We start from the raw sequence: 71,063 nt of genomic DNA on the forward strand, positions 1-71,063 counted from the left end.
TGGACAAACTTAGACATAGGAAATTTAAACAAGGCTCCGGGTGGTGGGGTCTTCCCCTTCACTGCCACTTCTGCATTGAATGACCTGGGAAGAAAACCAATTTGTTTAAATGTGAAGAGGCACCCCTTCCATAATTTAAGTATTTGGAATATATTTTTAAATTTTAGTTAATTAATTAATTTGGAGGCAGGGTCTTGCTCTGTTGCTCAGGCTGGAGTGCAGTTGCATGATTGTGGCCCACTGCATCCTCAACCTCCCTGGCTCAAGTGATCCTCCTGACTCAGTCTCCCAACTATCTGGGACCAAGGCACGTGCTGCCACACCCGGCTAACTTTTAAAAAGTTATTTGTAGAGATGAAGTTTTCCTGTGTTGCTGGTCTTGATCTCCTGGGCTCAAGTGATTCTCTTGCCTTGGCCTCCCAAAGTGCTGGGATTTTAGGTGTGAGCCACGAAGCCTGGTCTAAGTATGGGAATGAATATCAACCTGACACCTAAAAAGTTCACATTTTATTTAAAAGAGGAATGTAGTGATTTCCAGTCTTTTTAGACTTGCAATGCTCTGTTGCTTTTGTTGTTATTGCTGCTTGCTTTTTCTTTTGTTTTTGTAATATCCTTTCTGTAAAAGGACAGTTATCCATGATACGAATTCAATTTAAAAAGTGTTTGCTTTAAAGTCTTCAATGAAACCCCTTAAGATAGCTGGAGATGCCTCCCAATCACAGTGATAACATCGTACCAAAAATAAGTGGCGTGGGTTACCAGGTGCTAGAGACTGAAAGTTCGTTTCCCCAAATTCACTTGTTGAAATCCTAACCCCCAAAGTGATGGTATTAGGAAGTGGGGCCTTTGATAGGTGACTGGCTCATGAGGGCTCCATCCTCATGAATAGGAATAATGCCCTTTTAAAAGAGACCCCAGCCGGGGCACGGTGGCTCACGCATATAATCCCAGCACTTTGGGAGGTCGAGGTGGGCAGATCACTTGAGGTCAGGAGTTCAAGATCAGCCTGGCCAACATGGCAGAGGTTGCAGTGAGACAAGATTGTGCCACTGTACTCCAGCCTGGGCGACAGAGCGAGACTCTGTCTCAAAAGTAAAAAAAGAGAGAGAGAGACCCTGGATGGAGAGCTCTCTCCTTCCTCCACCGTGTGAGGACACAGGGAGAAGATGGCCAACTATGAGCCAGGAAGTGGGCTCTCACCAGACACCAAATCTGCTGGCACCTTGATCTTGGACTTCCCAGCCTCCAGAATGATGAGAAATACATTTCTGTTGTTAATAAGCCACTGAGTCCATCATATTCTGTAATGGCAGCCTAAACCGACTAACATACCAGGTGTGTCCACTTTGTGAAAATTCATTGAGCTGTACACTTGAGATTTGTATGCTTTTTGGTTCATATATTATACTTCAATTTGAAAATTGACTTAAATATTTTAAAAAATAAAAGAATGAGGGCTTTCTCTGAATGGTTGCAAATCAGAATGCAGGGGCCGGTGTTCCTGATCTCTGCTTTTTGGTGGAACAGATGGGCACTGATCCTGGCCCTCATGTCGAGTTCTCAGTGTCCCTGTAGATTGATCTGGTGCTCCCTGCCATTTGCCGCTCAGGGGTTCACAATGTAGGGTTTGCACAGGGTTGAGTGTAAAGACCTCAGTGTGTGTGCATGTGCAGGAGAGAGGCCAGCCAGCAACTCTAACAGTGGTTGGGTTGTTTTTATTTGTATCTTGGCTCCAACAGAAACTGGGTGTGTAACCCTGGATGAGTTCCTTAACCTTTCTGAACTCCAGTTTCCTCATTTGCAGAGTGAGGGTGATAACAAGGTCATATCAAAGAATTGCAGGAGAAGGGATTAACTAGGATGACATGTGTAAAAGGCTTAGCTCAGGACCTGGGATGCAGCAAACATGAAAATGATGTATAGAATCAGAATGCCTAGAGACGGACTCTGGTATCCAGTTTTTAACAAGGTCCATAGGTGATGCTGGTGCACAGCAAGGTTAAGAATTACACTAGTCTGGGTGCAGTGGTGCACGCGTGTAATCCCAGCACTTTGGGAGGCCGAGGTGGGCAGACCACTTGAGGTCAGCCGTTCAAGACCAGCCTGGCCAATATGGTGAGACCCTGTCTCTACTAAAAACACATAAATTAGCCAGGTGTGGTGGTGGATGTCTGTAATCCCAGCTACTCGGGAGGCTGAGGCACGAGAATCGCTTGAACCCAGAAGGTGGAGGTTGCAGTGAGCCAAGATCATGCCACAACACTCCAGCCTGGGCGATAGAGTGAGATTCAGTCTCAAAAAAAAAAAAAAAAAAAACCAACAACAAAAACACAAAACCAAATTACACTGACCTGGCCTCTGCCCCCACCATCGCACTGTGGAACATCTAGAATGTTAATTCTCTTCTCTCCTCTCACTGGTTAGAGCAGAGGTCAGAAGGGCCAGATGTTTGGAAAAGGAACATAGATGGCAGAGGAAGGTCATTCCTTCCTTCCTTCCTCCCCCACACGCTCACTGAATGTGTGCCAGGCACTGTGTGGGGGAAGGACAGACAGATGGCCAGGTGTGACTTCTGTACCCAGGCACTAACTGCTCGCCAAGGAAATGGCCCCATCACATGCACTGTGCTGAAAGGCCACAGAACTCCTGGGTGTTGGCATCAGCTTTACCTCTGTGTTTCTGAGGCTTATTTTTCACATATGTAAAATGAGGGAAATGGATTGGATGGTTCTGCAGTCCTCTCATCCATGATATTCTATGACTTCCATAAGCATGCCCCTAAAAACACTGTACTGTAAAACTCGATGATCAGAAAATGAACAACTCAGTTAAAAACTGGGCAAAAGGCCTGAACCTCACCAAAGAAGGTATATAGATGGCAAATAAGCATATTAAAAGATGCTCAACATCATATTCCATCAGGGAAATGATAATTAAATTAACATTGAGATACCACTACACACCTATTAGAATGGTCAAAATACAGAACACTGACAGCATCAAATGCTGGTAAGGACATGGAGCAACACGAACTCACCATTCATTGCTGGTGGGAATGCAAGATGATATAGTCACTTACTTTGGAAGATGATTTGGCAAGGTTTTGCAAAATTAAATCTATGATACAGCAATTGTGCTCCTTGGTATTTACCCAAAGGAACTGAAAACTTAGATCCACACAAAAACCTGCACACAGATGCTTATAGCAGCTTTCTTTACAATTACCAAAAACTCACAAGCAACCAAGATATCCTTTAGTAGGTGAGTACATACACAAACTGTGGTACATCCAGACAATGAACCACAGTTCTTTAGTGTTAAGAAATCGCATTCTTTAGTGCTAAGAAATAAATGAGGTATCAAGCCATGAAAAGACACAGAGGGGAGGCCAAGGCGGGCGGATCATGAGGTCAGGAGATCAAGACCATCCTGGCTAACATGGTGAAACCCCATCTCTAATAAAAATACAAAAAATTAGCTGGGCATGGTAGCGGGCACCTGTAGTCCCAGTTACTCGGGAGGCTGAGGTAGGAGAATGGCGGGAACCCGGGAGGCGGAGTTTGCAGTGAGCTGAGATCATGCCACTGCACTCCAGCCTGGGTGACGGAGCAAGACTCCGTCTTAAAAAAAAAAAAAAAAAAAAAAAAGACATAAAGGAGCTGTAAATGCATATTACTAAGTGACAAAAGCCAGTTTGTAAAGGCTACAAACTGTATAATTCCAACTGTGTGACATTCTAGAAAAGGCAGTAAAAGGAGAAGTAAAAAGATCAGTGGTTGCCACCGTTAGGAAAAGGAAGGGATGAACTGGTAGAGAACAGAGGATTGTTTTTTGGCAATGAAACTATTCTGTATGATGCTACAGTGGTGGATACATGTCACTATACATTTGCCCAAACCCATAATGAACCCTAATGAAACTGTGAGCTTTGAGTGATGATGTATTCATGTGGGTTCATCTGTTGTAACAAATGCACTGTGGTGGGGGATGTTGGTAATGGGGAGACAGGGGTATGTGGGAAATCTCTGTACCTTCCACTCAATTTTGATTTAAAATTGCTCTAAGAAACAATGTCAATTTAAAATACAACAAACAAGTAACAAAAAAAAAGCTGTATTACGTTCAATCAAGAGCACAGGCTTTGGGGCTACACTTTCTGGGTTTGAGTCCTGGTTCTGACTTCCATCTAGCTGTGACCATCAACAAGTTAGCTAAACACTCTGTGCCTCAGTTTCCTCATCTGTAAAATAGGGATAATAATAGTGCCTGCACTGCAAGTTTCTATGAGGATTAAGTGAATTAATAAATCTAAAGCATGTAGCATAGTGCTAAGTGGTCAACCAGTATTAGCTACTATTTAACAAGTGAACCTTTTTAAGAGCTGATTTCAATTGATTGACTGTCACTACCTTTTGGACAGAGTAATCCCTTGCACTCAGGATGGACAGTCAGACACCAGACAGGACTAATTCTCTCTGCTGTGTTGGGGTGGAAGACCTTTTTCAGAGTCAGAACTTTCAAGTCTACCCATGTTCTGAGGCTCGGAGAAAATACCTCTTGATGGGCCTATGACAACAGACTAGGCAGGAAAAACAGTGATATACCCATGTCTTATTTGACTGAGTGCCTTGGTAGAGACCCCAATTCCCCTTCTTCTCTTAACCAGTCAAGCATTGTGCCATTTCTGATGTCACTCTAGGGAAGAAAGCTCAGTGCCAGATTAGGCCAAAATGGGTGTTCAGTCTTCAGGGGATCATATCATCAGGGAGTCACCTTCCCAGGGGCACCACTGCCTCTGAGAGATTAGTTGAGAACCCTTGATGAACTCTGATCTTCTGTTGCTTACTTTAAATGCATCTAATATTGATGGAACATTTTCCCAAATAGCTCTAATGCCATAATTGTGTTTGGGATTTATACATATGCATATCAATACAAGTAGTTTGCATGGTGATTTAGGATTTCTTCTTAAAGGACACATACTTTCTAGGCCTCAAGAACCTAAATTGAGATATGCTGTTTTCAGATAAAGAAAGAACCAGGTGTTAATGTAATTAAGAGCAGGTATTACAGTCGACCTTGACCCAAAAGACCAAGAAGTCATCCTTGAACTAAGATTCATTTGGCCACAGCCTATAAAAACCCAAGGAGTGGCCGGGCACGGCAGCTCACACTTGTAATTTCAACACTTTGGGAGGCTGAGGTGGGTGGATCATCTGAGGTCAGGTGTTCAAGACCAGCTTGGCCAACATGGTGAAACCCATCTCTACCAAGAAGTACAAAACTTAGCTGGGCATGGTGGCATGTGACTGTAGTCCCAGCTACTCGGGAGGCTGAGGTGGGAGAACCCCTTGAACCTGGGAGGTGGAGGTTGCTGTGAGCCGAGATCATGCTACTGCACTCCAGCCTGGGCAACAGAGTGAGATCGTGTCTCAAAACAAAACAAAACAAAACAACAAACCCCAAGGAATGGATGTCCCCAAAAGGGAACTGCAAAGACTTCCTCTGATAGAAGGTCTAGTGGTATCATCTCACTTTCCACTGATTAATAGTAACCCTTTCTTCTTGGAGAGGCCTAGTCCCAAAGGAGAAACCTCCAAGAACCAGAAACTAAGTTTTTACACGTGGACCTCAAAGAAAAAGTCTTTCTTCTTTGCTTTGCTTTATTCTTTTGGAAACCCTGTGAAAAAGGTAAGGAAGGGATTACCAACCAGTTAAGCAACGCTGGGAAGTGCCTTTATTCAGTCCCTACCCAACCACATGCAGCCCCGGGGTTAGGCGCATCCATGTTTGATTTCATTTAGTCCTGACAGTGACCCTACACAGTAGGAACCACTACCTTCCCTTTACCAAAGGGGATAATGAGTCTCAGAGAAGAAGCAGTGGCCCTGGAATTTAAATCTAGCATTCTTTCCACCACCCCAGGCTGCCTATGTCATATGACTTTTATGGGTCTCATTTTCTTAGATGGAAAATTAAGGGTCCTGGTCAACACGGTGAAAAAAAAAAAAAAAAGAAAATTAGAGTGTTGGAATATGGAATGTCTAAGGCCAATGCTCATTCAAACTTCATGATTCTATAAATGTTATTCTCTGCCATTAAAAAAATGGAATTGAAGCATAGAAATGATCTTTGTTTATAGAGTCACAGAAGAAGTCAGGTGTAGGTGAGTCGTGCTTACCCTATTTATGCCTCATGTTCCATTATTGGAACACTAAGCTTATGGGAGTTATTTCTATTCTACTGCTCAAGGTCATCGCCAAGGTCTAATTTTTCACACAAAATAATGGCGACTTCCAGCATAAATGGGTTAAAACCAGGTCTCTGGGCTCCCTTCTCATTGAGCAATGGACAGTTGGGGAGGCTCCTGGTATTAGAGACAACACATCCTTCAGTGTCTTTGTTTATTTAGCATCCAGGCAGTCTTACTGCCAGCAGTTTGTCCCTTGAAAAAAGTTTCAGCCTCTCCTCCTAGGCAAGCAGCAGTCTGAGACTCCGAGCCAAGTTGGGTTTTAGGAGCCACAGCTGGACATCTTGCTGGGGGAGGGCCAAACCATAGTATCCAAGAGCTGCCTTCCTGAGCCCTTACTACATGGTAAGCACTGTTCCAAGTGGGCAGAAACTCATTAAACCTTCATGACACTCCTATGGATTGGGTATTATCATGCACACTCCATTTTAATGATGATGAAATTGAGCATGGAGAGGTTAAGTAACTTGCCCAAGGCCACACAGCTAGTAAGCTTCGGAGACAGGATGCACAAAGAGGCAGTCTAGTCCCAGAGTCTATACTCCTTTCCACTGTATTCTACTGCCTTGTGCGATACATTAGTCTTAAAAGTCCAGACATGTGAAAACCGTGTAAATGGCCTGAGACACCAACAGGGCCAATGGGTCTGGAAGAATTATGGCTGGGCAGTGGAGTCTGAAGAGATCTCCTCTAGCTCTGAAACTCTGACCTGTGGGAAGAAAGAAAGGTAGAACAAATTTCTTTGCCCCAAAACAAGTTCCTAACTTTTTAAAGTTTATTTTTTGTGGAGACAGAGTCTTGCTATGTTGCCTAGGTCAGTCTCCAACTCCTGACCTCAAAAGATCCTCCCACCTTGACTTCCCAAAGTGCTGGAGTTACAGGTGTGAGCCACTGTGCCAGGACATGTAGGAAGAGCTTTTAAAAGGGTACCTGCCCCTGTGCCAGTGGAGTGGGATAGTCCCAGGGCACCACGCTGATTTGATTAAGAGTTTCTGACAAATGGAGGAAGGCTGGTTCCAATGGTTTTTATTTATTTATTTTTAACTATTATTTTTTAATTTGTCCTTTCAAGTTTCCAACGATCTAATGGTTTTTCTACCTGTCTCTTAACACCCCTCAAAATTCCCTTTTATGTTCATAATTATTGAGTTAATTCGCTAGTTATTCATCCACCTAAGGACTGGGCCAGTCTTCCTCATCATTTCATGATGCTGTGAGCCCTGCACATAGAAATAATCAAATATTTATTGAATGAATGAATGAATGATTGAAGGAAGGAATGAATAAAAATCCAACTCTGTGGTCTGAAATATACTCTCAGAGCTCTTGGGGAAGGATCGTACAGGGGAGGGCACAAACATAACAAGCTGGCATTTGAGGAAGTATTTGAAAGGAAAGGCAGGCTTTAAAAAGGAGGAAGGAGAGGATTAGGGAGGTGTATTTAAGAGATAGAGAAACGCCAGCGGGAGGAGGCGGGTGGGGGAATTGTGGGCACAAAACCTGAAAGGAAGCCTGTGAACCTGGCCAGGGCTACCAAAGAAGCCCTTGTCCCAGGGTCCCCTTCCAGAGGCCTTCTGACCTCCCTCAGCGCCCACCTCCCACCCCCAAACACCCCTGAGGCCAGCGCAGAGGTGTCTCCTCTTACAGGAGTGCATTCTAATTGCAAAATCGTATCCTCATTTTTCAAGGAGAGCCGATTCCTCCAGTTCCAAGTGTGGGGGCCTTTTCTGGTCTATGGGGACCTATTCTGGTCTCTAGGGGTGAGTTTCCAGGAGCCCAGGGACTGACCGGGCTGAGCTGCTCTCTAGAAGGTACACTTTGGCTGACTTAGGGCAGTGTGCTGAGACATGCAGGTGTCAAAACCTGGCCCGGATTGCCTGGAGCTGGAAGAGCCTTCCAAGAAGTGAAAATCCCACCCCTCCCCCGCCTAGGCCTACACAACAGCCCAGTCATAGGGGCCCCCTTGGCTCCTCCCCACACCTCTCTCTACCACACCACCAAATTGTTGAGTGTAAGAGGAAACGCTACCTCCCGCAGAAAACCTAAGGGGACTTTTTTTCCCCTTCAATAAACATTTGCTGAAATAACTTTTTATTGGTGGTTGTTTTAAAATGCATAGCAGAAAAAGAGTCCTGAGAATTATTTCCACCATAACTTTTGTTCAGTGAGATCTGTGTCATCAGTGGGGACCTCAATTTTCTCACCTGTAAAATATGGCCTCTTCCTCGCTTTAATATTCTACAAGTTTGTGCTGCATAAGGTGTAACTGTTAATTACATCTCTGCTCAACAAGCATCTGTTCAACAAGTATTCTTTAAGTGCCAAGAGCCCAGACCGCTTTCAACATTATCAGGGCTACAAAAGAAATTATTTCCTTACATTTTTATTTAAATAAATGCAATCACATATTTGGCATATCGAGTGTCAAACATAAGCTCAGCACATGGTAGGTGCTATAGGAGTTAAAAATTTTTTAAGATACTATCCCTACTGATAACTTCAAGCATGTTGAAATGATAATGCATATGTGAAATAAGGAGAAAAATTTTAAATGGCATATGATTAGATGTTAGAAGGGAAATGCTAGTTAAGGTCAGAAGAGGGAGAAATCACTGTGGGTACGACCCATCTGTGAAGGTGTCATAGTAGGGGGCTTGAGTTGACTGAATCATAATGTTGATGGTTATGATGGTGATGGTGGTGGTGGTGATGAATACAGCCAAATGTACTGGGCTTGTGGCAGATATTGATATGGTGCTTCATAAGATCATATTTAATCTTCATATAGGCCCTCTAATGTAGGCACCATTATTGTCCTCATTTAACTGTTGAGGAAACTGAGGCCCGAACCCTTTTTTTTTTTTTGAGATGGAGTTTTGCTCTTATTGCCCAGGCTGGAGTGCAATGGCACGATCTTGTCCCACTGCAACCTTCGCCTCCTGGATTCAAGCTATTCTCCCGCCTCAGCCTCCCGAGTACCTGGGATTACAGGTGCCCACCACCATGTCCGGCTAATTTTTTTGGTATTTTTAGTAGAGATGGGGTTTCAGCATGTTGGTCAGGCAGGTCTCAAATTCCTGACCTCAGGTGATCCACCCACCCCGGCCTCCAAAAGTTCTGGGATTACAGGTATAAGCCACCACACCCAGCCCCAAATATTTTATGGAAGAATCTAACCAACTATACACCTTCTGGGAGTGGGAGGTGGGGATGAAGAAGAAAGAAAAAAGTGGAGAAGGGTCTTTGGTTTTCCGAGAAGCAGCACTGTGTGAGTGCTAAGTGAAAATGTCTTTGTAGTATAATATCTAATGCCTATATTTTCAGATTAAACCCTCTCTTAAAAAGAACTTGAGGCCTCTTTAGACTGTACATTTTTATAGCTATAATGTACTCTTTCAGATCTGAGCAAATACAACAAACTCATCTCAGATCTTATCTCTGACAACCTGGTTTGACTTTCATGATAGTTGGGAAGCCTGTGTTAAAGGAGAGGGAAATTGAGGAGACTTGCGGATTTTGCGATTGTGCCTTTCTTTCTTTGATCTTCTGGGACACCTTTTGTCTCCTAACTCCTTTATCTCCTAAGACTGAGTTCTAGACTAGCTTCTGTTTGTTTGTTTGTTTGTTTGTTTGTTTATTTATTTACTTAAAGGACAAGGTCTTGCTCTGTAGCCCAGGCTGGAGTGCAGTGGTGCAATCATAGCTCACTGCAGCCTCTAACTCCTGGGCTCAGATGATCTTCCTGTCTCAGCTTCCCAAGTTGCTGCAACTACAGGTGTGTGCCACCACACTTGGCTTTTTTTTTTTTTTTTTTGAGACAGGGTCTCACTCTGTCATCCAGTCTGTAGTGCAGTGATACAATCTTGGTTCACTGTAACATCTGCCTCCTGGGTTCAAGTGATTCACCCACCTCAGCCTCCCCAGAAGCTGGGACTACAGGTGTGCAGCACCAGGCCCAGCTAATTTTTGTATTTTTTGGTAGAGCCAGGGTTTCACCATGTTGGCCAACCTAGTCTCAAACTCCTGACTTCAGGTGATCCACTTGCCTAGGCCTCCCAAAGTGCTGGAATTACAGGTGTGAACCCGCGCTCCCAACCACGATGGGCTATTTTATTTTTATTTTTGTAGAAATGGAATCTAGCGATCTTGCCCAGGCATGCCTCGATTTCCTGGCCTCAAGTGATTCTCCCACCGTGGCTTCTCAAAGTGCTGGGGTTACAGGCATGACCCACTGGCCTCACTCATTCATTCATTTATTAACTCAAGACTTCTATGTTAATCACCTATGATTTAAAATTTAATATGACTAAAACATCATCTTTCATCTAAAAAAGTTTGATCAGGATTTACGATCCTGGTGTCAACTTCAGGAACCCCCTATAGATGGATGACCTGCACAATGACATCCTCAACCTGGGTCTTTTATCCTCTCTCCATGTGTTTTCAGGACATATTTTAAAACATAATATTCTGGAAGCAGAATGCATATGCATCAGGTTTTCCCTAAATCACTCATGTCTTCATTTCCTCATTTTTTAATGAATATTATTCATCTTCTTGGGCCTCTAGTCTGTCATCATTTATGGGCAGGGATGATCTCTTCGTTTCTGCTTGGCCTCCTCAAATAGGGTGGCACGTGGTGCATGGCTCATAGCAAACTTCAAGATTGTCTGACTAAGTCATTTAAATGACTAACTGAATTCTGAGCGGTGAGAAGGCATTCAGTAGAGTTCTGTATTTAGTCTCACAGAGGTTGGGTGGCATGTGATAGATGAGGCAAGAATAGCAAACCGATAAAATTCCACGGTGTCAGTTCAGCACTCCTTTATAAGCTTGACTTTGGGTCATTTGATTCATGTATTCTTCAGCATTCTTTTATTGAGCATTGTCAGAAAACTTGACTCAAACCACCATAGCAAGAAAGAGAAAGGGGCTATATTAACTCCAATACTGTGAAGTTCAAAGACCAATTCAGCATGTTTTCATGGCGTATTAGAGATTCAGGAACTCAAATGATCATCTCATGCCTATTTCTCTTTTTCCATGTCTTGGCTCTTTTTTTTTTTTTTTTTTTTTTTTTTTTTTTTTTTAAAGACGGATTCTCGCTCTGTCGCCCAGGCTGGAGTGCTGGAGTGCAGTGGCACGATCTCGGCTCACTGCAAGCTCCGCCTCCCAGGTTCACGCCATTCTCCTGCCTCAGCCTCCCGAGTAGCTGGGACTACAGGTGCCCACCACTACGCCCGGCTAATTTTTTGTATTTTTTTAGTAGAGATGGGGTTTCACTGTCTTAGCCAGGATGGTCTCCATCTCCTGACCCCCTGATCCACCCGCCTTGGCCTCCCAGAGTGCTGGTAATATAGGCGTGAGCCACCGCGCCCGGCCAGGTTCTTTTTTACTCTCTGTGTTGGTTTCTTTCTCAGGCAGACTTTTGTCACATTACAGAAAAAATGGCCATCCACAGCCACAAACTACCTTCATACACTGGTGTTTTAAAGGAAAGGAACCCCTCTCTTCTTTGGTATTTAGATGTCAAATCTCAAGAAACACTCTAATTGGCCCTGTTTGAGTCATGTGCTCATTCCTGAACCAATCATTATGGCTTTGGATGTGGACTACTCTAATTGGCCAATTCAGGTCGCACCCCTCACAGCTGGATGGGGGCAATGAAGCCCCTCCAGGGCCACAGGGAAGAGGGAGAGAAGTGGTTCTTCAAAGAAAGGAATGCTGAGAACAACATACATCCACTATACTCCTCCTCTCCCTAAATCCACCTGCCCCAGCATTTTTTTTTTTTTTTAAATAGAGATGGGGGTCTCACTGTATTGCCTGGGTTGCTTTTGAACTCCTGAGCTCAAACAATCCTCCTGCCTCAGCCTCCCAAAGTGCTAGGGTTACAGGTATAAGCCACCATACCTGGCCTTTTTTTGTTTGTTTTTTGGAGACAGGGTGGTCTCACTGTCACCTAGGTTGGAGTGCTGTGGAGTGGTCACAGCTCACTGTAACTTCAGACCTTCAGACTCCTGGGCTCAAGCCATCCTCCTGCCTCAGCTTCCCAAATAACTGGACTATGGGCACATGTCACCATGCCCCGTTGTTGTTGTTGTTTTTTAATACTTTTTTTTTTTTTTTTTTTTTTTTTGTAGAGACAGGGTGTTGCTATGTTTCCTAGGGTGGCTTCCTACCTTGGCCAGCTAAAGTGCTAGATACAAGTATGAGCCACCACACTCAGCCTGCTCCAGCATTTTAACCAGAGAAGTTACCATTTCTTCATCCTCCCAAAACTGTATTGTGTTAGAAGATTAAAGAGAAGACACTAGGCTTTTCCAAGAGATGGCTGCATTTGTATGGATGCTGATTTATTCTTAAATCTTTAGACATATTTTATAACATTATCATTGGTGGTCATTGGAAGAGAAGCCTTCCCATTCCTAGCTCACAAGTTTTCTTCTCAAATATTTTAGCCTTGAATATTTATATAGACACATCTATATGTATGTATATTCATATATATGTAAATGTTTCAAAATGTTAAATTAGACATCCCCCCGCCCCCCTTCCCAAGTCACTACCACTCCAGGGAAGAGCTTGGGAGGCTTGTTTCTCCTGGTGGGTGTTTGATTGATTGAGGGAAGAGCAACAGGAAGAAATCACCATAAACAGGTTTATGTAATTTGCAGACTACAATAACAGCTAGTTTCAACTTCATGTTTGATTTCATGATACCATCCTGCTTTTCATTGTAAGAATTCTGCATGGCATAAGTTTTTGTTTCAAGCAGAGCAAAACATTTGCTTTTGAAAACTATGTGATAACTCCATGGATCACCAGGGACATCTAAAAAACTGATATTGAGATTGACTTTATCTATACCAGGACTTGCAAAATCAAATGCTCCCAAGAGCTAGGCAGGTTGGGTGGAGACTGTCAAACTGGGTGTTTAAGTCCCATTTCAAGGGGCAGCTTCTAGTGGACTCCAGCCTATTGTTGCCATAAGGAAGTGCATGCCATGGAAGATATTAATTGTTTACTATTTTCTGGTTCCTTTCTCCTCCGTGGTCCATGGGAGGACTGAGCTTCCTTGCATCTTTGAAATTAAGAATGGCCATGTGACTGGCTTTGGCCAATGAAACATAAGCTAAAGTGATGTATGTCACTCCAGGAGGAAAGATTTCACTGCTAGTGCTCGGCCCTCTCTACTTCTTTTTCTCTGCCCTGGTGGCCATGAATGCACTTGTTGATATGAAGGTATCAATACTGAGGCATCATCTATAAGACAGCTGCCCTGGAGAATCACTTCAATCCACAGTTGCCTTGTGTGAGTGGGAAGTAGCCTTTCTTTTGTTAAGCCAATGAGTTTGGGGGGATATTTGTTACTGCAGCAAAACCTAGCTTATCCTGACTATTACATATGCCCAATGTTGCCTGACTTTGATATTTTTAAAAGAGAAGTTTGAAATCTAGATTTTTTTATATGAAATCTTTGTTATATTAAAACTTTTTTTTCTACAATTATTTTTTTGAGATGGGAGTCTTGCTATGTTGCCTAGGCTAGACTTGAACTCCTGGGCTCAAATGATCCTTCTGCTTCAGTCTCCTGAGTAGCTGGTACTACAGGTGAGCACCACCATGCCTGTCTTTTAAAAAAACAAATTTAAGGTTGAAGCCAGAAAAGCCAGATTTTCAGCCCTGCCAGCTACGGGTTTGCAATTTTGGTCTATAGAATTTGAGTAGAGACTGGAGCAGCAATCCTGTCTGAACTCCTACAGTGCTTATAGCCTGTGTTGTATCATTAGCTCTTAGCTACTCTTGGTCTTGCTATTCATTAGCTTGTAAATCATTTTTCCTAATTAGATGGGACGTAGGAACAGGTGAGAAATCATGTCTTAAAGTTTGTGTACCTTGAGGGTGCACAGATTTTCAGTAAATACTAGGATAAAGACTAGTTGACTGGCTGATTACTCAGAACTATCACTTTCTGCTTTGATTTTGGAGGAGCAGGTCTGGGGAATTCATTATTTTACCTCACCATTTCAGTTTTCCCCTCTTTGCAAAGAGCTTGGGATTCATCAATGTCCATTAAACTTTAAAATGAAATAGTCCACATAAGTCAGAGATGCAAAACCCACTATATTAATTAGGACTTTTCTAATTGCAAGTAATAGGAAACCCAAATTCAAACTGCCTTGGGTAAGACATAATTTACTGATTCCTATAGCTAAAACCTGCAGAGGCCAGGATAATGTCAGGCATGACTGAATTCAGGAACTCAGGCAATGTCATTGGAACTTGATCTGTCTTTCCCTTCGTGGCTTGGCTCTACTCTTCCTCCCATTAGCTTCACTCTCAGTAGATCACTTTCATGTGGTGGCTTCTGGCAGCTTCTCTTTCCAGCAGATCCACAAAATTCCCAGTCTCATGAGATTTACTTGGGATACGTGAGGATCTCTCAATCAGCCCATTGGCTAGGGCTGGGTGTGTTAATCAGGACTTTTCTAGTTCTGATAGGAAATTTAAATTCAAACTGCCTTAGGCTGAGTCACTTGTCTGTCCCTAAGAGCCAGCGGTAGATCAGCTCCATCCAGCATCCAATGTCTGCATAAAGGACCCAGTTTATGCCTCTCCCTCTAGCCACTCCCAGAGGCAGTGACGATGTAGAGGGGCCTAGTAGGGAGTATGTGACCAGAAGGGAGGCCTTGAAGCTGTGTTCTTACAGCATCCTATATGAAATTGAAAAACTCCATATCAAATAACAGAGAAGACCTAATGGAGATTATAGGGAGGTAGAGGGGACTAAAGACCTCCCAAGTCACCCCTTGGTGCCACCCCTGTAACATATTTAATTTGTGGGGGAAGCAAAGGCCCAGTAGGACTGCTGGTGGCCCAGCCACAGTCCAAAACAGGCCCTAGAGAGGACGAGCTCTAACCACACACCCTAATTATTAGTCCCTGCATACAGATCAGTTTATTTTATCCAGAGCCCCAGCCGAAGACACATCAAGTAGTATTGCCTCTGTTCTATGTTTTGTTCCATATAAACATCCAGACACAGGTCTCACGGGAGAAACATCATGAGGCAGTTTCACAGTCCCTGGCTTTGATCTTTACGCTGCAGTAAAGGTGTCATTGGCCTTTCTAGGGTGGAGAGTCATGCTCTACAAGAGTATCAAATTACTGCTCATTTTCCAATGTACAGTCTTTCAGGGTCTTGCTTTCCGCTTACCTGCCCACACCAATGCTGTGAGGGAGATTGCTAATGGCGAAGGTGAAAATGGCCAGGCAATGTCATTGGGACTTGGTCTGTCTCTCCTTCTATTAGCCCACTTCTTTTATCCAGAAAGATTTCACTGCACTGGGGAAATAAGGAGAATAAAGTCTCATGCACTCACTCACATGGGAGAGACGTGCATGTTCGGGTTTGATCAATTGCACGCATCTGTCTCAAGTCTTGTTGTTTCTTTCACTCTGAGCATCTGCACTCCAAGAAGGCATGAACTTTTTTCTTTCACTTCCTTTCTTCTATGGGTGATGACCTGACATCACTCTCAGAAGGAGGCCGAAAGTCGCTGAGTGTAAAACTCATCACTCCTATCTGGCTTAGGCAGAAGGTAGGGGGCTCGATGGGTACCCAGGAGCTCTGGAGGTAGGAGATGCCACCTAGGGAACCCCGTTCTACCTGAGGGCTCTGTGTCTCTGCCTTTGTAGACTGCAGGGCACCATGGATGTCACCTTCCCTCTGGAGTCCCCTTCACCATTTCCTCTCTAGGAGGATGGAAGGTGGGAGTGGGGTTGGCTATTGAAGCTGTAATGGGGAAGAAGGCCACTTGGGGTCTGCTGAGGGCTGGGTCTGCTCACTGCTGTGTCCGGAGTGGAAAGGAGAAGCCCGCTGGAGCAGGGCACAAGCCCAAGGGTCAAACTGTGCCAGCAGCAGAGCAAGCCGCGGTCTCAGGCTGCAGCCCTAGCGGAGGGCAGGCTGGTGCAGCGAGCCGCCTCGGGGCCTAAGGGCGCTGGCGGGGGCCGGTGGGTAGGGGTAGGAGTCCCCAGATGCCTTCATCTCAGCCCATCCTTCTCCACCGAAAAATAAGGCAGGCTGGCGAGATCGCCTCCTCACCCGCTCAGTCCTGAAGTGTCCAAGGATGAAACTGTGCTGAAATTGTCCCTGTCTCTCTCAGTTTGGGGGGAAGCGCCGGGATTGAGGTACATGGTTAACACAGGCTGTGCGTGAAGGGGCTTTTGACTTGTCCCCCGGCCCCGGCCTCTCGCTTCTCTCTCCCAGCGCTGCGGCTGCCTGGCGGGCACAAGCCGAGCGGCGGTGCGCCGGGGGTGCGCTTACATAACCGCTCGCCGCGTCCTGCTTTCTCGCGCGCTCCTGCACCATGGGGTGGCGGAGCCAGGGGACTGGATGGAACCCGGGCCGCCCCCGCGGGGAGAGGAGCGCAAGCGGCAGCGGGAGGAGGGCGCCCAAGGCGGCGGGGGAGGTTAAGGTCAGTGGGTGTGAAGCGCCGGCTCCACACCCCCTCCTCCTCGGTCCCCTCCTTCCCTTCCTCTCCGTCCCCCTCTGACGTCTGGAGCTGGCAGCTCGGCCGGTTCCGCATTCCCGACCCCTCCCCGCCGCCCAGGGGCCGCTATATAGCCGGGGCTGATGCAACCCTTCCCGCCGCCCGCCACAGCCTGCGGGAGGGACGCTCGGCGGCCGCGACGGGGGGCGCTGGCGGCGGCGGACGCTGCAGCGGCGGCGGGGCTGGCGCCGCGGCGGCTCCCGGGCCGGGACAGGCCTGGGCACCGGGCGGAGCTCCGCGGCCGGGCGGCAGCGGCGCGGAGCGGGCACGGCGCCTGCAGCCGGGCCCCGGCCCCGGGGGCGCCGCCTCCGCCCGCAGCTTCTGCACGGTGGGTGCGAGGGCGCGCGCTGGGGGGCGCCGGGCCGGGCCGGGCCGGGCCGGGCGGGGCGGGGCGGGGCGGGGCGCGGCGCGGGCACCTGGGACGGCCGCCCCCGCGCGGGCGGAGCGCGAGGAGCCATAGCCCAGCCCCGCGGGGAGGCTCCCGCAGCCCAGGGACCCCGAGCTTTCCCTGCGCCGGGCGCTGCAGCCTCACCCCTCCCGCGAGGCGCCCGGCAGCCCCAGGCTTCCTTTTGGTTCCCGCCCCGGGACGGTAGGCTCCGTCCGCTCCCTGGGCAGCCGGGGCGCTCCCTCCTTCTCCCTCCCGCGCTCTCCTCCCCTGTCCGTTTGCAGGGAGGTGCTCTCCTCGGGCGGCGGGGAAGGCGGGGTGAGTGGGGAGAAAACTGCCCGCGGGCTGTGCGGGTGGAGATGGAGGGTGAAGGGCCAGGGAGGTGCGGGGTTGGGGTGGGGGTTCGACTGTGGAGGGATGACAAGGACCTGCTGGCAGGAAGGAAGCGCGACTCCCGGAGGACCCGGACCTGGAGGAGAGTATTGAGAAGGGCTCTGGATTTCCATCCAATGAAGGCACCTTCTCTCATGGCCATTGCTTTGGAGCTCTGGGCTGGGAAAGGATCTAGGGGTGGTCGGGGTCCCCTTTGGGCTCTCCTGTCTCCCACGCCAGGTTATATAAGGAGGCAAGCAGGCTCCTGTAGGTAACCAGCCTCTTCCTTGCCCAGCCCAGTTTAGAAGACTCTCCTCTGCTCCTCCCCTCAAAGGAGGTTGTCGAGGGGTAGGGGTGCAGTTGGGGGTGGGAGAGTGTGGGGGTGGAGTGGGCCTTCCACCTGGACCCCTGGACCTTGGGATGGCAGAGCCAGGCTTTGCCAGGGTCAGTGGGAGGAGCAGGGAAGATGAGGAGGCTGGGGAAGATGGGGAGGTCCTGGCTCTTTTGCAGGGATGGAAAGGCTAGTGGAAGGAGAAATCAACCGACCCCCTTGGGTCATCTCCAGTTGCAAGATGTCCTGGCCCTTGCCTAGGGTGCTGCCCTCCCTATTGGAATCCAGGGCATGGGGCTATGGCCTGACCAGGTGTGCTTAGGGCAAATGTGCTCAGGTCTGTATCTCAGAAAGAGCTTGCAGCCTGCTTAGGCGTGTGTACCCAGGCTTAAATCTTGGTGGTCTCTCCCTAGGGTCTTAATTTGAGGAGCATCAGGAATTGGGAAGCTTTGAACCATGTTTGGGTACATTTGTACCCAAACGTCCTTTAAGCCCTTGATAGGAACTGCGTTCACATATCTCCCTTCCCCCCAACCTTCCTTCCCTGAGGGTTTTTTAAAAACACTTCCCATTGCTTTTACCTTTCCAGCAAATCTGGCTGCAGCTTGGATGGATGGCTTATCTTCCTTTGCAGGTTTCTAGGGGAGAGTTTAACCAGGTATCAGGTGTGAGCACGGCTCTGATTTTATATAAGCCTGAGGATCCAGGAAGAGAAGCAAAATCTATTCTCATACCTCTGGGTGGTTAAGGTTTTGCCTTGTTTAGAGCAGGGAGGATGGATTTCTCAAAGACTCTTCTGTTCCCTTCTACTTTGGCTTTGGTTCAGAGCTGCAGGCAGCTCCAGAATCTTCCTGAAGAGCTGGGTGCTGTGCGATTTGAAGGGCTGCAGGGAGTCATGGGTGTGTAGACCTCCGGCTTTTCTCCTAGGTTGGCTGCAGTCACCTTCAAGGAGATGTGTTGCAAAGTGGTGACAATGCCCCATAGAAAGGGTTTGGATAAGGGTCTCCTCACTCACCCACTGCCTAACTTTTGCAGCTGTTACCAGGGAATGCTCTTCCTGACTCCCTGGGTTTGTTGTCATCTCCCTACCTGTTTGCAGGATGTGTGGGCAGCTTTTCCAACCTGCAGAATCCCTGGCAGTAATAGGCTCTCTGGGCCTCGTTTGTAGTGGGGCTACTGGTGTTGCAATGGGCTGTCTCTCTCGAGTGTCTGTTTCCATCTCCGCTCTGGAAAGAAAGGGGCCAATGCCGACTCTAGGCCGGCCTGCTCTGTATTCATTCAGCCCCAGCTCAACTTGAGCAATCAGAGCCAGGGTTGAGGGCAAGCAACATTCTTTTCTGCCTTTCTGCTGCAGGATGCAGTTTGCTTTTTTTCCATGCGAATGAATTATGTTTGAAACCGAAATGGGAGGAAGAGAAAAATGGAGTGAGTGTGTATGGGTATGTGTGTGTGCATACCTATATAGGCAGGGGAGGGCAGCAGGCACATTATTTTTCCATTTTCCTTTAATTAAGGCTCTGTGGAGGTGTGTTTGAAAACAGAGGGTCTCCTATGCCTTTGAGGAGGGTGAGAACACTGTTTTGGCTGCATCCCGGGCCATATGCAGTGTATGGTGGCCAATGAAACCGGGCCTGGCTCGTTCTGTTGCTTGTCTTGGCAGTCGGTTCCGTGGCTTGTATTACCAACTCTGGAACTTAGGGACTGCCAAGCTCCATGTGCCTGTGTATGTGTGTGTGCGTGTGCATGTGTGTGCACATGTGTTCTTGTGTGTGTGTGTGTGTGGTTTGGCCTCTCGAAACTCAGCAGAGACAAATGCCTTAGTGACCCAGTCTTGGAATTTTCAGCCTGTATTTCTTTGCTTATTGCTGGCTGTGGGAGGCCTGGCCAGAGCCCACCATTCTTCGTTGTTGTTGTTTTTTAGTCTATTTTCTTGCTGCAGCCCACGGGATTTGGTTGCGGAGCTCCATTTGCAAAGCTTCAGCTGGCCAATGGCATTTTTAAAAAAGAGACCAGGGCGGTTATCACACCTTGTGTGTGTGTCTGTGTTAGGTGTGGTACTGTTAACCCCTGCCAGCCACCAAGGACCAGAACTGGCGTGAAGCCGAAGGGGGAATAGAAAGCTCGTCCAGTAGCTGTACACTCCCAGCTTCCTCTTGCTGCCTGGGTTAAAGATTCCTGGCAGAGATAACTTCATATGTATTTACTGAGCACCTACATTAGCCAGAGCACAAAGCTGTGTTATAGGCAAGGCCCTGGAAGCATTTCTCTGGTCTCCAGGGAAAACCAGGAGTTTCCTGGGGGTTGGTTCCAGGTTCTCCTATGGCTGGGATGGCTGTGCAGGGATCACGGCTGCCAGTGTTCATGGCTTCCCTTGAACCCAGCTACCCCTCTTTGTCTTCTTAGGAAGCAGTGCAGGGATGGTGTAGATTAAACGGCACAGGAGATGCTGGCTGTCTGCCTCGGGGCAGGAATGGAAACTAGTTCTTGATGGCACCTTGTTGCCAGTGTCTGTACAGCCGTGTGCAGGGTGGAGGAGACCTTAGAGGAAACCGAGGCCAAGGGCAGGTGCTGGGCCCCATTTCTGCACCTTCTACCCAGCCCTGACCTGGCACCCTTTGTTTCTGTTCTTCAGTCAACTGCCAGGATGCAAGATGGTCCTGCCCCCTTGGGATTTAGAGCCGGAAAGTAGGAGAGCAGAGAATCCTCTGGGGATAATCCTCTTCATGGCTGCAGGAAAGAGAGACTAGTCTAGAAGGGACCTTGAGGGGTCATCTGGCACTGGTGCCCCTCCAGGAAGGAAGGCCCTGGTGGCCACACTGACTTCACACTTACTATGTGCAGGCACTGTTCCAGGTACTTTCCAAGTATTAACTAATTTAATCCTCTTGACAGTTATACAGGGCAAATAACATTGTTATTCTTACTTTACAGCTGAGGAAAGAGAGGCACAGAGAGGTTAGGGAACTTGCCCAAGGGCACACAGCCAGTAAGGGACAGATCTAGGATTCACACTCAGGTGATCTGGCTCCAAAACCGCCACTCTTAACCCCACCTTCCTCTTGGCCTGCATAGCTGGGGACAGCCATCTGAAGAGAGCCTTTTGCTGCTCGCCTGCACTCTCAGTCTTGGAGCCCACCCCCCCCCCCCCCCATCATCTTGCTTCTCACCTTCTGGATCTCCTTGACTTTTGGAAGCTGCGTGACCTACGTCATTCAGATTCCAAGAGAGAGGTCATCCTGGGTGACTCCTTAGCTCCAAGAAGAGGCTTTGTGGTTGATTCTCCGAGATTAATGGTAGCAGGTACTATGCGCCATGACCACTGGCCTGGCACCTTTCTGACCACCTCTGTGGATTCCTGCCCTCTGCATCCTGCTCTCTCCTGGGAATCTTCCCAGGCTTTAGCTCCCAAGATCTCCCACTTCTCTTGTTGAGTCTCAGTCGCCATTGCCCATGCCCTGCCCTCAACTGTAAACTCCCTCCCTCCTTGACTTATCACTCTCACCTCCACGTTCTCTTAGCACCAAGCCTTGAGCCTTAGGCCATCTGCACCCACGTGCATACCCATTCTTATTCCTCATGGCAGCCCAAGCCAGCTGCTGGCCTGGAGGGGAGCTTACCTTCTCAAAGAGGCCCAGGAGTTTTATAGCCTCCTTGAAACCTTTGTTTCTATGGACAGAAAGTTCATGATGCAGATGCTAAGTTTCTCTTAACCTCTTTTTATTTACCTGTCTTTGCCATTCTGGAAGAAAATGCTGATTTTTGGGCACTTTCTAACAAGAATGGCCCTTATAAATTTGACTCATAAAACAAGACTGTTATTTATTTATAGACACTTCCATTAAAAAAGATTTAAGGACTGGGCATGGTGGCTCACGCCTGTAATCCCAGCACTTTGGGAGGCCGAGGCGGGCAGATCACCTGAGGTTGGGAGTTCAAGACCAGCCTGACCGACATGGAGAAACTCCGTCTCTACTAAAAAATTAGCCAGGCGTGGTGGTGCAAGCCTGTAATCCCAGCTACTTGAGGCTGAGGCAGGAGAATCACTTGAACCCGAGAGGCGGAGGTTGTGGTGAGCCGAGATCATGCCATTGCACTCCAGCCTGGGCAACAAGAATGAAACTCTGTCTCAAAAAAAAAAAAAAAAAAAAAAAAAAAAGATTTAAGGCGTTAGGTTTGTGCAAAAGTAATCGTGATTTTTGCCATTATGCTCAATGGCAAAAACCGTGATTACTTTTGCACCAACCTAATATCTTACAGATTTACATACAAAAAAATGAGAGAAGAAAACCAGAGGAAAAAGCTTAATAAGTTACCTTTAGCTTTTCTTTTGGCTGAAATGATACTTCATGTTAGTATATCCCAGGAGGCTCTATTTTCTAGACTTGAAATGTTTTGTGGCTTTTCTTCTGCTTGTACAAGGCAGTGCCCTAACTGTGTGCCCACAGGCCACTGAGGAAGAGTAGAGAGTACAGCTATCAGACCTTTTTTTTTTTTTTTTCAAGTTCTTTCCTCTTAGATCCATCTGGTCCCCATTTTCTTCAAGCTGGCTTTCGGGGAGCTGCATCATAATCTTAGGATCAACAACAGCTTAGGGTCTACTGTGACCTTCTGAACCTCATCTATCTGATTCATGCCTTGCTAGTCAGTCGCCATCTTGAATGTGTGCTTCACCCAGCTTTCCTTCACTGGCTGACTTCCAACTTATTCCTGGTCAGTGTCCCACATTGCCAAAGTCTTCTTGGATTCCAGGCCTATATTTTGAGGCACAAGCCCCATTTCCCAGTGTTGGTGTTCTGCCAATGTATAGAGCTTGCTCCTTATTTATGCCCCCTAGTTACTCATGGAGACACTGAGGATGTTTATCTGCCTTTCAGACCTCCTGGGCCCTGAAGGGAAAAAACTCTGGGTTCTTCTCCTGAAGCTTTTAGTGCGTAGTTCTTCTTTTCCTACTAAATTGTTTCCGTATGGAACAACCAGTGTGGGAGATGATTTCACCTCTTGTCATCTTTCCTAAGTCTTCCTTGAAGTGGGTAAATTCCTTCTGGATGTTATTGGTTCCTTGCCGCTGCCACCTCCACTGCCCCCCTCCCCCTTTTTATAGATCCTTAAATCACATCAAATTGTTTTATTTTTCAAATCACTAAAGTTGCCTTTCTGCCTTAGATCGTCAGCCAGCTCTTTGCAGTTAATGAGGATCCAATTATGAAAGGCAGCTGCTCAGCTCCTCCATCTTCTGTGCCCCCCCACCAGAGATGTTTAGGATGACTTCTGGCTGGTGAATGTCAGCTGCTGTGGTTGTCTCCTAGGAATGGCATGGCTGAGGGCTTTGTGGTTTGTATCTGAGCAGTTAGGGGGCTCTTTTGTAGGGGGAGGAAAGATAGGGGACTTTTGCTTCTACAAAGGAAAGACTAGTGCCTCGTCTCCTGGGTGAGGCTTGTCACTGGGATGGATTCACAGGGGAGCAGAAATGGCAAAATTTAGGGGCCCCCGCTCCCAGAGGGTGGCCGCCCCTTCAGGGGGTTCCACAGTAGCAGAAAATTCGTTATATTTTGGGATCATTTGTTAGTGTCTCATTTCTACCATCTGTGTGAGAATAAACAGAAGCTGCAAACAGCCTATCATTCCTGGAACAGAATGGGGTCTGGCTTCCATCTCCCGGAGATGGAAGGTTTAGGCAGGGAAATACACAGAAGCCTCTGGAGTGTTTTTCTTGGGGTCTACTGTGGGAATGAATAACTTGGAGGTGAAATTACAGCCTGATAATGAGCATCTAAGCTTCCAGAGACGGATTCTTACCGCATTTGCTGAATTTCGCTCTGCTGTGAATTTGCTGTCATTTGTTCATTCATTTATTTACTTAGTTCTTACTTCAACAAGTATTATTGATGTCCTTTTCTGCGCCAGAAATGATGCTAAGCACTGGGGTCACCTGGGCGACAACCAGCCGTGACTGCTGCTTACCACCTGGAATCACCACGCTGCTGGCCACGTGGCCACATGGTTTGTTCCCGGCACAGTTTTGCTACAAGGAATAGGTCTTCCTGCTGGCTCCTTCCCTGTTCTCCTTAGAGGCGGCCAGGGGAGACATGCAGCTCATCTACAGTGCCCCGGAGCAGCCTCCTACGTGGCAGGCTGCGGCCCTCTCTGCATTGCAGGTTCCATTCCAGAGGGCTGAGAGAAGGCTCTAGGCTCCAGTCCAGTTCAGAGTTTGGGGGATCAGAGGACATTGAACATCCACATGCGAGAGGTCTCAGGGGCTATTTCTATGTCTGGGCTCCCACGCAGGCTACCATGGAGTTATTCAGGGAACTTCCTAAACCTGGATCTCCATGGGGGGTGGAGGGTCCTCTGTGCAGGACAATGACCCTCTACTATGGGCTGGTGTCTGAAAGCCCATCATGAGAAAGTCATTCCTTCTGCTGAAGGCATCGTTACCTGTTGGACCCCAGGAAGGGAAACAAAAAAGGCAGAGTAAGAAAGCTTTGGTCTAAAACCCTGGGACCAGGAGTCAAGCCGTGGCTCCAATCCTCTGCAGCTGTGTGACCTTGGGGAGGCCATTTAGCCTCTCAGAGCTTTAGTTTCCTCCTGTCAAAATGAAGATGTGGTTTAGATGAGCACAGGGCCTCCTTCAGCTCTAAGACTGTAATTCAACGTGATTGAGTCTCACACCTTTTTCCGATGGCCCAGGGACACTGGGTGAAGGAAGTAGAGAAAGGATGTGAGTGGGAAGGGGTGCTAAGAGGACCAGATGTGGGAGGTACAGTAGATAGAGCACAGATAGAGGAGCCTGAGGATACCAAAGAAAAACTCTGGGGCAAGCCAGGGAGCTATGGGCAGAGGCTTTATGACCGATGCGGCAGGCATACTGAGGATGAAACGGCAGGTCCACTTCCCATTCCCAGGCACCTTGCTTTAGACACCTTGCTTTAGACAAAGGGATGGCCAGTGGAAACCTTTGTGCTTGAGGATACAAATTACTCACATACTTTTCCTCTTAGAGAAAATTGGGAAATAGACTCTGGACTTGGACAGGGAACCAAATTTCACCTTCAAAAGTGAAATGGAGATGGAGAATATGACTTGCACTTGTGGCCAAAACAGGTTCATGAATGCCCCTCTCTGGAATGATCTAGACCTGGGAAGTGGAATGGGGACAGGTGGTTGTCAAGGGTCACCCTCCAAGGCCACTCCTGCAGGAGACAGAGAGCCCAAGAACGTGTGGCCATCTGAGTAGATTAACTGCCCACCAGAGCAGCATTGTCCAATGGACATCAGATCTTCTCTCTTCTGCCAAATACATCTCTCTCCATGGGAAGAGACAGGTAAAGATGGAAGGATAAGCCAAAGATTTTCCCTCAGGAGTGCTAAGCCAGTGAGGATTTTGATTTTATGGCCCTAGGCAGAAAGGTGAGAAGAGGAAGAAATGATTTCCTTTCCAGGACTAGAATCTAAGAGCAGTTTTGTACTAACATGCTACTTATAAGGCTGCTCCAAAGCTAAGACTGCACATCTGACCTCCATATTCCTAGGGCTGCTGGCTCATAGTAGGTGGTCAGTAACTGGATGGATGGGTGGGTAGGAGGAGCCCTTTAAGGGACTGGCTTTATTGGCAGACCAGCTTTCTTCACTGCCATCTGTGCCTTGAAATGACCATTTCTTCCCCATGAGCTTCCCCCAGTAAAGGGAAGAATTCCCTTGGTGTTGACCTGTCTAATTTACGTCCTTCTTCCATGTCTGAATCTGTCTTCCCTTGTACACCTTTTTGGTCTGGCACAGCTGGAATATGTGTTTGCTCTGAGAATGAAGAGACCATGGAGGTAGCCGGGCGTGGTGGCTCACGCCTATGATCCCAGCACTTTGGGAGGCTGAGGTGGGCAGATCACTTGAGGCCAGGAGTTCAAGACCAGCCTGGCTAACATGAAATCCTGTTTCTACTAAAAATACAAAAATTAGCTGGGTGTGGTGGCACATGCCTGTAATTCCAGCTTCTCGGGAGGCTGAGGCAGGAGAATTGCTTGAACCCGGGAGGTGGAGGTTGCAGTGAGCCGAGATCACGCCACTGCACTCCAGCCTGGGCAAAAAAAAAAAAAAAAAAAAAAAAAAAGAGAGGGCATGAGGGCGTGGAGGAGTTTTCTGGTACTGGGTTTCACACGGAAAGCACATGCTAATTAATTCCACCTGCTTTGCCTCAGTCCCTTCCTCATAGATATCACACACACTCACCTTTAACTTAGATTTGCTTCATCTCCTATTCACGGTGTCTTAACAAGTATGCAGAATAGGATGTGTGATTGGAGGGGAGGCACCATGCCAGACCAAAAATAGCTTCCTCTGAAACAGGTGTGAAGGTGCTTGAGATTCCGCCGTTATAATTCACTCTCTTCAGAGACTGTATGGTGCCATTGAAATCCCAGCTCCACCAGTTTTAACTGTGTACAACCTTGAGCAAATTATCGTTCTAAGCTTGGCTACTTCCTCTGTGTAATGACCTCTGATCCAGCCTGATGGGACTGACTACAGGATTACTGTGGGGCCTGGCACATAGCAAAGGCTGAATACATGTTGCCTATGACTGGGTCAAGCATTGCCTTCAAAATAAAAAAGGCAGACACTCCTGGCAGTGCCAAGGGTGACCTTGGTGTGAGTTAATTGAGCAACTTTTCCTCTGTAACAGGAAGGACTTTACGGCAGGAAGAGCAGCTGGGTGGGAAAAGGATTCAGGGGAACAGTGGTGAAAGAAGCGACAGTCCTGGCAAGACGAGGGGCTTGAGCCCTCCTGGAGCCCCTGACCTGGCTGACTGTCCTGCTCTTTTCCTGCCCACTCCAGGCTGGCCTGCCGCTCCTCCTGCTATGATGCCTGGGCAGATCCCGGACCCTTCGGTGACCGCAGGCTCCTTGCCAGGGCTTGGCCCCCTGACCGGACTCCCCAGCTCGGCCCTGACTGTGGAGGAGCTGAAATACGCTGACATCCGCAACCTCGGGGCCATGATTGCACCCTTGCACTTCCTGGAGGTGAAACTGGGCAAGAGGCCCCAGCCCGTGAAAAGTGAGGTGAGCGAGTCTTTTACCCCTGGCAGATTCCAGGTCTGGCCCTAAACCCACCATGGGACCTTAACCTTGCTATTCAAAGTGGAGTCTGAGGACTGGTAGCATCCATACCACCCTGGGGTTTTCAGAAATGCAGAATCCCAGGCCTCGCTCCAGGCTTCTGAATCAGAATCTGCATCTTAACAAGATCCCCCAGGGATTCGTTGACATGTTAACACTGGAGAAGCACTGGGCCAGGGAAGGATATTTAACCTGTCTCTGGTTCTCCGAGGGGCGGGGGAAGAGTGATAATAATAACAGTAATGAACAGCAATATCTCGGCCATCTCTCTGGGGTGGTGGGTGGATCAGGGGAGATAGTGGGAATGTGAATGTGTACATGTTTTGAAAAGTAGACAAGAGAATGCCAATATTAGGTTATCTTTTAAAATTATCATTAGTCACATCATGACCTCCACCCCTCTTGGCCCTTTCTGCAGCTGAACCAGGGAACTTGGAGGAAGAGTAGTGCGGCCTCCCTTCCCAAGCAGCTGCCAGAGCTGGGCATGGCCTCAGTTAGCCAGCAGTGTCCGCCTTAGATGGCACTTGCCCAGGACCCACACGTGGAGCACCCACATGTGGCATTTGCAAGGGACCCCTCCTCAGGTCCGTTGTACCTGCAGCTCTCATGAGCCCTTTTCTCAGGGCACTGGTGAGCAGCAGCAGTCCCCGGCATGGCCGAGGATCTATGCAGGGCATGCCCCCGCCCACTTGCCCAGGGCTGGCCGTTTGTCTGAAGGCCTGCCCCAGCAAGGTTCCCAGCAGTGCCGTTTCTTCAGAAGCCTGCCAGAGTAGCTGCCCCCTGGAAAGGAGGAGCCTGTGGTGGGAGGTGGGGAAGAGGCTGGGATGGGGAGGGCGCAGGAAGCGGCTGAGCAGCTGGGAATAGCAGCTGTGCTTGGAGGGAGGGTTCACAGGCAAAGGTGAGCCTGGGGGGAGCTCGGAGGGCTGAAGTGCTGGAAGTGCTAGAGAGAGGGCTTTCTGCATGGAGAAGGGTGTCTGGGTAATCGCAGGGGAGAGCTGGGGACATTAGGCAACTATTTCTCAGCTCCTCTTCTCCTGACAGGTATCTAAAAACTGCAGAGGACTGTTGGGGGCTTGGCCGTGGTGGCAAACTGGCCGTTTGCAGGCTGGACCTGGCTCTCAGATGTACTTTGTTTGGCCAGCTCAGTGTTTTAAAAGAAATGCGAACCCACATTTCACTTGAAAATTTTGATTAAAAAATTGGAAGATCTCGTCATACACTGCCCTGTTCTGGCGTGGCAATGGCTCAGTGGGGGTGGACGGAGGTACTTTACTGGTTCCTCTTTCCAGTAGGCCACAGGCCCCTGCACCTCCCTGTTATTCTTGATCCTGCTTATATTGTTGGTTTTGCTTTTGCTACTACCATCTGTCTTCATTTACCTCTATTGCCTGGACCCTGTTAGCCGTTTGTGCTCAAGACACGTGGATGAGGTCCATCATAGGTGCCAACTAAAGACTGTGGATTACAAGATGTGAGTTGACTGTGATTATATTCTTCTGAATTGATCTTGAAAGCCAATGTGTTGTTGGAGCACTTCCCAGCTTATTTAGTGTTCTGTCTTCACAATGCAGGGTCCTTGTCTTTTGGCCCTCTGCTCCTCACCTTCCCAGGTCTGTAACTTGAGAGCATCTGTTTCTGGGTCATTCCACAGTAAAATTGCCATTTGGAGCCAGTAGCTGAGCAGTTTCATGGGGGCACTAAGGCTGTGCATGGGGTTGATGAGGAGCCAGGTGTCTTGGGCAGAGGTGGCCAAGCTGAGATTCGCCTGGGGGGCTGAGTTACCACCTCTCTCCTCTGCAAAAGGCACTGGAGGAACTCTTCCCTTTTTTTTTTTTTGGAAAAGCCACTTTTATTTGGGTTGGGTATTTTTACATTTTACACCACCCCCAAATTGGTGGCATCTGCCCTGTACCCAACAGTGACATGCTGTCCTCACAGGCACCCACAGACGTGCACCATCCAGGCCGTGAAAATAACAAGCCGTTTTTAGGGCATATTTGCATGTCCTCTCCCTCGCTGTCAGACTGCAGTGTTGTGGGGGCGAAGAGGCAGATGGAGCTGCGAGATTGTACCGATGTAGAGGGATGCCAGCCCTGCACTGTGAACCCACCTCCAAATGCCTCCTAGGTCAGATCCCCAGGGGCTGGGAGAGCTAATTCTTAGAGTAACTAAAACCTAAAGGGGGGTGGGGAAAGAAACTTGCAACTGAAGAATCTATGGTCTAAAGATTTATTTGCATATGGCAAACTGCCTTGAGTGGATTTTCATATTGGCATTTTAGACTAGTAAAAATTTCTTGAATAATAATCAGATACTAGCTCATTAAGCATTTAATATGTCCCAGGACCTGCACAAAGTACTTAACATGCATGACTTCATTCATTCCTTATTCAGTCCTGGAGTCCAGGTTACCCCCATATTAGAGAAGAGTTTGAGGTCTAGGGAGGGGGTTCAGTCACTCAGGGTCACACTGCTGGGAAGTGATAGCACTGGGGCCCGGTGTGCCACCATTACAGCCGGGTGTCACTTGTGCTGAGCTAAGTCCTAGGCATGGTACTAGGTCTCTTTGTAAAGTACCTCATTTACGCTGCACAAGTACCCTCTGAAGTAATTAGTGTTGTTATTGTTGTTGTTATATCCACATTACAGATGAGGTCAACAAGGCTGAGGCAGGTCCAAGGTCAGTAGCTAGGAAATGAGCTCAGGCAGTCTGTCTTGAGCCCAAGCTTTAACCACATGCTGTGTGGCCTCCCATGCCTCTATACCCCTCCCAGGCTTCTAACCAGAGCTCTGTTGAGCTGGGGAGGTTGGATGAACCTGGCCCCAGAATGTTCGATCATTTTGATGACATTGCCCGGTGAGCGCTGAGCCCTGCAATTCTGCAGCCTCATTGTCTCCTAGTCCCGAGAGAGAGAGAGAGAGAGAGAGAGAGAGAGAGAGAGAGAGAGGGAGAGAGAGAGAGGGAGGGAGAGAGAGAGAGAGAGCCAGCTGAGCCGCCGTGCAGGCAGCTCTGTCAGAGCTGGTTCTTGGGCTGTTCGCCTTGCAGAGGCCAGCAGTCTCCTGGGCTGTATCCAAACGAACGGAGCAATTCAGTAAAAGAAAATGGGAGGAATTAAGTTCAACGACAGGTTTTGTGAATTATAAAGTGCTTTGTGCTGATGTCGTTATTATTACATGGTCAACACATGACGTTAAACTGTTTTGGTGCCAACTGCTTGCCTGCAGTCCGTTTGTTCAAGCCATATTTGTTAAGCATCTACTATGTGCTGAGCACTGCACCAGGCGCTGGGAACCGAACTGCAGATAAAAGAGTCAAAGCCTTGCATCTCTCAGCGCTATATATTGCAATGAGGGCATCCAAAAGTAAGCAAATTAATACACAATATATAAGGTGAGTTCGTGGTCAGCACCATGAAGAAAAATTAAGCAGACCAAGGACGTGGCAGTGGCAAGACTGCTCATTTTGATGATTGGCCAGGGACTCTGGGAACGTCATTTCCTGGGTTGTGGAATTTTTTAAGCTGTTGCTTCTTTCTCCTTTCTTTTCTAGTATTCCCTTTCAGGACAGCTTTGCTCTCTGGCTTTCTCCAGAGCTTTCCTTCCTTGACTTTTCCTCTGTAGCCCCTCACAGCTGGACTCCTCCACCAACCAGTCCCTATTGGCCTGAAGATCTTGGCTCTTCCCAGGTCATCTCCCAGGGAGCTGTGGCTGTGGTGGTCACACCCTGCCTCTGGGTCTGGAATGCATTTTCAGTTGGGAGGGGAGGGAGGCCCGAAGCCCCACCCTTGCACACACACATACACACACCAGACACTTTCTAATCAACCTGCTAGACAGGACCCCTCACCCTCTGGCCACCTCTCTGTGCTCTAGAGGGAACTCAAGAGTTCAAGGGAGGCTAAACTGGATGACCTTTCAGGAAAGAGACTGCACACTGGCATTCCAGGGGCAGGCGTCGGCCTGCAGATGAATCTTGTTCACAGGGTGGTTTGCTTTTTCTTTCTTTTTTAGCAAAATCACAGTGTGGTTTTCTTTTTTAAAAAATTGAATGAATTGCCATATTTAAAAGCCAGGAAATGTGGACTTTCTGGCTTCTTTTAAAAAACCAGAATATCTAGCCACTTAAAGCCACACCCTTAGACGCAACAAGAGGTTGGAGCTGAGGAGCAGATGGCTGCTGTATTTGTGTACAGCCTTGAGTTCACCGCAGTCCCCACTACTCACTGATGTCTTACCCCCAGCCCACTTCTCACGGTCTGTGTTGCCAACCTGATTTTGAGTCTGTGTCCCATATTTATGTCCCACGGACCTTGCTTGTTGGTTTGAACATTATGAGCTGTGTCAACTTGGCAAGTCACTTACTTTCTATTCCTTGATTGCTCTACTTCCCAATTCTTATCTCCAGCCATTGTTCATTAGATTTTGCTATTTCCGAGTTTCATTGACTTCAGGCAGAAAAAAAGAAAATACAACAAAAATCAAACCAATCATTCCAAAATGTGACTGGTCATCAAAACACTTTGGGAAATTTCTTAAAAAATATAAATTTCCAGACCCCACCCCAGGCCCATGGAATTGGAATCTCCGAGGGTAGAGGCCTGGGAAGCTGTATAGCTAGTAGGCTCAGAGATGACTCAGCTACTTTTGGGAATGTGACTCTAAGTGGTTTCTTCCTGTCCTCAGGCTCTTCTGATCCTTATTAGGGAGCTTTCTGAGGGTGTCACCCTGAGGAATCGGTGTGTATGTATCATCATGGACTGCCCTTTCCAACACAGGGCAGTTTCCTGTGTATATTCCACACAGGGACTGGATCCGTGTCCTCATCATTTTCAGAGATGGAGAGGAGACTTAACTGTCTGTGAATTTCACATTGATGACTTTCCGTCTTCTCCAGGGCCCCTGGAGAACATTGAGAGTGTTTTCCCCTCTGGATGAAGTGTGAATAGGAATCCATGGACCATAGAGTGGCCTTGGAAGCCATGTTCACTCAGCCCCAGGTGGTCTTCCCAGACTTTGTTCATAACAGAGACCAAGACGTGCATCCATGTTTAGCCTGAGCAGAAAAAGTTGCCCCAAACCAGCTGATGTGCTGGGTAAATGTTGGCCTAAGCACGCTTGTGTTTTTAGTGATTTGAAACGTAAAGGCAGCCCACTGACATTTTTTAGCAAGCTTTGCATAATTGGTTTTTAATTGTGGCTTTTGGAATAGCATTGGCCTTCTTCCCCCTGACTCAGATGCTTTTTTTGTCTCATACTTGTTTGGCAGAGAGGTCCAATCTGTCCTCTCTTGGAACAGAATCTCCCAACTCATCTTTGAAATCTGTAATTTCCACTTTAGTTCCGTTACTTTGTTAGCACATTTTCAAAAGCTGTTAGCTTAAAAAAAAATTTAAATTTGAGGGAGAATGAGTGATAGTTAAAGGCAGCTATGAGTGTGTTTAACATTGGCCTCTCTGGTGTTGAGTCTTATTTGATACCATATCCAGAGCATTCACAAGGGTTCTGAGGCTTTTATTTAAAATCAGAAGTTGGTCACACCCACTGTTATCCTAGCACCCCTTAGAGAGGTGGTGGTGAGGATGTGGCTGGATCTCTATGTCCTTAGCAGAAATCAGATACCTCTGAAAAGCTCAGGAAGCCTTACGGCTTCTTAGGTTTTCTATTAATATCTTAAAGTGAGGATGATAATAATACCTACCTCTTAGTGTTGTTATGATTTTTTTGTTTTTTTTTTTTTTTGTTTTTTTTTGAGACAGGTTCTCACTCTGTTGCCCAGGCTGGAGTGGCACGATCTTGACTCACTGCAGCCTTGACCTCCTGAGCTCAAGCAATCCTCCCACCTCAGCCCCCTGAGTAGCTGGGACTGCAGGCACATGTCACCAGGCCTGGCTAATTTTTGTATTTTTTGTAGAGATGTGGGTTTCGCCATGTTGCCCAGGCTGTTTGTGGACTCCTGGGCTCAAGCGATCCTCCCATCTCGGCCTCCCAAAGTGCTGGGATTACAGGTGTGAGTCACCAAGCCCTGCTGTTGCTATGATAATGAAATGAACTAATGCTGCTAAAGGTTTCACATGATGCCTGGCACTTACTAAGACACGGATGTAAGGTAGGCTTGTGACTCACTTTTCAAATGTGTTGATCATGCGAGGTAGTTTTTATAATTGAATCAAAAACCTGTTTCTTGGGCTTGTATTGACCTGAGGGTATTTTGCCCTCGGAAATGGTGGGTGGTCTGAGGTGTTGTGGGAGCAGGGCACATCCAGGCTTCCTAACCAGAGGGGCTGCTTCTGGGGCCTGGGAAGAGCTCTGGGCTTGGGTGCAAGTTCTGGGTTCAAAGTCTGGCTCTCTCACTCATTCCTAGCATAACCTTGGAAAAGTTAGCTCGTTTCCTCATCTGCAACAGGAGGAAATCCAAACTGCCCTTTCCAAAGTAGTGCAGCTTCCTGCACATACTCCACATGGCGACTGGATCCATGTCCTCATGATAGAGCTTCACCATGAAGATTAAGTGAGGTGCTGTGTGAAAGATGACCTTGACTGTAGTGCAGTATGTCCATAAATTACCTTTGTTAGAGACTGATTCCATGTGTAGTGAACTACCTATTCTGACAGCACTGAGCTTTCTAAAGTGTTAGCCTATGACCTGGGTTTCAGGGAAGCAAGCAGACTTTCCAGTTTCTGGTTGTTTATGCAGTTTAGATGCAGCTGGAGTTTTAGTTATCATCACAAACTATAAATGAGAAGGCTCTTCAAGCCTCTGTTTTCCCCTAAGCTGCCTTCTGTGACCCCTTATCTTGTTTCCTGTGGTGTTAATGTCATCGTTGGATCCCCATCAACCATCAGTGTTTTTAGCAGCCTTAAGATGGGCTGTCAACCCTTCTGTCAATCCTACCATCTTACTTTGATGTTTCCAGGTCCACTGGCAACATAGACTCAGAGTTGGGAAACTGAGTCCTCTCCTGGGAGAGGCTCATCTGACTGAACAACTGTGAAGCCATTTAAATCTTTCTTCCTTCTACTGTGCCCAAAAGGCACAAGGCAACCTGGCCTGAGGTTGGAGCATGGAGATCTAGAGGAACTTACGGATGGATTCAGGCAGGATGTGAAAGTGCTGAGAGTGAGGGCCTGGGCCTTCTCTGGGTTTAGCCAACCCTCGAGGTTGTGTACAACCTGCCATATGCTGGGGCTCATTGACTGTGCTCTGCTCTGTGACTGCAGGGTCCCCTTTCACTGAGCATAGTGCATGTGTATGCTCTGACAAACTTCTCTGTGGTTTGCCTCTGTAGTCCTCCCTACACCCTACCAACTCCCCAACTCCCGCAAATAAAAACCCTTGCCTTTTTGGAGGCAATGTAGCAAAGCAGGACTGCTGCACTGGAATGGTTTGGCTCTGGAGAGTTCACTAGATGTTTGAAATTCAATTTCATCCCTTGTAAAATTAGGGGAACAGACCCCTACCTAGTACCTAGTATCATATACATAAATTATCTCAAAATGGATCAAAGAACTAAATTTAAGAGTGAAAACTAGAAAATTCTTAGAAGAAAGCAGCCATAAATCTTTGTGACCTTGGATTAGGTAGTGGTTTCTTAGATTTTACGCCAAAAATAAAAGCAACAAAATAAAAAATAAATTGGACATCATCAAAATTAAAAACTTTGGTACTTCAAAGGACACAAAGTAAAAAGACAATCCACAGAATGAGAGAAAATTTTTGCAAATCGTAGATCTAATAAGGGATTTGTATCTAGAATATATAAATAATGATTACATGTCAATAATAAGACAAATAACCCAGTAGAAAAATGGGCAAAGGATCTCAATATTCATTTCTCCAAAGAAAATATATAAATGGTGAATAAGCACATGAAAAAATGCTCAACATCGTAGCCATCAAGGAAATACAAGTCAAAACCATGATGAGATACTATTTTGCACCCACTGGGATGACTATAATGGAAAAAGAGAGATAATAACAGATATTGGTGAGAATGTGGAAAAGCTGTCGTCATGAATTGATTGTGGGAATGTAAAATGATGCAGCCACTTTGGAAAACAGTCTGGCGGTTCCTCAAAGGGCTACACAGAGTTCCCATGCGATCCAGCAATTTCACTCCTACATATATACCCAATAGGAAGGAAAACATGTCCACACAAAAACATACCTGAGCGTTTATAGCGGCATTATTCGCAATAGCTCCAAAGTGGAAGCAGCTCGAATGTCCATCAATTGGTACATGAATAAATAAAACATGGTCTGTCTATACAATGGATTATTATTTATCCATAGAAAGGAATGAAGAACTGATACATGCTGTAATATGGATGAACCTTGAAAATGTTATGCTGCGTAAAAGAAGCCAGCCACAAGAGACCACATACTGTGTGGTTCCATTTAGATGAAATGTCCAGAACAGGAAAATTCACAGAGACAGGAAGTAGAGCCAGTTGCCTAGGGGTGGGGAGATGGGAGGAGTGGGGAGTGATGCCCAAGGGATATGAGGTTTCTTTTGGAGGTGATGAAAATGTTCTCAAATTGATTGTCGTGATGGTTGCACAACTCTGGATATAATACAAGTTGGTGAATTGTACACTGTAATGGACAAATTGTATGGTATGTGTGAGTTTGATCCCAATAAAGCTCTTTTAAAAATGGAGAAGAAGAATATCTGCCTTACAGGGTTGTGGGGAGGCTGAAAAGGAATAATGTATGCAAATCCCCCAGTGTGTAGCAATGTTCCAGAATTAGTTGCTAGGGTTATTAAAATCCCCTTTTAGACCAGCGGCAGTGAAGAAGCCTTTCTCCTTTTTATTGCTAGTATCTATCTAGGAGCAAGGAGAACAATCTGATAGGATTTAATATAGAACTAGGGAGGATATATGGTATAGAACAGCAGTTTCTAACTCTGACTACTGATTAGAATTCCCCAGAAAGTCTTTCAAAAATATTGATCCTGATTCAGTTGGGCTGAGTGGGGCTGGCAGGTGTTCTAACCTGTAGCCATTAGCTGAAAACCCTGGTAATTCAGGTAAGAAACCAGCCCAGGTCTTTGAAGGAGCGAGGACATCTGTGTTCAGGTCAGAAGACACACATGAGCAATGCACTTTATAGTTGCAAACTTCTTTTGTAGACATCATCTCTGATCTGTTCCAACGATCTATGAGGTAATGTTATTAGTAGCATGAGTTGTTAGGGAGCTGAGGCTCAGAAGATTAAATCACTTGCCAGGGTCTCATTTTTAAAGCATAATTTTATCTATTATTAAAAAAAGGCAAGATCCACACACATGCTCATACCTATTAGTTATCAGATCTAACACCTTGGAGAGCACTGCCAAGGTGACAGCTGGTGCCAGGTTAATCTATTTTACATAGACTTGCGAACAAAGCTCTTCCTGCTACTTCGCATTAACTGATGAGCATCTTGAGAGTGGAATGCAAGCTGATGAGGCATTATCTATTATCTATCTATCTTTTTTTTTGAGATAGAGTCTCACTGTCACCCAGGCTGGATTGCAGTGGTGTGATCTCGGCTCACTGCAACCTCCGCTTCTGGGGTTCAAGTGATTCTCCTGCCTCAGCCTCCTGAATAGCTGGGATTACAGGTGTGCGCCACCATGCCTCGCTAATTTTTGTATTTTTAGTAGAGACGGGGTTTTGCCATGTTGCCCAGGCTGGTCTCGAACACCTGAGCTCAAAGTGATCCGCCCACCTTGGCCTCCCAAAGTGCTGAGATTACAGGCGTGAGCCACTGCGCCCAGCCTATCTGTCTAGCTAGCTAGCTAGCTATTACCTACCTACCATCTGTAACTAACTACTAATCTGAATGTGCAAGAAAAACAAAAGACAGGAATAATTTGGATACAAGATTATCAGAAACCTGCAAATATCCCGGATAACCTCTGAGTTAAAGGTTTTGCACCAGCCAAAACACATCTTTTTGTTCTCATTGAATGACTATAATAAGGATATGATGCAATTGTAAGCCCTTAGGTAAGCCCATAAGTAAAATATATACCGCCTTAACCTGTTAAGTATTTTGTGGTATCATTTGAACAAGATGTTTCTGTTGCTGAAACCAATGGATGCTACTTAAAGTGGGGTCAGCATCTGGGAGCTTGTTAGAAGTGCAGATTCTTGGGTCTTCACCTAAACATACTGAAGCACACTCTCTAAAGGGTGGGGCCCAGAAATCCGTGATGCAATAAGCCCCCCAGGGCATTCTGATGCTCTCTGCACATGCAGAGCATGTCTACATGGTCGCCCCTTCCAGCTCTGACTGGCAGAGATTCTGAGAATAAAGGATCCAAAACCACATTTTTCTCAACACCTATCTCAAGCTTCGTAGATGGGTCCACCTGCCATTGGATACTCATTAATGCTTATGGTCCCCTGAATCTGTGTAAGGCAGGGGTTGCCTTCTGAGTGAGCAAACACCTTAGTGTTTCCAAACCAGTTATTTCCATGTCTTGAGAAGCTCAACATCGCTGTGTCCGTGCCCTAAGGGACTTCCCAATTAATTAAGCTGCCAAGCTTGTCAATAGGCTGGTTCCTTCATTGTTTTAGAGGAGAGAATCAGAGAAGCTGTTCTCATGCCAAAGGAGGCCTCATTTGCTGCCGCTGACCCAGAGTTCTCAGCAGTTCTGGTCTGATAACTGAGCATCCACTCCGTAGCCCTGGCAGTGGGGAGCTCTGTGTCCCACTCCATCTGCCTCAGTATGGCAAAGCCCTTCCATACCTCCTCTCTGCACCTAAATTGCATCCCTCTCCTTAAATAAATCACTCTTGGTAAAACCCCTCTTCCATCCTCCAGGCCAGATATTCCTGGTTGTGAACTGTGTGGCCCTCTCACCTCGGTGGGGTTTATATTAGCTGGTGTCCAGTATTCTTGATGGAGAGTTTGCCTTTGCTGGGAGATTTGTCTGTTATCTGTGCCTTGTGCTTGAAAAGATTGGCTGAAATGCACGTTTTAGCCACACACCCTGCATACAGATTAAATGGAACTGCCTTGGTAGAGAATAATTAAGCCAAGGACCTTGTTTTTCACCTTCATGATGAAAGACAAATGACTTTCAGAGGCTTTAATAAGATGGCACTTGAAATGTTCTCCTACTTTGGCCAGCTCGGGACTTTCAGAACAGCCTTGTTCATAAATATTCTGTGCAACGACTGCATTTTCATTTAATTGTAGATAGAGTCATTTTGCAGGAGCTCTTGTCTCCATTTTTGACCCAGTGTAATCAAGGCATATTACACCATTTGTTGTTGTTAAAGAGTCAGTTTCAGCTGTATTATTAACTCTTTGAGAAGAAGACAGATTTTTCCCTACCAGATGCATTCTGCTTCTCACCAGTCTTTTTGGGGGTGGTGAGGGTCTTGTGGGGGCCACCATTTCTCTCCTTTTCTCATCTTTTGAAGTGACTGTCAATTGGACAAGAAAACAGATTGATTGCCTAGTGGGAAACGAGACCCCACTAAATCATAAATATGAAATGGGCCTGAAATAGACATATTTCAGCAAAAGACATCCTTCCCCAAATAGCTCTTCTCCAGCAAAAGGATTTCCTAGCAATCATCATCTCTTTTTCTCTTCAGTGTTAGGTTTTCTGTCTGTGCCAAGGTGATTTTTCCTGCGTCTCCTGGACTCATTCTCACTTTTGTAGTAACAGTGTTTGCTCTTTCCTTAGCAAAACCGGCTGTAAATGGGTGTCACCCTGCCTAGCTGGCTTTCTCAGGCTTTGTTCCAAACACAATGCTGTCTTTTCTTAGCTGTGGAAATGGGACTGTTCTCCACTGGTTTTTGAGAGAATGGCCTTTTCCTATTCTGTTCCTATAAACCAGCCTCACACCTCGGCGGCCTATTGTTTTTGGGGATCTCTTAATGCAGAAGAAGGTTTTTACAATGGACAAGGGGAGTTGGGAGGGCCGTGATCAGAGACATGCTGCATCTTGCTGAGATGTGAGGAGACCGAGGAGTCAGTTTGGAAGGATCCACCTGTGGGCTCTGATGCCTCACAAAGATTGTAGGGTATCAGGCTTTCAGTTCATACAGAGGAAGCCCCCTACCTCTTCCCAGAAAGCAGTAGCCTTCCAGTTGGTCCTGTCACTGTCCGACCCAGGACCTGGGCACACTCATTCCCCTTCTCTGACCTTGAGTTCCTGGCCTGAGGTTGCAGCCAGGATCCAGGGTCTCTGGGTCTTCTCAGTTGCAGAATCTAAGGCTGGAGCTTAGTTTGCAGCCCTGCTCCCCACCGTTTCCTGTAGATGCTGTGCACACGGAGCAATGGCTTATCCACCCGCGCCCCCAGCCATGGGAGCCGAGTGACTCATGTTGGCAGGTGGAGCCATTGCCTCTGCCAGCTCTTGTTCAGAGCCTTCACCTGGTGGTTGGCTGAGCTGATTTGAGTGAGCACAGCGTCCAGTGTGTGGGTTTGTTCACAGGTGAATGTGCTTGATTACATCCTGGTGTTGGGGGCAGCTGAAGTGAAGTGGAAAGAGCCCTGGACTTGGAGTCAGGAGTTCTGGGTTCTTGCCCAGGTCACCAGCTCTGTGGATCAGGCCTCCCTTCCTCCCTAACCATGCAAGGTGCTGAGCACACAAAAAGTCAGTAAGATGCAGACTTTGCCCTTGTGGAACTCCCAGTTTAATGGAGGAGTCAGAAACAGAGAATAGAATATAATACAGTAGGGGCTAGGATACGCTCAGAGCAGAGGGACACCTCCTCAGCCTACAGGGCATGAAAATCAGGGAGGGCTTCCTGTGGGAGGTGATGCTCCAGCTGCATGTACAGGAGACATGAGAAGTAAGCTAAGGGGACAACAGGGCAAAGGCATGCAGGCCAGGGAAGCATACGGTATGTAGCACCTCAGTGTTTCAGGAGCATGGAGTGGAACCCTGGGATCGACAGGTGGTAAGAACACAGCAGGTGGGGCCAAGTCTCAGCAACCTCATTTGACATAGGAGCTTGGGCCTCATCCCGAGGGTAAGGTGGACAGTAACTGGGTCAGATTTGCATTTTAGAAAGATTCCTTCCAATGGCTGGGGTGGAGGATGGTTGTGCAGGATCTGGAGGCCTCCTGGGGGCCTGGGACAGTGGTCCAGGAGAGAGAGTGGGCCTGGAAAGTGACAGTGGGGGTGGATGGGGGGAGCAAATCTGAGGAAGATTTAAAGTCTAGAATTGGATAGCTGATGTGATCAAAATTGGAGATAACAAGAGGGATGGGGGTATGGGGAGGCAGGTAGTGAGCCCTCAGGGACATCCACATTGAGCGTCTGGCCCAGCGGGCACTTGGATATTTGGGTCTACAAATCCAGATTTGGTTGGCATTAGTGTATGGGTGGTGGCTGAAACCACTGGGTAAATGAAAACGGAGACCCACAGGCCATGCGTATCAAGTGAGGAGAGTAGCAGGCCAAGGATGGGACCTGGAAAACAGCCCCGAAGGGATGGGAAGAAGCAGGAGACTGGAAAGGCAAGGTCAGAGGATGGGCAGGTGTCGGGGAGCGGGTCCAGGGCATGGAAAATTCAGGAAAGAGGGATGATGCACAGTCAGGCAGAGCCTCCCAGGAGGATGGACTGAGCAGTGTCCTCTGGGCTGGTCTGTGAAGATCAATCCCTGTCTTCGAGAGCAAACCATTTCCTTCTCTGGGACTCAGTTTCCTCATCTGTAAAATCTAGGGATTAGCCTTGGTGCTTCCAAGAGCCCCTGGCACTAAGAGTCTGTAAAAGCAGAAGCTTCTTTTTTCTTTTTCTTGAGACAGAGTCTCGCTCTGTTGCCCGGGCTGGAGTGCAGTGGCACAATCATGGCTCACTGCGGTCTCAACATCCTGGGCTCCAGCAATCCTCCAGCCTCAGCCTCCTGAGTGGCTGGGACTACCGGTGTACACCACTGTACCCAGCTAAGAAACATCTTATAAGAAGTTAGGGGGCATCCCTCCTACATCCCACCCCTTCTCCCCTCAAGCAGGCCTACGCTGCCCTTGAAGGCTGGATGAATAAAAACTCAGAGAAGTCAGAGCTGGAAAGGACTTTGCGGAGATTTTAGTCCAGCCCACCATGTGGAAGGTAGCCTGATGGAATGGAGTCAATCTGTCTTTTCCCAGCTCGGCAGCCTCGGGCAGACACTCCACCTCACTGAGCCTCAGTTTTCTCACTTGTAAAATGAGGCCTCTGAGACCCACCTTGCAGGTGTGTTTGAAGGTTAGTGAGAACTGGGAGCTACTTGTGCTTATTAAAGATGAGCCCCAGGACCTGAGAGCTGACCTGATTGACTCGAGGTCACAGAGTAGGGCACTGTGGTGACCAGAGCCCAGGCTCCTGAGGACAAGTGCGCTAGGGTCAGCCGCCTGCCGGAGGTCATGAACCCGCAGCCGTGGGCCAGTGCAGCCCGCAGATGTGTTTTGTTTGGCTCATGCGGTGTTCCTTTCAAAATGGAATTTGTTGCTGACATTCCAAATTGGGAGATTTTACTTTAAAAATTTATATATTTTTGAAAACTTGGAAGAATTAGCAGCACTGAGCCTGCATCCCACTGGGGTAGTGTCCCCTCCCATGGCAGGAGGGGTGGGCACCGCCCCATCCAGCCCTCCTCCCTCACTAATGGTGAGTTGCTTGCTTGACCCCTGAGGTGATGTGAGTTTGCAACCCCAGCCTTAGACTGACCGTTTGTCTTGAATTTTCTCCTAAATCTCTGCCCGCTGTTCACTGAAACAGCTCAGTAGTTCACAGCTGAGGTCCAGACCTTGGCCACTGAGTAAGAAGGCCTGGCAAGAGATGATGGGAGAGACAGGAGGGCAGAGAGTTTCCAACAGCTCAGCCCCATGAGGGATGCTGGGAGGGCCTGGCCCCTGCAGGCTGCTGGGGGTCAGCAAGGGAGTTGGCTGAGAGCCCCTGGGGTTTCCTCATTCCTCCCTCCTGGGGTGGGAGGAGGCTGTGGGCCTAGTTGGCTGGGCAGGCCAAGGTCTTGTCCCTGAACTGCCCTACTTTGTTGATGGTGGGTGGGGGAGTGGGGAAGGACCGCAGCCCCTGGCTCAGTGCAGCCCTGTTTATGTGGGGGAATGTCTGGTATGTTTGGTATTTGGGTGTTTACTTCCCAGGGTGCTCATGAGTCCCTGGTGTTGAAATGTGGCTCCTCCATGCAGGGGGGCCCTGGTGGGCCTGGCTGGCTGTGCGAGGCTCGAGGCTAGATTTGGAGGCTGCGGGGCTGTTACTCCAGGCCTGCTCACTGACAGCTCAGCACGCCCAGAACCCCCCACCCTGCTCCTCCCTCTCCGCAGGTCTCCTTTCTGTGCCGCATTCTGCCCGGAGGCAGGCCAGTGTGCCGCTGCTGCAATAGCACCGCCTCCGCCTTGCCTGGGAAGGCAGGCAGGGAAGCTGGCATCACGGAACTCTTCCTGTGCTCCTGGCTCTGGGCTGGAACCCAGTCCTCATCACTACCATGTGTGGCAGGGCTCAGTACCTTCCTGTACCAGTGAGGAATGGAGGCTCAGAGAGGCCAAGTAACTTACCCAGGAGCACACAGCTGGTCTACAGCAGAGCTTGTGGAGGAACTCAGGTCTTAAAGACCACCCCCCAGCCCCACCAACCAAAGCTCACACTGTCAACTCTGATGCCTCAAGTCTCAGATTAGCCTAGTTCTCTCTGCCCAGGCAACAATTCTTAGTATGAGTCCTTCGGACCTGTGCTACTCTGGTTAGTGCTAGGGTTTTTTGGTTTTTCTTTTTTCTCTTTTCACTTATTACTTCCTTTCTTTGTCCATGTGAGAGTTTCTTATTTTCAGTGCCTTGGGTTGAGAATCTCATTTCTCTTTCTCATTCTGTCTCTTTGTGGGTCCTGCAAGCTATATTTTTGAAAACGCTTATGAAAAGTCAGAATTCAAAATCACATCTGGGCTGCTGTTTGTCACTGCGGAAATGCCACGCCACCTGCAGACCGGGCGTGAGAAACACAGAAATGGGTGAGGGTTAGGCTGGAGAGGAGCTGGTGACGTCCCTTCCTGTAAACCATGGAGCTTGAATGTTACACCTTCATGTAAACTGTGCAATAATGTTTTTTAAAACATGTTAAAAACTTCTAACTCTAAGGGCAGTGACCACGCTCAGACCACCCACCCCTTGAAAAGCGGGATGTGCTCGGGCCCTGGGGCCCAAAGACCTGGATTCGAATCCTGAGCTGTCACTGAGCATCTGCACAGCTTTGAAATTCATAGTTTCCTCATCTGCAAAAGCAGGGAAGCTGACAGAGCCGTGCTGGGTAACTTACTGGGACAGCAAATTAAATGTAGTTAATTTAGTTAATAAACACCCATTCTGTGCCATGCTCAGCTCTAGTGGCTGAGTGATAGTGGTGAAGGTGATGATAGACTGAGATATTTATATAGATTAACTATGAATAGATTAACTGAGGTTTTCATGGGAAACTGACAGCGGGCAGGCAAACATGCATGTGAAAAAGGTAAGTGCTATTAGTGAACGCACCTTGAAGGAAATACACAGGGAGATGGTAACAGGACAGGGTTTTCAGTTTAGGGTGGTCAGTAAAGAAGTCAAGAAGTGGCAGCAGAAGGAGCAGCAAGTGCAAACCCAGGGGACAGGGAAGAACTTGTCGTTTTGAGGGAGAGGAAGGAGGCCTGTTGTTGGAGTTGAGGGATAGAGGAGGGCGATGTAGTGGAAGGTTAGAGAGGCAGGAGGGGCCAGTTTTCTCGGTTCTGTGGTGGAAGCTGTTGGAGGGTTGTAAGCAGAGGAGCTGACTTGTGTTTAGCCAGGGAGAGCCCTTAGGAGCCATTGCAGTCTTACAGGGCAGAGGCGACGACGGCTTGGACCAGGCTGGAGGCAGCAGGGATGGAGAATGTGGTGGACACCTTAGAGATGTATTTTGCAGGTGGAATCATTGCAACCTGCTAAATGGCCTGTTTGAGTCCTTAACTGGCTCCAGGGCAAACTTCTCTGGGCACACAAATCTGCGTGCGCACGTACTGCATGCAGACCCTGATTCAGTAGGTCCCGGTGGCCTTCAAGACTGCATTTCTAACAAGTGCTCAGGTGAGGCTGATGGTGCTGTCGGTCAGCCACATTCCACAGTGCCTGACTCCTGGCAAACGTCCAGGAAGTGCTCACTGTGGGGATGACCATGGGCCCTGTAGGAATCTCCCAAGTGCTGCTGTCATTGACTCCTGCCTGCAGGCCCTGACTGGGGCCAGGACTGGGGGTGGACTTATGTCAATCACAGAGATAGATTCATACACGGAACAGTCCTCTTTGCCCATCAGGTCCATTCTCGTTTCACCCTGCTCTGTGCCCCAGGTGGCCCATATCAATGGACGACATTACCCAGGAGTCCTTCCACTCTGGCTTCTGGTTGAACTTGGCCATTAAGAGGCTCCATTCCCCCTTTCCCTCTCTTTGCCTGTTTCTTTGTCTCCCTGACCCCCTCTTGGAGCTGCGTGGTTGTTTCTCTCTTGCCACGTGGTCTGTGGTCTCTGCTCACCCTAAACTTCACAGCCCAATGTTCCCCCTCTCCGGGCCTGTGACTGAAGTTGGCTGCCCGGCCCTGCATGACCCCTCAGTCCAGCACTCAGCATCTTCCAGACCAATTTAAAATTCCAGGACAGTGGGCCGGGCGCGGTGGCTCACGCCTGTAATCCCAGCACTTTGGGAGGCCGAGACAGGTGGATCACGAGGTCAGGAGATCGCGACCATCCAGGCTAACACAGTGAAACCCCGTCTCTACTAAAAATACAAAAAACTAGCTGGGTGCGGTGGCGGGCGCCTGTAGTCCCAGCTACTCGGGAGGCTGAGGCAGGAGAATGGCGTAAACCCGGGAGGCGGAGCTTGCAGTGAGCTGAGATCATGCCACCGCACTCTAGCCTGGGAGACAGCAAGACTCCGTCTCAAAAAAAAAAAAAAAAAAAAATTCCAGGACAGTGAGTACAGCTCAGCTCAGCCGCTTGTGCCTCGTCCACTCAGCTGTGGCAGGGGCTTGAGAACGGCCTTGGAAAAGAATTTGGGGTATTCATTCCCCTGATCCCTCCCTATTGGGCACCTGTTGGGCTGTGGCTGTGTTCCTCTACCAAAGAGCACAGCTCCTGTCTGGTGACCCTCTGCCGTGGCTAGGTGACAGCTCTCCCTGGGTTCCAATCATCACTCCTGACCCTAGCCGCTTCAGGCCGGAGGTGTTAGTGACTCCACTGGAACTCCCGGGTTCCCTAAGCTCTGTCCACACCCTGTAAGTAGTTCCTTCACTAATCTCCTTTAAATAAACACCTGTTTCCTGCTGGGAGCCCCTAGTCCAGGGGCTTTGGTACCAACCGAGGTGACCCACCTCTGCCTTTTCTTGGCTGCTGCTGAAGGGCCCTTCGGCATCCAGGCTCTGCTGCTTTCTCAGCGGTTTTAGGAACATCGCTCCTGGGTGGGATTTCTCCCCGATCGCTAAGGACCATCTTCAGCTCCTCCATTAGCCCCTGGCATCACCTGACCTCCAAAGGTAGAAGCTTGGTGTCCCAGGCATCTTTCAGTGGTGTGTGGCAGAAACCTTCTCAAACTCCCTTCAAGCCAAAGGAGGAATTTTCAGGACAGATTCACAGTCCCAGTGACAAGAAGCATAGTCAGTTCTTACCAGGGTGGCATCAAGAGGACCAAGACAGCATCTTTCTCTGTGTGTCTTCTGTCTGTCGACTGTCTGTTCCTCTGTCGGTACTGTTGGCTTCCGTCCACATCTCCGCGTGTTTCTCTCCCTGTGGCGCTGCCTCTCTGTCTCTCCCCTTCTTCATCTCTGCGATCTGTGTTTCTCTGTCCCACTGTCTCTATGTCTGTCTACCTGTTTGTCAGGCACGCTCTGCCTCAGGGCCTGGTGAGGTGAGCAAGCCTGGGTGAGGTTCCTGGGGCATGGCATGCAGGGAGGTGCTCCCTCTCTGTTGCTGACCCTGCACTTGCTTAAATGTGTGCCTTGGGCACCCCGCCTGCCTTCCCCTGCTCCAGGGCCGACTTTTCTCTCCATCCCCCTTTCCTTCTCTTTGCCTGTTTCTTTGTCTCCCTGACCCCCTCTTGGAGCTGCGTGGTTGTTTCTCTCTTGCCATGTGGTCTGTGGTCTCTGCTTACCCTAAACTTCACAGCCCGATGTTCCTCCTCTCTGGGCCTGTGACTGAAGTTGGCTGCCTGGCCTTGCATGACCCCTCAGTCCAGCACTCAGCATCTCCCAGACCAATTTAAAATTCCAGGACAGTGAGTACAGCTCGGCTCAGCCGCTCATGCCTTGTCCAGTCAGCTGTGGCAGGGGCTTGAAAACAGGCTGTCTGAGGAGGGGTCTGGGTGAGGCGGGGCTGCTCCACACGAGGACCCTCATGGTCCTAAGTCCCCAGGTCTCTCCATCCAATGTGAAGTGTGACGCAGCAGCACCTCTCACTGCCAGGATCCAGATGACCTTGCCCTTGGGCCTTCCTGGGAAACTGCGGGAAAACAGAGCCAACGCTAAGTTTGCGAACAGGGAAAAGCATGCTCCCCTCCCACCCCCAGCCCGCATCTCATGGTTCTTTAAATGTATTGAGCTGCCTCCTCCTCAAACATCCTGGTTCTTCCAGCTGTGTCTGCAGAAACAAATCACTGTCAGCCAGTTTGGGGTTCCGGTTTCAGATGTCAGAGCCGCGTGTGGTACAAATACTCTCTACCACCTTTCTCCCACACATGGGCAAATGCTTTAGAGAATTCAAGAAGCACCAGGAAGAAGGAGGCAGCAGCCCTGACTCTGGGGACGAAGGAGTCCCAGGGAGGGCTGGGGAGAGTCTCCAAGTTAGCTGTGAGGCATGAAGGCAGAGGGGCTCTGCCAAATGCCTATCTCATTTCTGGTAGGATCTTAACAGATGTTTTCTACATCTCTGGGCAGCTCTTAAATAGCAGCGTGAGGATTTAGGGGTGATGCAGCACAGTTTCAATGGGGAAGGTGTGAGGATGGGAGTTTGGGAACATCTTGCCTCACTGGGAGATACCAGCCAAGGTTGGGGGAATGGGTGCAGGAAAGGCCTGGGGCTGGGCTTGGAAGCTGGTGGTGGCTGTGGAACTGGGGGCTGTAGGCCTCAGCACATACCCTACATTTTTTCCTGGCCTGCTTAGGACTCATGCAGACTTGCCATAGCTATCAGGGGCCTGTGCCCCCAAATCTAAACTCTGCCTTCAGCTAGTGTGCTTCTAGGGAAGGCAGGCCCCAGTCTCCAAGCTCTGCTGGCCTACTATAAACAGAGAGAAGAGGCCACCCCAGCAGAGAAAGCTCCCGTGAGTGCTGGGGGAAAGGCCATGGAGATTCAAACACGGGTAATAAGTCACTTTGTAATGAAAGAACCCAAGCCTGTAGCATCTCTCTCCGGCATCCTGAATTCCAGCCATTCATCTGAGTGACATTTGTTGGGCCCCTCCTGAGTGCCATGCGCTGTACCCAGGTGCCAGGGATGCTCAGGTCCCGTCCTCCAAGCTAGCAGGGAAAACAGGCACCCACACAAACCAAGGCTTGTGGTAGGATGCGATGGAGACTCCTACAGTGCTGTAGCAGTGCCAAAAAAGCAGCAGATTCTTTTTCTTTTTTAACTTTTATTTTAGGTTCAGGGGTGCATGTGCAGATATGTTATATAGGTAAATTCGTGTCACAAGGGTTTGTTGTACAGATTATTTCATCACCCAGGTTCTAAGCCTAGTAGCCAACAGTTATTTTTTCTGATCCTCTCCCTCCTCCCAACTTCCACCCTCAAATAGGCCCCAGTGTGTGTTGTTCCCCCTTTGTGTCCATGTGTTGTCATCATTTAGCTCCCACTTATCAGTGAGAACATGCAGTATTTGGTTTTCTGTTCCTGTGGTAGTTTGCTAAGGATAATAACCTGAACTCCATACATATTCCCACAAAAGACATGATCCTGTTCCTTTTTATGGCTGCATAATATTCCATGGTATATATGTACCACATTTTCCTTATCCAATCTGTCACTGAGCATTCAGGTTGATTCCGTGTCTTTGCTATTGTGAATAGTGCTGCAATGAACATACACATGCATGTGTCTTTATGGTAGAACGAGTTCTGTTCCTTTGGGTATATACTCAGGAATGGGATTGCTGGGTTGAATGGTAGTTCTGTTTTTAGCTAAAAGCAACTGATTCTATCTGAGGAATCAAAGGACCCTTCCTGGAAAAGGTGATGTTTACTCTCGAGGTTGAGTAAGAGTTTAACCAAGTGGGAAAGGAAGGATATCTTACTCAAGGCTGAGAGGACCTGGCTGCCTTGGAGAAGGGTGAGACATTTGGAGTAGAGGGTGATGCAGGAGGGGATGAATGTGACTGGAGAGGGGAAGAGGAGCGGCCCCTGACCTGGGCCTCAGCCTGGCCCAGTTGATCTCTTAAACTTTCTTCCAGCTCTGAATCTCTTTGCATTGCTGCTAAAGCAGCTTCCGTCTGCTTCTGACTTTGTGTGGAATAAGGCCATGTGCAGGGCGGGGGTAGGGAGTGAAGCCTTGGAGGACAGAGGTTGGTTGCTCAGGGGAGGACACAAGGTCCTGCAGTACCCAGGCTGCACACATCACCTTGGCAGTTTGTGGGCAAACCCTCCTGGCCAAAGGGAGATTGCACCGCCAGCCACTTCCTCCAGTTCCTTCCCTCTGCCTGTCGTCACGGTTACCTTGGCCTTGTTGGGGGTGAGGTTAAGGTTGGGCGGAATCAATTTCAGCCAGGTTTCTATTTTCCCAGATACAGGTCAGCCAGAGGAGCTGTCACTTCTGGTTCAGTTTCAAAGAAGGCCAAGGGACTGGGAGGTGCTTGGGTGTGGCGGTGTTGACGAGGCGCCTCTGCAGCTGACTCCCAGGTGGGGTGGGAGTCAGGCAGGGAGAAGCTCAGAGGTGGTGAGGAGGCAGAAAGGGTGCTGCCCTGCCAAGGCCTGTGCTGATGGCCATGGTGCTGGTCTCGGGCCCAGGCACTCTGTCCTGAGCCCCCAGAGCATGCTGGGAGTGTGCAGAGAGAGGCTGTTTATTTTCCTGGCCTATAGCCCTTTGGGCTGAGACCTCGTTCCAGGCCTTGGGCTGCCAGAGTCACCCCCCGCACCCTTCTCCCTGGCTGGAGAAGTGAGAGAGTTGGCAAGCCCAGGGCAATCCAACGGCTTCTCTAATGGCCTATGACTCTGGGCTGTCCCCAGCCCAGCTGGTCCTGGGTGTCCTTCAGATTTTCCTGGTAGGTAATGGACAGCAAGAGGTGCCACATCAAAGTGCTCCTGACGGACTGGGGCTGTAAGGGCTGGTGGTCAGGAGCAGGATGGTTGAAACCACAGAAATCTGAGTTTGAATCCTGACTCTGCTATTTTCTAGTTGTATGGCCTTGGGCAAATTAAACTACTGAGCCTCAGTCTCACCATCTGTAAAATGGTACAGTAATAGTAACTTCCTCATAAGACTTTGATGGTGAGGATTAAATGATATGTGTTTAAAGCATTTAGCAAAGTAGGCAACAAATGGCACCTCATATGTGTTTAAAGCATTTAGCAAAGTAGGCAACAAATGGCACCTCTTGTTATTATTACTAATGGAACAATAACAAGAGCAACTTTGATTCGAAGTCTGTGCTAGTGGGCAGTGAGTCTCCTTCTCCCCATTCGAGGGGTCCTGTTTCATGCATAGTGAATTTCTTAACGTCCTGAGGAAGAAGCAAGCCCGGAGACTCAGGAGGCCCCTTGCCTGTGCCCCAGGGTCCTTCAGCTCTTCCACAGGTGGGCATCCTAGGCTGGGGAGACTGTTAGTGACAAGAGGAAATGGATCCCAGCATTTGGAAGGACCAAGAAAGGAATATTGGGTATGGAGGGGCAGGGAAGATCTTAAATCCCAACAGAAGGTAAGTGGAGAAGACAAAGATAGTCAAGGAGGTGGGAAGGGGTGGCAGTGGAATGTAGAACCTGTGTCCATGCCCAAGGCGTTTTTAAAGGAAGTGCTTGGGAATGACTGGCCTGGAAAATTGTACCCAGAGGGCTTGGGCTGGGCAAAAGAAAAGGCCGTCACCGCCCGTTGGGTGCCACCTCTATGTGAGTAGACTTGCCAGGCTCCTGGCCTCCTAAACTCCTCATCTGGCTTTAATCCTTTTCTCTGCTTTTGCATATTCTTCCCCCAGGATGCCCACCTGTGGGAGAGCTGAGGGACCCTGGGGACAGAAGCAAGGGGCCTCCTAAGTCTCTGGGCTTGCTTCTCCCTCAGGACATCTGAATCCAGATATCTGTCTTAGTCCATTTTGTGTTGCTATTACAGAATACCACCAACTGAGTAATTTATAAAGAAAAGAAATTTATTTCTCACAGTTCTGGAGGTTGTGAAGTCCAACAGCAAGATGCTGGTGTCTTGTGAGGGCCTTCTTGCTGCATCATCCTAGGGCAGAAGGTGGGAAAGCAAGAGAGTACAAGAGAGCAAGAAAGGACCAAATTTCCTTTTATAACAAACCCCCTTTTCTAATAACAACATTAATCCATTCATTAATATTGTTACTAATCACCTCTTAAAGGTGTCACCTCTCAACACTGTTGCATTGGGGATTAAGATTCTAACACTTGAAGTTTGGGAGACACATTCAAACCATAGCAGAATCCCTGCCCTTTTTGGCCTCTGACTCCTCCCTGGGATGCTCTAAGAGGATCCTTGGACTGGCTGGGAGATACTTCCAATGCTCCAGGCAGTGGGCTGGCAGAAGTGATCACTTGTTCACTGCCGAGACATGGGTTAGAAAGGCAAAGTTGTCCCTCTGTCTGTGTGTCAGGAAAGAAGCTGTATTCCAAGCCTGCCTCAATGTCTAATCAGTGGCTCTGTGACCTCACAGCTAGATGAGGAAGAGGAGCGAAGGAAAAGGCGCCGGGAGAAGAACAAAGTCGCAGCAGCCCGATGCCGGAACAAGAAGAAGGAGCGCACGGAGTTTCTGCAGCGGGTGAGCTGACTGGGTGGGTGGGGAGGTCTGCCATTCCTTGGAGTGAGCTTGTGTACTCTGGACCAGGACAGGCCATCAGATGTCTCTGTAGTCAATGAGCATCTGCTGGCAGCTGCCAAAGCAGCCTTGACCCCTCTGCTCTTTGCTACCTCCTGTTTCCTCTCCCATCTCTGAACTAAGACAACTAAGGGCAGCCTTCAGCAGTTCCTGCCCACACAACCCCTGGAAGCCCAAGAAGGAAGGAGGAGCCAAGTTCCCCTCCACTGAGGATAGACCCTTGGTGCTGATTGACCCAGATCGTCCAGGACTGCCACTCTCTATTTTGGTTCCCTGGTGGCTACCAAAGTTGTCTAGGGTGGGTGCCAGTGAAGCTAGGTAGTAACATCCTGCATGCAGGCACTGGGCACAGCCTCTGGCCTGGCTACCTATGCACAGAGAAAAGCTCCTTCCCTTAGCTGCAGGTGGCTTATCCAGCCCTGCATGCCATCTGGCCAGCCCCTCAGCTCCACTGACGGTGACCTCCAAGCTCTTTGATGCTGCCTCTGGGAATCAGAGGTCAGCTCTGCATGCAGAGGTCAGCCAGGGGTTGCTTTTCCTCCTGGCCCTACCTGCCCTTTCATTTGGAATGTGCCAAGCAGGATGTTTGTTCTTTTTCTCCCGAGTCCTGCCTCTTAGAGCTTCCCTGCATCTCAGAAATGGTGGCTGGCAGTGAGGGAACATGACCAGAAAGCTAATCAGTCCAGGCCAGGAGTCTCTGGTCTTTTCACCCCTAATCATTGTTTCACTGCTGAATAATAATAACGATAATGTATAATAATAACAGAATGGGGCAGGTCCTATTCTGTAAATACACAGTAATTAACAATAGTTGCCACTATTTGTAAAGTTGGGTGCTGTGCTAAATGCTGTATGTACATCATCTCATTTTATTGGGATAATAACCATATGAAGTGGGTACCTTTATTATTCTCTTTCTACAGATAAGGAAACTAAGGAAGTGTGGGGGCTAAGTAATTTGTCCACATCTCTGCTATATTGGCATTCATTCATTCATTCATTTATTTGCTCTTTTGTTCATTAATTGATTCAACAGGTATTTTTAAGCATGTACTAAATGTGCATACCTGTGTTGGGTACGTTGGGGGCACACAGGAAGGAGCAGACACAGTCCTCCTGTGGGAGCTGGAGAGACAAGGCTAGATTGGCCTGGTGTTCTTGGACTCTGGAGGGTCTGTGGGGATCTTCTCATACTTGCAACAAGCAGAGAGCTATTCTGTGGTCCTGGGTGTAGACAGCATGGGGCCATGTATCTACCTCCAGGCTGTGAGTGTCCAGGGCAGGGAATGGTTACTGTAGACAGGAGTTAGACTCCTGGATCTGGGAGCCCGTTGGAAGAGAGGGTGCTACAACATTGGGCTGGGAATGTTCAGGAAGTTTCTAAGACACAAGCCTTCAAGATGGATGAAGTGTCACATACCTCATTTCCAGCACCGAGTGCCTGCCATGAGCAGAGCTGGGTGAGAAACAGCAGGGACTAGAGAAGCTTCGCGTGAGATCCCTGCCTTCAAGAGCTTGTCAGCCAATTGCCAGGCGAGATACACCTGAGCAGACAGCATGTTAGTGACACACCAGTGCAATAAAGAGTTGGTGCCCAAGGAACGGCACTCACTGCCCTTTACATTCCAATAACACTAGCTGAGCACCTACGTTGTGCCAGGCATTTCCCATGTTTTATTTAATCCTTATAACATTCCAGTGAGATAATATTATTTATCCCCATTTTAGAGACTGACCTGTAGCTCAGAGAGGTCAAGTTACTTGGCCAAGGTCACACTGCTAGCGAGTGGTGGGCTTGGATTTATTCATCCTTTGCTGATCCACTCATCCATTTAGTTGGTGTGTAGTGAGTGCCTGGGACACAGAGGGCAGGCAGGCGGTGTCGGCAGTGGGATGGGAGGCAGGAAACAAGGAATAGTGACGTGTGCCGAGCGTTGTGTCTGGCAAGCCCAGCGAGCTGTGAGAACACACAGCAAGGGCCCTGTCCTGGTCTAGGCTAAGGAAAGGCTGCTTCCATTCAGACATAAAAGAGGAGTAGGAGCAGCGAGATGGAGGCCCTAGGGGGTTATGAGGAATGGAAGGGCTCAAGCAAAGGCAAAAGGTGCTGTTTAAGGATGTGTTTAAGGCATTGAAAAGGATACCAGCTGGAGTTTAGAGTACCAAGCGGTGGGCTGGAGAGGCAGGCAGGGCCCAGATCCCTCATAATAGGGTGATGCTAGATGCTGGGTTGCCTGAGGCATGCCCAGTCTGTGTCTGTTGTCCTGGCCTAATAATTAGTGGCCGCTTCCTTCACTCTCACAAGTGCTGTGCTAGGATGATGAATTATATGGTCATGGAGAGCCACTGAAGGGCTGCAGGAAGGGAGACGCACACCTTCAAAAGATCCCTCTGGCGGCAATCTGGGGCACAGATTGAGGTAGAAGGATCAGTTTTGGAAGTGTCGTGTTGTTCCAGTGAGAGAGAAGCGTGTGGCCTTGGGGTCTGGGAGGAGATTTGGGCAGCATTGTCTGGGCCCAAGCCTAGCCCTCCACTCACCCCTGTGTTCTCCTCCTCCTCCCCAGCCTTGGAAGCAGAGGTTGGGTGTGAAGTTTAAGGCATGAATGCAGGTGGCTGTGTTGACAGTCAGTGCCTGCAGACCTGGGGGATTCTCTTGTAGTTTATTTTTAATAGGTAAAATACAAAGCTCAGAGATACACATATTAACTGTTAATAAATATTAATTATTTTTTAAGTAAGGGTATATATACAGTTGGAACACATATCTACAGGCGGCCTTTCATAACCAAGCATTCTGCATCTGTGATTTGACAAACAGCAGATCAAAAATATTCAGAAAAAAAAGCATCTGTACTGAACACATGCAGACTTTTTTCCTTGTCATTATTACCTAAACAACACAGCATAGCAGCTATTTACATAGCATTTACATTGTATTAGTCATTATAAGTAACCTAGAGATGATTTAAAGTATATGGGAGATATGTATAGGCGATATCCAAATAACACTCCGTTTTATATAAGGAACTTGAGCATCCTCGGATTTTGGTATCCTCGGGGAGTCCTGGGACCAATTGCCCACGGCTACTGAGAGACAACTGTATATATATATTATAGGTAAAAAACCACTGTCCCACCCTTGACCCCTGGACACCCAGATCTACACCTGCAAGATTCTTACTGCATCTCAGAGTTTGCCTGCCTAGACTAGCCGAGCCCTGAACCCAGGGAAAGAGGCAGGCCTTGGGAGGGGTCAGGGCCACACCCCACAGGCCCTGGGGCTACCTCAGTACCTCCTCCGTCTGCAGTCAGGAGCAGTGGCCCTGAGGCTTCTGCCTTGTATAATGCTGGCAGCTTCTCTCACAATGCTGTCCTAACCCAGGTTCTTTAGATGTTAGTAGCAATAATGCTATCTCACATTCCTCTGGTGCCCTCTGGTCTTCACAGCCACTCTCTCCTTGATGGTCACAGTGGCCCTGGGAGGAGGAAATGCAGTCCCATCCATTGATGAAGTTCAAGGTCACACAGTGGCCGAGTCAGGACGAGAACCTGGGGCTTCCTCTGTGCCCCACACAATATTCAGGTTGCCTAGACTCAAAAGAAATTAGGAAACTCGTTCACAGAAGCATAGGTAGCAAGTAGCAGAGTCAGGATTTTAATCCAGACAGGTCTTTCAGGCTCAAAGGGCATATCAGGCTGCTTCTCAGCTCTTACAGAAAGTTAGTGGAATTCTATTTTATGTGCCTTAGAATAGCTTTTTAAAAACATACATTCAGACGATCTTTTGTTGTTGCTGTTGCTGTTTTTGAGACAAGAGTCTCACTTTGTCACCCAGGCTGGAGTGCAGTGGCACAGTCATAGCTCACCGCAGCCTTGTACTCCCAGGCTCAAGTGATACTCCCACCTCAGCCTCCTGAGTAGCTGGGACTACAGGCACACCACCACGCCTGGCTAATTTTCTGTTTTTTGTAGAGACGAGGTTTCTGTGTGTTGCCTAGGCTGGTCTTGAACTCCTGGACACAAGTGATCCTCCCACCTCGGCCTCCCAAAGTGCTGGGATTACAGGCCTGAGCCACCATGCCCAGCCAATTTAAACAATCTTAATGCTTAAAGTCCCCTGGGCCAATCATCATATTTTCTGGGAGGAAACTGAGGCCCAGAGAGAGGAAGTGACGTGGCCAAGGTCACACAGCCAGGATTAAAAGCCAGGACACACAGCCCTTCACCTTGTATTCTTTCTACTGCCTTTGCCGACCACAGTATAGGAGGCAGAACCTTAACATGTACTAATTCTATTCTGAAATAACAAATGGTTTTATTTTCTCTGGGGCAATACATATCTAACAGAAGGCAAAACAATAAACAAAAATGCAGCCGGAGGTACATGCTTCATAATTAATGCGAGAAAGATCTTCGCTTAGTTCCTTCATTAATTAGGAAAACAAATTAGGTAATTACTGTTATAAAGTCACAAACCACTTCTACAATCATGGTTTTTAAAAAAAGATTCTTCTGAGCTCAACTTACACTTACACAATAAATAAATATGTAGAGCCAACTAATAACTCTTTGAGTATGGAAGGCAGTAGAACTAAAAGGCAATTAGTTACATCCTGGCCGGGCACGGTGGCTCATGCCTGTAATCCCAGCACTTTGGGAGGCAGAGGCAGGCAGATCACTTGAGGCCAGGAGTTCGAGACCAGCCTGGCCAACACAGTGAAACCCTGTCTCTACTAAATATATAAAAATTAGCCGGGCGTGGAGGCACATGCCTGTAATCCTAGCTACTTGGGTGGCTGAGGCACGAGAATTGCTTGAACCTTGGAGGCAGAGGTTGCAGTGAGCCAAGATTGTGCCACTGTACTCCAGCCTGGGTGACAGAGCCAGACTCCGTCTCAAAAGAAAAAAAAGCAGTTAGTTACATTCTGACAGCCAGTCAGAATTTGGGATATTCCATGATGTACCCTAACATTTAAAACTCACAGAATATAATGTTCTTTGTATGATAGCTGCATGAGTGAAGCAAGTTACCCTACACTGCACTCATCTTTTTGTGTGATACAGACGCTCCCATAGAGTTGGTTTGACACGTGGTAATTTCTAGGAGGCAGATCTATGTGTGCAGTGCTATTGAATTCTGCCTGTCAGAGGCTTCCCCTTGCATGTCCAGTTTTAACTTCAAACTCACTGTACCCAAAACAAACTCCTCCTTTTCCTTCCCGCCACTTTCCAGAACAGCTCCCCTCTCAGGCTCCATTCCTCAGACCCTCCATCGGGTTCATAGTCAGCTCTCTGCCCTATCTCCTTCCTTCTCCAAATCCTGCCAGTCACCAAGATCTGCTGATTTTTATTTGAGACATCTTCCTTCTTTCCCTCTCTTTCTTCTTTATGCTATTCTCTTGCTTATAAGTTACAGTAAGCCTCTCTGTTTGGTTTACAAAGTGCTTTTCCCTGTGAGTTCATCGAATCCCCAAGAGCCTCACCTGGCTGCAAAAGAAAAAACTGAGGCTCAGAGAAGTTAAGAAACTTGCTTCTAGACTCAGATTCTCAACCCACAAGCTTTCCAGAGCTACGGGCTGGCTCTCAACCCACCTTCTCAGCTTTCTACCCTACTATGTCCTAAAGCGAGCTGTGGTCACAGTGGAATAGTTTTCCCTTCTAAACCCATCCTAAGCTTTCCCATGCCTGGGTCTTTGTTCACTCAGGGTTCTCCACCCGCAAGTCCCTCCTTCCCCTTCTCAACCCAGCCTGAGTCAACCCATCTTTCATGCGCAAGGTCAGACCCGCTCTTTTGCCCTCTCTAAGGTCTTCTGAACCCTGGGTGGCTGATGGTCACACAGCAAGCTCTGCCTTGTTGCACAGATTGCTTCTTCCGCTTATGGTGGAAACGCCACAAGAGCCAGTTGGGGACTCATGGCCCTTGGATTCCCCGGGGCATTCACTGTACATAGCAGGGCCTCAGCAAACACTCATGGATGGGTGGGTTACCCTGACACTCTTTGAATCGGAGGCTCAGGAGAGTTTGAAGATGGAGCTAAGTCCTTGGGCTGGGGAGACCATGATGGTCAGAGGGTTTGTAAGAAGTTCCCAAGGTCACCAGAGAGTCACTAGTGAGCAGGGGGCTGACACTGGCACCTAACTGCCCCAGCCTGAGGGCTCACAGGCTTCCATGGATTCACACGGGGTCTCTCCTGGTCCTCCGAGATGTGCCTCTCTGGGAATTCTCAGAACAGAGGACCAGGCCAGCTTCCCAGTCACGTCCCAGCCTGTGGAACCAAAAACCACCAGAGCTGGTTTTTAATATTTTCCCCGAGCATTTTTTTTTCCTTTAGTGAGGCTGTTTTCTCTCAGCGTCTGGTCACGAGGCCTGCCCGTCTCAGCAGTTCTGAGTTCCCGGGCACTCATGCTGCCGCCTCGGAGACGAGCACAAGGAACAGTTTGGTCAGACCGGCTGTGGGAGGAAGACGGCACCCCTGGAGGGAGAGGGTTGGGCCCACCGAGGGTTCTGGGGACCCCCTGGGGAGGCTGCTCCACCTGTGCCCTGCCAGGAGGACCGGCAGGCTTATGGGCTCACAGGCCCTCTGGTTGTCACATACGCAGTTGCAACTACTGTTTGCTCTTTGATACAGGTTGCTCAATCTCTGCACTATCGCCATTTTGGACTAAATACTCCTGGGGCTGGCCTGTGCATTGAAGGGTGTTTAGAGCATCCCTGGTGTCTACCTGCTAGATGCTGGTAGCACAGCTCCCCCTGAGTTGTGATAATCAAAAATGTCTGCAGACATTGCCAAATGTCTCCTAGGAGGCAAAATCAGTCCTAGTTGAGAACCACTGGTCTGAAACTTTGCTGGTCCTCGAATAAATGTCAACTCTCAAAGTTTTTAGACATAATCCAAGAAAAATTATTTGGATGCTGTTTTACTGTTCAACTCCCCAAGCCTTGAATGGATATGCCCATCTCCCATCTACACTATGGACATGTAATCCTCGCCACCTCCCGAATCAAATCGTCAACCTTCCTTTCTTCCCCTGGAACCTCTCCAGCTGAGCTGGAAGTTCCCTGGAAATCTCACTCGAGGTCTATTGGAAACCTCATTTGGGATCCAGCAGGATGACTGCTGATTCCCTGTCTGTGGGGAAAGCTTCCAGATTATAGGGATAAGGAAGAGGCTATTGAAATAATTACAGACTAATAGCTAGGAAGCACATGTTTTAGAAGGAATAACATGACCACACTGCACTCACTCATCCCACCGGCCAAGATATCTCCCACATGTGTCTGTCACACATCAAAGCACATTGCCATTACACCGCCATCTGTGTCCCCCTTCAGGGACCCCCATGCTTGCTCCATAGACCTGCTCTAGGTCCACCTGGCCTCCTTTCTTTGCCCACCCTTTCTTTCTTGTGCAAAGGCCCTGAGGCAACAGAGTATTTGGCATATTTGAGCAACAGCAAGGCCGTCACTGAAGCTGGGGTGGATCGAGGGAGGGAAGAGAGGTGGGACGTGAGCCTGGCTGGCCCTAGAATATAACCTGAATGTAACGCCAGTGTCACTGCTGTGGCGGGCACTGCCTGCAGAAAATCAGTTAGCCAGGGGCTCAGTAGCAGGGTCTGTGCTTCCTCCTGCAGAAGACAGGCCAGTGCCAGCCCAGCATGCCCTGTGCCTAACCACAGAGCCAGTCCCCGTGAAACTCACAGCATGCTTCTGGGTTTGCACACAGGAATCGGAGCGGCTGGAACTCATGAACGCAGAGCTGAAGACCCAGATAGAGGAGCTGAAGCAGGAGCGGCAGCAGCTCATCCTGATGCTGAACCGACACCGCCCCACCTGCATCGTCCGGACCGACAGTGTCAAGACCCCTGAGTCAGAAGGCAACCCGCTGCTCGAGCAGCTCGAGAAGAAGTGACCATGGGCTGGGAGGAGGTGGAGGAGGAGGAAGAGGAGGAGGACAAGTGACGAAGAGGGAGGAGGAGGGGGGCCCCAGATGGCCCTTCCTTTGGTGCATGAAAAACTGTACAATGAGGTTCAGCACAGGCAGCATCAGCCGAGCTTTTTTGTGAAACTCAGATCAGCCACCCAGGGGGAAGAGCGGGCTGAGGCAACCCAGAGGGACCAAGCGCTGAGACCAAAGTTGACCCTCGGGTAGGGCTGTCCTGCCTGGGGCCCCACTTGAAGGAGGCAGGACAGAGGCGCCGAGGCCAGGGAGACGCCCAGTGAGGCAGCCCTGGGCCCTCCTCCGGCCTCTTCACCAGGGCACCCACCCGAGGAACCTCCGAACAGCCAGGAAAAGCCATGAGTTGCAACCAAAATGAGGCTGAGGACCGAACTCAGAATGAAACTGCAACCCACCTGCCCCCAGCCCTGCCCCTCACCCTGATGCGAAGCTGGAGAGGGGCGTGCTGCAGGGCCCTGATGCCCCCACCCACCTCGGTCCAGCGCGGCCCTGCCCAGGAGGCGGCAGCCGGGCGCACCCTCGCCAGCCCTGCTGGAGTTTGCTGTGGGCACTGAGGCGCGGGCGCCCTTCCAAAGCACATACTCACCGAATGTTTACAGACTGGCTGTCCTGGCAGGGCTTTCAACTGCACATGTTTTTTATACTTTCCTTTTTTTTTTTTTTTAATATTTTTTACAAAAAAAAGATTTTATACAAGCAATATATATATGGATTTCTATAATCACTCGATGTGATACAGTATAAATATGCTATGGTTTGTTTGTTATGAACAGATAGCCACCAGTTACGGCCGTTGTGTGTAACTCCTAAGTACTGTAGTCTCTGGGTGTCGGGGGTGGTCAGGGCGGGGGTGGGGTGCATTTCCATCCTTGTAAACCCTTCATAGTACTCAGTCCTGTATCGCTCAGTAAACATCGCTCTTACGTACACAGCCGCCTTGCGTGGTGTCTGCCTGGGGAATGGGTGCAAGGCCCTCTCAGAGTCGGAGACTGTTTGGCGCCTCTGCTGTAGGCCCTTTTGCTCTCACGACAGCTCTCCTATTTCACGGATGAGGAAGCTAAGGCTCAGAGACATTAAGCCACCTGCAGTTACTATTCTGAGAGCAGTCCGTGTGTTCACTCACTCTGCAGGTGCTTTCTGAGGGCCGGTTTTGTGTGCCAGGCCCTGAGAATTCACTGGAGGGTGAAACAGACCTGAGTCTTGCCCTCTTGGGGCCTTCAGTAAGGAGTGAATCCTGTGCTTGCTCCACACATTGTCTCATTTCGTCTTCATGGCAGCCTTGCCAGGGAGCAACACTTGTCCCCAGCTCACAGATGGCGAATTAGAGGCCCAGGGATATTAAACTCGCAACCACTTTTTGGCTTTTGTTGAAGACTTATTTTGTGACAAGCAGACATAGTCTCTTCCCTTGTCATAACAGCACAAAATAGGCATGATTCTTGCCATTTTACAGATGATTTAACTGAGGCTCAGGGAAGGTAAGCGACTTATCCAAGGTCACCCAGCTAGCAAGGGACAGAGCTGGTGTTTGAACTCTACCTCCAGAGGCCTGTGACTTTCCTCCTGTCACCAACCCACTATGATTGTCCTCGTGGTTTCTGGGAAGGCTAGATGGAGTTTCAGGTTGTCCCATGGTCACAGAGTGAACCAGCTACTCTGGTCAATGTGTGCCTGACCCGGGGAAGGGTGTGGACGGCTTCTCCACCCCCTCACCCCCACAGCTGAATCCCTGCCACCCAGAGCCGGAGCAGCTCAGTGGCATTCACTCAGTGCCTGCTGTGTACCTGGCACTCGGCAGTTCTCAAGGCATGTCATGCGTGAGGAAGGCGGGAGAGGTATTTTTAGCTGCCTTGTATACTGAAGCTTGCAAAGGCTACGGTTTACCCAACTAAACTTGACTCCTGCATTCTAATCATGTGCTCTTTCTCCTCCATCACTGGACTTAGGATAACTAGTTGCTGGTGACGACTCGTGTCAAGAACAGCAGTGAACCTGGCTTGCTTCCCAAATCGTGGACGAGGCCTTCTGGTACGGGCAGAAGTGGAGAATGGTAATTAACACACCTGTGGTCCCTCCCTTGCTCACTCCTCTCAGTTTCTCTCCACCCAACACACTTGTCGTGGACTCCCCTGCACCCCGCCCTAGAAACAGGACCTGGTCCCCTCACTGTCAGCTGTGGCAGAGGGTTGTGGCAGCGGGTTGCCTTCTGACTCGGGGGTCTTGACGCCGTTGGTCCAGACAATGCAGGTGAGGCAGTTCTGCGTCAGGAACCCCTTGCGCTGTAATCCTTTGATATTTTTCAAGCCATGAGAAAAATGAAGTGGACTTACCAGGGTCCCTCCAGTGACCTAGTGGATGTTCTTGCAGGACTGCCACGTGCCACTGGCTGTGGCTCCCCTGGTCCTGTGCTTGGCCACCAGGAGCTGGCATCTCCAAAATACAGCCTCCTTAGCCTATTTGACAGCAGGTGCACTGTCTTTCAAAGTCACCACACCAGTGACTTGTGCTGTGCGGAGCCTTCCTCACCAGGGCCACTGGCCACTCCTGTGGCCAGAAGTCACAATTATAGGCTTCATTGCAAGAGCCAGCATTTGAGTTTGTTCTGGGCACCTGCCACTGTGCATGTGTGACTTCAGCTGCTTTGTGCAGCCTAGCTGGGAGGTAGGTACTAGCATCCCAACATTACAGATGAGAAAACTGAGGCACACAGAAGAGGTAACTTGCCCAAGGTCACAGGTGTTAGGTGGCAGAGCCAAGATGTTATTGCCAGTCTGACTTCAGGTGCATAAAACCTGAGGCTGAGCCTCCCCATGAGAGGAAAAATGTGTTTGTGGTGTGACCTCAGTTGCCAGGGAGCTTGTACAGGAAGCCGGGAGAGATGGCGCAGACCCACCTGTGCTCACAGCGCATATTAAGAATTCCCAACTCTCAGGCAAACCATCTCCAAGGGTGTGTACAGAAAACACACCTTAAAGGCAAACAGGTTCATGATGTAATCTATTGACTAGCTGTGAGCCTCATTTTTCTTATCTGTGAAGTGGGAACAGTAATAATCTAAGTCTTTCTATGGAGTTATCAGGATCAAAAGAGGAATGGATATACAAAGTGTTTTGTGAAATAAACTCCCCTAAAATGGTAATTATTTTGTCCTCTGTTAGCGTGAATAGTTGTTGATATTTACATAGTACAGGTTATTTAAATATGTTTTATTCTCTAAAGATGGGCTGCCAAGTTTGTGTTCTGACCCTGTACGTGGTCCCTATGGTGTGACGAATGCCTGAGATCCCAGACTCCTGGATCTGTTCAGCTCCTGACTGGTCACAACTAGCCATGCTGGATGCATCATTCCCTCCCTGGACCTCAATGTGCCCTCCTGCCAGGTGGTCATAAATAAGACCTGTGCCACCTCTGCCCAGGGTTCCTATGAGAATCAATCGAGTTGATGAATGCAACCATGGTCTGAGAAAGACAAGACACTTTAGCCATCAGATGGGCAGAAACAAGTATGTGTTGGTAAGAATATGGAGTAAAGGTTGGGACGCTGAGGCAGGCGGATCACAGGGTCAGGAGATCGAGACCACCCTGGCGAACACAGTGAAACCCTGTCTCTACTAATAATACAAAAAATTAGCCGGGTGTGGTGGCACGCGCCTGTAGTCCCAGGTACTCGGGAGGCTGAGGCGGGAGAATCACTTGAACCCGGGAGGTGGAGGTTGCAGTGGGTCGAGATCGCGCCACTGCACTCCGGCCTGGGCGACAGAGCTAGACTCCATCTAAAAAAAAAAAAAAATATATATATATATATATATATATATATATATGTATATATACACACACACACACACACGCACACAAAAGGATTAAAGGAAATTTACATATCCTGCCAGTGAGAAACTGTGCAAAGCAATTTGGAAATAACCAGTAACACTAAAGCTAAACACATCCTTTGACCTAGCAGTTTTCCTCCCTAATCTTGGAAGGAACTCTAGCACAGGGGCAAAAGGAAATGTGCGAGAATGTTCACTGATGCTTTGTTTGTATTTTAAAAAAAAGTTGACAACAACCAAATGACATAAGAACATATAAATTGTGGTATTTTCCTAAAATTGAATATTACTCAACAGGTAAAAAAAATGAACCAGAGTTGTATGTATCAATGTGGATAAATCTCAGAAACCTACTGTTGAGATGGAGGGTAGGGGAGTGAACTGCACAAGGATACCACTAATGTCATATTTCTAACTAAATGTATACGTTGATACTTTGTTGTTTATGGCTACACACGGATCTGGGTATAAAAGCCTGCACAAGAATGCTGTCAATATCACAATCAGTCATAGGGAGTGCCCTTGGGAGGGCTGGGGAGAGGAGGGAACTAGGGATCACGGCAAGGGTAAGTAGGACGCTGGATTTCAACTTCAACTCTACACATAACATTTCATTTGTTTTTTAAAAATCCCCATCAAATGTAGAATGACATTAGGATTTTTCAGAGGTGGGTGATGTATGCACAGATGAGGGCTGTCTTCTCCACACTCCTCTGTATGCTTGATATATTTTGCAATAAAAGAGAACAAGCCACAATACAAATAGGAGGTTTTGTTTTTATTATTTCCTTAGCAAACCCAGGAAAATAAAAACAAATCTGAAATTACAATGGAATTGCAGCATATGCTGCAATTTGAATTTATGCAAATTTAATTATATGCCTGAAGAGAGAGAGAGAGACAGTTCAAAGGGTGGAAAGAGGTTAGCTGGTTGAGCCCTGGGGGAGGGTGCCCGGGGGTGAGGACACCTTAAAGAGTGTTGCTCTGCTCTGCACTCAGTGGATCCTGGTCCCTGCTCTCTACGGGAGGGGCAACTAGGGCGTGTTCAAGGTTTGTCTGGACAATAGACTTCTTCCTTACCTGCTGACTTTTCAATCTAAGCCCTACTCAAAAGCCAACCGTACTGCGCCTGTAAGAGGAGCTGTGGACTGGACGGTGAGCAAAAGGAAAGCCTTTGAAGACAGAACCCAGTTTTGACAGGTATGTTCATTTTCTATTGCTGCCATAATAAACTATCACAGATTTAATCCCTTAAAACAACACAAATTTTGTCTTGTAGTTCTGGATGTCCAAAGCCCAAAATGCTTCTTACTGGGCTAGAATCAAGGTGTCAGCAGGACTGTGTTCTTTTTGGAGGCTCTTGGGGAAAATCCACTTTCTTGCTTTTTCCAGGTTTTGGAGGCTGCCCGCATTCTACCTTCAAAGCCAGCAATGGCCACACATCTTTCTCACCCACTGCTATGACACTGACTCCCTGCCTCCCTCTTCCCTCCCTCCTCCATCTTTGTTTGTTTGTTTGTGTTTTGAGACAGTTTTGCTTATGTTGCCCAGGCTGGAGTGCAATGGCACGATCTCAGCTCACTGCAAACTCCGCCTCCCGGGTTCAAGGGATTCTCCTGCCTCAGCCTCCCGAGTAGCTGGGATTACAGGTGCCCATCATCACACACAGCTAATTCTTTGTATTTTTAGTAGAGATGGGGTTTCACTATGTTGGCCAGACTAGTCTCGAACTCCTGACCTCAGGTGATCCACCCACCTCGGCCTCCCAAAGTGCTGGGATTACAGGCATGAGCCACTGCGCCCAACCTTCCCTATGCCATCTTTTAAGGGCCATTGTGACCACATTGGGCCCACCCCGCTAATCCAGATAATCTCCTTATTTTAATGTGTGCTCATTAGCAACCCTAATTCCACCTGCAACCTTAATTCCCCCTGACCACGTGACCTATCCATAGGTTACAGGGATTAGAAGGTGGACATCTTTGAGAGGAGATTATTCTGCTCGCCACAGTGGGATATTCAGAATTGAAAGTTCTTAACTATTAGGTTGGTGCAAACGTAATTGTGGTTTTTGCCATTAGTTTTTAAAGCCAAAACAGCACGTCCGCCTTACCTAATTCTCCAGGTGGAGGATTTGTAACTCTCCTACTGTCCCACATTGTGTAATCCATGGGAGTTTTGATCTCCTTGACATTCCACAGAATCCTGCTCCCATTGCATGGTGCATTGTGCTAATCAGACCCACAGGGCAGCTGCAAGCGCTCCAGAGGCCCTAGTGGCACACGAGCACGAGATGTGGGCAAGGAGGTCTCATGAGGATTCTGGGCCTGCCACGCTGAGGATGTTTACTTTTAATGGCAAAAACTGCAATTACATTTGCACCAACCTAATATGACCCTTCTCACTACTAGGCAAGATAGACTATTTCCCATGTAAGTGCCATGAGGATGGAGTCTCTGTGTGGGGCATCCCTAGTGCTTGTCACAGTGGTTGGCACATAGCAGAAGGTCAACACACACTATCCACAGACATACAATCTACAGACTTACACACAAACTCACAGATATGTGATATGATGGAGACACAAGCATAGTTACATGCACACCAAGCAGATACATATGTAGATACACAAATATGTGTATTCACAGACACAAGCAGACACACATTAAATGCAAAGTAATGAGATTGATGCAGGTCCTATTCCTTTATATTACAGTTCTGAAATTCTGAAATGAGCTTGTTCATCATACCAGCGTATCTTTGTTCTTTGGAAATAGCTAGCTTATGGTTAATAAGGAGGTTAGGTAAGGTGGACATACTGTTTTGGCTTTAAAAACTAAATATTGTGAGAGACTGAATTTTTTTTTTTTTTTTAGACGAAGTCTCCCTCTTTCGCCCAGGCTGGAGTGCCGTGGCACAATCTTGGCTCACTGCAACCTCTGCCTCCTGGGTTCAAGAGATTCTCCTGCCTCAGCCTCCCGAGTAGCTGGGACTACAGCCGTGTGCCACCACGCCTGGCTAATTTTTGTATTTTTAGTAGAGACGGGGTTTCACCATATTGGCCAGGCTGGTCTCGAACTCCTGACCTCAGGTGAACTACCCGCCTTGGCCTCCCAAAATGCTGGGATTACTGGCATGAGCCACCGTGCCTGGCCTGAGACTGATTTTTTTTTTTTTGTTTAGCTCCTAAACCGACTCTGTGGGTGATTCCTAAAGAAGCAACTACTAATGCTTTGGAACATTCGCAAAGTCATTACATGTTCGTGTCAGCCTCTACCTCTCTGAAGGAGGGTACGCCCCTGGGTGGTCACCTGTTCTGCTCCACTTAAAATCCTCTGACTCTGTTGCATAACCAGCTCTGCGCAGGTGAGCAACTTTACACAGGTGTAACCTGACAAAGCCTCCCCACAGCTGCACACCCTGTACCTCCCACTTCCTGTCCTGGGGGCCTCTGTGGCTGCCTCCTTGGCACTTGCCCATATGGAAACCTGGAAATTTGGGGAGTTAATGTCTGTAGGGTCTCCCTTGACTAATTGAGAGGCGGGAGGCAGAGACAGTGAATAAATGTTTTTCCCTTTTATTCTCCAGGTGGAGGATTTGTGACTCTCCTACTGCCCCACATTGTGTAATCCATGGGAGCTTTGATCTCCTTGACATTCCACAGAATCCTGCTCCCATTGCGTGGTGCATTGTGCTAATCAGACCCACAGGGCAGCAGCTGCAAGGCCTCCAGAGGCCCTAGTGGCACACGAGCACGAGATGTGGGCAAGGAGGCCTCATGAGGATTCTGGGCCTGCCATGCTGAGGATGTTTACAGTGGTGCAGCGTCTGAGGCATTCTGAAGCAACTCATTCAAAATAAAGGGCAGGTTATTGCACTTTACTCCCTATCACTAAGAAAGAGGCATGGGCCCAGCGGACCTGTTTGGATTTTGGAAGCAGCATATTTACCACACCAAGGAGGGGTCCTCTAACCCATTTTTCAGTGCCTTGGAAAGCTGCCAGTGTTTTGTTTTGTTTTGTTTTGTTTTCAGACAGGGTCTCACTCTGTTGCTCAGGTTGGAGTGCCGTGGTGTGGACCTGGCTCACAGCAGCCTCGACCTCCTGGGTTCAAGTAATCCTCCTGCCTCAGCCTTCTGAGCAGCTGCAACCACAGGTGGATACCATCACACCTGGCTGATATTTTTTGTCGAAACAGGGTCTTACCATGTTGCCCAGGCTGGTCTTAAACTCCCGGGCTCCAGTGATCCCCCCACCTCAGCTTCCCAAAGTATTGGGGTTATAGGCATGAGCCACTGTGCCTGGCCAACCTGCCAGTTTTGAGTGGGGCCTAGAGCAAGGAAGGGCTCTGCAGATCCAGGCTTCCGTACAAACTGCTCTGCCACTCACGCCTTGTAACCTAGCAAACCCAGTAGAGCTAGAGGTATCCATGGTCCATAAGGTTGGCTATTTCAAATGCACAACTCACGATAAATTAAAATAAACTTTATACATCATTTCCCACTTCGAAATGTACCCAATAAGGATCACCTTTCCTTGCCCCAGATGAAAGTTCCAGCAACTTTTCTGCTCACTCTGTCTGCTTTTCTGCAGACAGTCCTCTGCCATACTAAGCATAATTTATTAATTAGAAGCTCCAGTCTAAGACAGACTCAAAATCACAGGTTTTATTTAATGTTCAAATCTTCCCCCCATCCCCAGCTCAGGCCTGCAGCAGGCTGGTGGCCTGCAGTGGGGCAGGGAGAACCGACTGTCTCTTCCTCCTGTCTCTTCTCTATTTCTCCCCTTGCCCATCTCCTCCTCTTCCCTTCTTCCCTTCCTCCCTCCCAAGCTGGCTGGCCAGTTTCTGACCCCTCCCAAGGATGGAGCAGGCGGTGAGAGCAGTGGCAAGGATGCAGGAATGGCCTCATGACACTGACCTGTTAGGTTTCTGAGCTGGCTTTGGGTGCACTGGGCTTGGCATATATTCAAAGCTGATCCTTTATTTCACAGGTGCTTTTGTGAGTTCTTCTGAGGCTTCTATCTTCAGGGACCTTTTTCCCGTATGTCCCAGGAGACTGCTCTCACTTCTAACATCTTGCTGGTACATCCCAGCATTCTCCACATGGTGCTACTAGACAGAACCCAAGACAGTCCAGCGCTGGCTTTGGGAAGCCCTTGGCATCCCATTTTCTGTCCCTTGCCCAGAGACATGCAGGATATACAGACAGCCCAGCACAACCACTTCTTTACATGGTTCCATGGAAGTCTCCTTCTCGCAGGGCTCGAGAAGAGGAGGCAGCAGCCCCTCCCTCCGGCCTGAAGGAAGGCAGGGACTCAGCACCGCAACGGCTCTCTCAAAAAAAATACTCTACAAATGTCCCCCCCACCTTTGTGCTTGGAGCCCTTCTTATCTCCTCAAACTGCAGAAGGGTCCAATCGTTTTGTAATAAGTTGTTTAAAATGTGTACAGTCTGCAAGTGGTGATCTGGCTTCACATCTAAGCCTTGGTGTCTCCATCAAAACTTTAATTCTTGGCCAGGCCCTATCGCTCACGCCTGTAATCCCAACACTTCGGGAGGCTGAGGTGGGTGGATCATTTGAGGTCAGGAGTTTGAAACCAGCCTGGCCAACATGGTGAAACCCTGCCTCTACAAAAAGTACAAAAATTAGCTGGACATGGTGGCAGGCACCTATAGTCCCAGCTACTGGGGAGGCTGAGGCTGAAGCAGGAGAATCACTTGAACCTGCGGGGGTGGAGGTGGCAGTGAGCTGGGATAGTGCCACCGTACTCCAGCCTGAGCCACAGAGCGAGACTCTGTCTCAAAAAACAAACAAACAAACAAAAAAGCCACTACCCTTTAATTCTAATATCCCGATACATTGTTTTCTAGGCTAAAAGGTAGATGGTGATTATAAAGGTTTACGGACTCATATTACCTGGCTGTGAAAAAGAAACTGCATAATTGCAGCTAAGAGGATGGCTTCCCTGGGAACTAAGGGACAGGTACTAGTTTTTATTGAGTACCAACCATATGCTGGGTTCTCGTGAGGTGAGTCTTATATTAATATTTGTTGTCGAAGAAACTGAGACTTAGATAAGAGACTTGTCCAGCATCACACAGCTGGCACCACTGGACTTAACTCAACTGAAAGTGAAAGTAACTGAGCCCCTTCCAGGCTGGAAGGCAAATATAGACCCAACAAAATCCCTGCCTTCAGGGAGGGCACAGTCTCTCAGGGAGGAAGACAGATGATGATTATAAAGGTTTACGGGCTCATATTACCTGGCTGTGAAAAAGAAACTGCATAATTGCAGCTGTGGTCAGTGCTGGACTGGGGCAGGTCTGGGGTGACAAGGAGGAGACTTCTACCTAAACTCGGGTAAATTTCCCTCTTAGGTGAAATAAAGCCCCACCCCAGCTGGGTGTATGTCGGGGTTTGGTGACCATCTTATTCTGTTCCCCCAAGGGTCGCTCTCATGCATGTCAACGTTTTCGTCTTTTGATGGCAGTCCGGGCCTCCCCCACCCCAACCCCAGTGGTCAGCTCAACAGCGCGTGAACTGCTTCCTTCTTGGCCATCTCACAGTTGCCTCTTTCAGGTGACCAAGAGGCCGTCACTGCAGTGGTGGCCTCATCCTCAGGGAGGCTCTTTTTTAATTTTATTTTTATTTTTTATTTTTTATTTTGAGACAGAGTCTCACTCCATTGCCCAGGCTGGAGTGCAGTGGTGCCATCTCCATTCACTGCAACCTCCGCCTCCTGGTTTCAAGTGATTCTCCTGCCTCAGCCTCAACCTCCCCAGTAGCTGGGACACCAGGCGCTCACCACTACGCCCGGCTAACTTTTGTATTTTTAGTAGAGATGGAATTTTGCCTTGTTGGCCAGGCTTGTCTCGAACTCCTGACCTCAGGTGATATGCCTGCCTCAGTCTCCCAAGGTGCTGGGATTACAGGCGTGAGCCACCGTGCCCAGCCACTGGGAGGCTTTTCTAGTTGGTGCCATTACACTCAATCCCAGCCTGACTGCCCTTCCTGAAAGAAGAAATCCTGAAAAGCTAGTCACAGGCTTTGCAGATTCAGATCCCCCCCAGCCCCCAAATCCTTCCCTTCCAGCCCTATTCACTGCAGTATTTATAGTCCAAATGTGAAAGGTATAATTATTCTCCTTCTCTGACTTTCTTTTCTTGAAATAAAGACTTAGTCCACCCTTCTATTTGCATAATGCCACCTGAGAAGAAATCTCCTCGGGGCCCAAGGACTTGAGCGTCTGAACTCACTGACTTTATGCAGAGTTTCTGAAAAAGCTCTGTTCCTCTTTGAAGGCACAGAAGAAACCAGAAGAGACTTCCCTCAAATGCATTCCCGTCAAGTAGCTGAAACCTTTGCATTTCTAAAGCAGCCTCTAGCCCAGGCTCCAGAGATAACCCTTCCCTCATTAGAAAGGAAGGGAACTGTGAGGGGAGTCCAAGGCCACAGTTCCTGGGGCTCATGAAACAGGCGCGAGGGAAACATTCAGCTTCTTAGGGAAGGGCTTTTTGGGTCAATGCCTGGTCCAGTGGGCCAGACCCTGCTCTGTATCGGGTGCGTGGAGGGGTCGGTGGCCCCTGCAGTCAACCCCCATCCCTGACTGGGCTCCTCTACGAGGAGCAGATGATCCACGTGGGGCCTTAGAGTTTCTACCCCTCCCACGCACAGGACTGCAGTTCTTTCATTCGGACTTCCCAAAAGTGGGATTTTCTTTTATCATAAACTGATAGATAAACAATGAGATTGACTAAATTAGTTACATAAATAGAAAAGCTCTTCACAAGTATAACACAGAGGTGTGGATTTCATTTTGCAGCCAATTCCTCCTTACTAGGAAATGTATGCTAGAAATCTAGCCAGGCAGGGGTGGCTAAACTTAGAGAAGTCATTCCTGTTTACCTTCTTTTTTTAAATCTAAACATTTACTTGAAAAGTACAGAAGGGTTTTTAAAAATGACCTATAATCAAGAGAATGGAAAGAAAAGCCACAGACTGGAAGAAACTATTTGCATAACACATATCTGATAAAAGTCTTATAACTAAAATATACAAAGAACTCTTACAACTCAACAATAAGAAAGCAAACAACCCAATTAAAACATGGGCAGAAGATCTGAACTGACACCTCAAAGATACGCAAATGGCAGATAAGCACATGAAAAGATGCTCAACATCATATGCCATTAGGCAATTACAAATTAAAACAATGAACTACCTGCACACACCTATTAGAGTGGCTGAAATCCAAAACACAGAGAACACCAAATGATGGGCAGGATGTGGAGCAACAGG

General features: G+C 48.3%; 1 protein-coding gene across 2 annotated transcripts; it reads left to right on the top strand.

Moving 5' to 3' along the window:
- The first annotated feature begins 17,025 nt into the window (after positions 1-17,025).
- Positions 17,026-59,863, top strand: JDP2 (Jun dimerization protein 2). 2 transcript variants are annotated; one of them, XM_037984287.2, is made up of 4 exons: positions 17,026-17,134; positions 26,722-26,945; positions 50,820-50,924; positions 58,703-59,863. In XM_037984287.2, the coding sequence occupies exons 2-4, from the start codon at positions 26,745-26,747 to the stop codon at positions 58,886-58,888; spliced, it is 492 nt and encodes a 163-aa protein (XP_037840215.2). In that variant the 5' UTR covers positions 17,026-17,134; positions 26,722-26,744; the 3' UTR covers positions 58,889-59,863. The 2 variants fall into 2 exon arrangements, with proteins under 2 accessions (XP_037840215.2, XP_037840217.1); XM_037984289.2 differs by lacking the exon at positions 17,026-17,134 and adding an exon at positions 17,411-17,509.
- Positions 59,864-71,063: the final 11,200 nt, after the last annotated feature.

The sequence above is a fragment of the Chlorocebus sabaeus genome, chromosome 24, assembly GCF_047675955.1.
Source record: "Chlorocebus sabaeus isolate Y175 chromosome 24, mChlSab1.0.hap1, whole genome shotgun sequence".
NCBI classification, from domain to species: Eukaryota; Metazoa; Chordata; class Mammalia; order Primates; family Cercopithecidae; genus Chlorocebus; species Chlorocebus sabaeus.

Bases quoted from the DNA above. Each gene is read 5' to 3' on its own strand.
- JDP2 (XM_037984287.2), top strand. From the start codon at position 26,745: ATGATGCCTGGGCAGATCCCGGACCCTTCGGTGACCGCAGGCTCCTTG. The intron at 26,946-50,819 runs GTGAGCGAGTCT...GTGACCTCACAG, and splicing joins CCCAGCCCGTGAAAAGTGAG to CTAGATGAGGAAGAGGAGCG. The intron at 50,925-58,702 runs GTGAGCTGACTG...GTTTGCACACAG, and splicing joins GCACGGAGTTTCTGCAGCGG to GAATCGGAGCGGCTGGAACT.